At 34.9% G+C, this 72,089-nt stretch overlaps 1 protein-coding gene across 3 annotated transcripts; it reads left to right on the forward strand.

Annotated features, from left to right (window-relative positions):
* The first annotated feature begins 5,845 nt into the window (after nt 1–5,845).
* Nucleotides 5,846–52,923, forward strand: LOC100246589 (protein ENHANCED DISEASE RESISTANCE 2). 3 transcript variants are annotated; one of them, XM_010666453.3, is made up of 23 exons: nt 5,846–6,116; nt 6,383–6,529; nt 6,742–6,816; nt 9,839–9,892; nt 10,804–10,869; nt 11,278–11,381; nt 18,198–18,265; nt 18,354–18,470; nt 18,637–18,677; nt 18,776–18,876; nt 25,343–25,438; nt 28,114–28,178; nt 28,274–28,345; nt 28,468–28,623; nt 30,588–30,802; nt 30,876–30,915; nt 31,021–31,175; nt 31,291–31,392; nt 47,573–47,617; nt 47,703–47,843; nt 49,794–49,889; nt 49,992–50,093; nt 52,704–52,923. In XM_010666453.3, the coding sequence occupies exons 2-23, from the start codon at nt 6,386–6,388 to the stop codon at nt 52,812–52,814; spliced, it is 2,166 nt and encodes a 721-aa protein (XP_010664755.1). In that variant the 5' UTR covers nt 5,846–6,116; nt 6,383–6,385; the 3' UTR covers nt 52,815–52,923. The 3 variants fall into 3 exon arrangements, with proteins under 3 accessions (XP_010664755.1, XP_010664750.1, XP_019080598.1); XM_010666448.3 differs by having other exon boundaries at nt 5,871–6,116; nt 6,340–6,529; XM_019225053.2 differs by lacking the exons at nt 5,846–6,116; nt 6,383–6,529; nt 6,742–6,816 and having other exon boundaries at nt 9,844–9,892; nt 10,772–10,869.
* The last annotated feature ends 19,166 nt before the right edge of the window (nt 52,924–72,089 follow it).

Below are 72,089 nucleotides of genomic sequence, written 5' to 3' on the forward strand. Positions count from 1 at the left end.
CATGCACCGACTTCGCCATGGCCATTTTCAGTATGGGGTGTAAACATTATTGGGAAGATTTCGCTAAAGTCTTCCAGTGGTCATGAGTTCATCTTGGTTGCCATTGATTACTTCACCAAGTGGGTGGAGGCTGCTTCATATGTGAGATTGACATCATCTAGGGTCATTAATTTTATCGGATCACACATTATCTATTGCTATGGAGTCCCTCATGAGCTGATTTCAGACATAGGAGTACATTTCAGAGCAGATGTTGACATTTTATTCCATTGTGTCTCTCCTCGCTAATCTTTAGAACATCAACCTTAGTGTCTCCACGGAGAAGATTATTGTCGAATACATATGAATTAACAGATCCGAAAATGATTTGAGGAGTAAAGCAAGGACCCTCTCCGGTCCGGTCATTGACCTAACACAACTACCAAAGTGGAACTACGATGGATCTAGCACTGGCCAGGCTCCCGGCGAAAATAGTGAAGTCATTTTATACCCTCAGGCAATCTTTAAGGATCCCTTTAGAGGAGGAGACAATATTATGGTCATGTGCGATGCCTACACTCCAGAGGGCGAACCAATTCCGACAAACAAGAGATTCAATGCTGCCTAGATTTTTAGTCATCCTAAAGTTGCTGCCGAGGAGCCTTGGTATGGCATTGAGCAAGAATATACTCTTCATTAGAAGAACGACAACTGGCCGCTTGGATGGGAGCACAAAAACAAAGTTGTTGGAAAATGCATGCTTGCAGGCACAATGCACACGTTGCACTTTTTTTTAGGGCTGCCAGGATGCCCAAGGCCCATGAACATCATTTAAAGGCCTCTCTCCACCTTGGGCCTACCCCTAAGTGCTCCCACTTTGCATGGTCACTTTGGCACACGGTCCTAATAGATACTTGTCCTCTTTTTGTTTCTTGATATTTTAATAACTTTCCAAACTCCAATTATTCAATTAACTTTCATAGTTCCAATTCTCAAATAATTTCAAAACTTCCGTTTTCGAATAATTTTTCAAATTTAATTTCCAAAACTCCAATCCCTAAATTTAATTTCCAAAACTTCTATTTTCAAATAATTGTCCAAAATTCCAATTTTCAAATATTTTTCGAAACTTCAATTCCTTAATTTAATCTTCAAAACTCTAATTTCCGAAACTCCATTTTCTTTCAAAATTAATTTTCAAAAACTCCAATTCTTAAAACTAATATTTAAAACTCCAATTTTCAAATAATTTTCAAAACTCCAATTTCTTTCAAATTTAATTTCCAAAACTTCAATTCCTAAATTTAATTTTCAAAACCTCAATTCTCAAATAATTTTCAAAATTCCGATTTCTTTCAAATTTAATTTCCAAAACTCCAATTCTTAAATTTAATTTTCAAAAATCCAATTCTCAAATAATTTTTAAAATTCCAATTTCTTTCAAATTTAATTCTCAAAATTCCAATTCTTAAATTTAATTTTCAAAACTCCAATTTTCAAATAATTTTCAAAACTCCAATTTCTTTCAAATTTAATTTCCAAAACTCCAATTCTTAAATTTAACTTTCAAAACTCCAATTCTCAAATAATCTTCAAAATTATAATTTATTTCAAATTTAATTTTCAAAACTCCAATTTTCAAATAATTTTCGGGACTTTAATTTTCAAATAAATTTCAAAACTTTAGTTTTCTTTCAAATAATTTTAATTTCACTCCAATTTTCAAATATTTTTTAATTCTACCACTTTTAATATTTCATTAGGATTTTAAGTTGCTAAAAATCCCGTTTTTAGATAAACTTGCTACATTTATTTTTAAGTAAGCACTTTTTTCAAATTTTCTTTGATTTTAAAATAATATTTCGTTTTCCTTGATTTTTAATAAGCATGAATGCAATTTTCATAATTCCAAAACAGTGGAATTTGTGGGATTAATTCATGCAAAATCAATTGGGCTTTGGTGAGGGCCCTATATATGAGTTTTCTCTTTTGATTGTCAACTGCTATGCCTAATTAATATTGTTTGATCTTTGTCTTACTCTTTGATATGCATGTGATGATTTTATACTTGAGCTAATCTTGTTTTCATGATAATGCTTTATTATCTGCTGCCAAGGTATGCTCTCACTCTCACTTTGTTTATTTATTCATTATCATGACTTACTTTTGACCTATGGTCATTTTGGGTATCCATTGATTTCCTAGTTAATTGTCATGCTTGCCTCACCTTATTTAGTAGAGATCTATTTTTGGGGACTTAGAGGGGTGCTTTGATTTTTCACCGTACCTTCTTGATGAGTAACCTGACCCCCGAACCCTACTTTGGTTTTTCACAGATTGTCTTTTCCAAATAAGGAGTCATACTTAGGGTTTTCTTTCTTACTTTGTTTTGCCTTAAAAAAATAAAACAAAAATAAGTGGTAACTCCAGGTTTTAAAAAAAAAAATCAAATTCTCCAAATAAATAAATAAAAAATGAGTTTCTCCATCGAGTGGGAATGCATTGAGCGAAATGCGAGGTCCACACCATCATAACTTTGTTTCATCAATTTAGCAAAATCTTAATTTAATAAAAATAATTTGAAAACCCACCCAAGTTCTAATCCTATATATCTAAATCCAACATTAATTCATCCAATTTTCAAATCATAATTAGAATTTACCAAAACAAATGAAAAAAAAAATGATATTTGAATTCTAATAAGATTTTCTCTTGCAATTTTCAAGAGAAAAACACAACAACAAAATCAAACAAAAACTCATACAATCATTCATCTAAGTTGAGCAAAACAAATTCGAAACCTAATATGAAATCACAAAATCGTCTTTCCCTCTCATAACCTCACTTTTGTCTTCATAACCAAACATAATATTATCAAAACCCAATCCAAAAAAAAAAAAAAAAAAAAAACAATTCAAACCAACAATATGCAAAGAATTCAATGTCAACTCTTTTAAAAGTCAACGAATTCCCCAATCAATCAACACACTCACATCCAAAACAAATAATTCAATAAAAAAATAACATTAATCTACACTATTATGACCTTGAATCAAGAAAATTCCACAACTCAAATCGACAAATCCAACAACGTCTTCAAATTAGGGTTTTCAGAGAGATAAAACGAAGAGATGAGAGATATGAATACAGTGGAGGGAGAAAAGCTCTACATTAGTTTCCTTGGAATTCTAGGGCTTCAGGTTAGGGATTTTACAGCAGCAATGGGGAGAAATGATCGATGGGGAAGAAGGGCTGGAGTTTAGGGTTTTAAAATGACAATGACCCTTTTATCCTCACCTAAAAAGAAAATGACTATTTTGCCCTTGGTCACGCTAAGATGATATGCATTTCCATTAAAAATAATAATGTCGTTTATCAAAAAATGCACATTGCATGCAATTATAAAAGATATGTGGTACATTACTTGATTTTGAACTTAAAGGGGTAATATGTAAAACAAGTTATAGGTTGGGGATAAAATGTAATAAACCCTTTATTTTTTAATAAGACTTAACTTGAATTTGATTTCATATTATTATAAATTTAATTTATAAAATAAAAAAAGATAATGTTTTTTTTTAAAAAAAAAAATACAAATTCTTTCATTGAAACAAACTTTTTATTTTTTGTTTTAAAAAACTATTTTTTAAAACATCTTACTAAATATTCTTGTTTTTTAAAAATTCTAAAAAAAAACTATATTTTTTTCTCCATTTTAAAATTAATTTTTTAAAAACAAGTTTTAAAAAACACCAACAAACTAGGTCAAAACTTAAAAGTTATTGGTGCACATTGGACATCTTGTTTATAACACTTTACATTTTTTTAAAAAATAATTATTAAATAAGGTTTATATATAAAAGATGGAATGCGAACTGTTTTGTTGTGAGTGTCTTTTACCCATATTTCCATTAAAGATTTACTTGGTTGTCATTCCTTTTGCAGTGCGCCTCTTTTTTTGCCCATATCAATTGCAGACTTTTTTTCCTTTCAAAATATCTATTAAATAACTAATCACTACATTTGAATAATTTCATCAAACTAATCACTACTTTGGTTAACATCCTTTTGACTTAAAAAGGAAGGTTAGGTTAAATTGTAGACCATATGAAGTCAAAGCCAAAACCTAATGGATGAATGCTTTTTTCCACTACAACATAAAAGACAAGCTTGGTCCTCCCCTAAGCCCACATAATCATTTTGTTTCCCTTGACATTTTATGAACCAAAATACACTTTTTTTTTTTTCCTTTTTTTCTTTCGGGACTCAAATGATATCTCTTCACATTTTAAAGCTCTCTGACAACTTCTTCGATCTTCTTTAAATTAGTTTTTTTTTTTAATCTAAATGACCTTATTATCCTAAATAAATATATATATAAAATTCAAGTTTTATCTATTTATCAGTTAAAAATAGTACCTAAAATAGTCAAAAATAATATTTATGTCATTAAAATGTTATACCTAAATTATCAAAGATATTAAGTACATGAAATACTAATTATTTTTGGATAACTGAAATTTATATTTTTTAAATTTTGATTTCTATTTTATGGTTTTATTTTATTTTATTTTATTTTATGAAAACACATTTTTTTCTTAATTTAGATGTTAAATTTATGATAAAAATTCAAAATTTTAAAATATTAAATTGAAAAAAATAGTTAAAAACAAAAATTAATTAGAAAAATAAATGGTATACACATTAGAAGTTTGCTATAGATTAAAAAAAAAATGTCTCAAAGAATTACATCATATTCCTAAATATTTTCATGTAATCTCGTCAATTTTGAATTATAAATTCTCTCTATTTTATTTATTTTTTAAATATTCATTATTGAGAGTGCACCACGTTTACTAAATTTTGATTTAATGAGGTTTTATTATTTAATGTGAAATGTTTTTCTTTAAATATTAAAATGAATGTTATTAAACGTGGTTTTCCTATATATATATATTTATTTATTTTCATTTGTACTCATAATAAAAAAAATGATGAAATATAAAGAATCAAAATGTTAATTTGTTCTATTTTATTTTTTAAATCAACAAAGTAAAAAATTTAAATGTACATATTTATTTATTAAATAAAATTTAAAATAAGAAAAAAAAACAACAAAATTCTTTTAAATAAAATTTAAAATAAAAAATGTTTAGTATTTTTCTTAAAACTTAATCCTTTAATTTATTAAGAAAAATTTCTTACTAAAGAAAATAGATTCTGTTTAATAATTGTTTTAAAAAACAATTGTAAAAAATAGTTTTTAAAAATAATTTTTGAAGAACATTGTTAAAAGTTTTATAAAATAAAAGTTTATTAGAAACTTTCATATCTAATGTTTTATTTTTAATTATTTTATATGTTTATATAATTATTTTTAGAAGCAAATCTTAAAATAAAAAACAAATAAAAATAATAAAAAATAATTAAAAAATATTATTTAAAAACACTTTATGATAATAAGATATGTCATTTTTTTTGTTGTGGATATAAAAAAAACTGTTTTTAAAAATAATTGCCAAACACAACTATAATTTTTTTAATCCTTATGTAATTTATATAAAATAATATTTATTGGTATACTAAAATTTATGTTTTTATTTGTTAATTAAATTGTAAATAGTAAAAAAGAAAAGAAAAAAAGCATATCTTTAATACTTCAATGCATGGGAATGGATCACAACCCACCTTGCTCTCTCCTTTCTATCTCATTCACCCAAACGAGAGAGGGAGAGTTCACCTACGGACTAAATAAAATTAGGAATATATCTCATAAATAAAAAATAAATTATATAGAACTTAAATGCTTAAATTAATAAAATTAGGAATATTGAAATATTTGAAATATGAAAGCAAAATATAAGATGGGGGTGGTATAAAAGCGAGTCCATTAAAGCCGGTGGAGGCTCCTACAGAGAGATCTAAATTTTTTTTCAGAGAAAGTAAAACTGGACGCCATCGCTTTTCAAAAAAATTTGGGGAACAGCGTCACGGATGTAAAACAATCCCGACGCGAACCCACCAACCAAGACCCGACGCGTGGCCTCACCTTTCTTCCTTTCTTAGGTGGCGTCTTTCCATTGGGGGCGTCACAGACGCTCCCCGAATTCGCAGTCGCTCCATCTCCACTACCGCCGGTATTGGTAGCCGTCATTGCAAAAGATGATCTCTCACTAAAAACACACCTTGTTTTTCTCTCAAGAATTTAGCGCGCTCGACTCCCTGTGTTTTTTCTAGAGTGTGTTTGGGTTGGAAGAAATTTTGGCTTTAACTTTGCGCAGAATTTCCCACACCTTGATTTGTTATCTATATTTTTATTTTGAGAGAGGTGTTTGAAATTGAATTGGTTTTGGTGTGTAGTATGAGAAGGTGAGAGAGTGATTGTTGAATTTGTGGAGATCAGGAGATGGTGGCATCGAAGGTGGTGTACGAGGGATGGATGGTGCGGTGCGGACGGAGGAAGATCGGCAGATCCTACATCCATATGCGGTATTTCGTGTTGGAGTCGCGTCTGCTTGCTTACTATAAGAGAAAGCCTCAGCATAATGTGGTACTGTCTCAAATTTTTTTCACTTCTTTTTAGTAGAAGCAAAGTGGAAAGCAGCATATTCGGTTTGGGAAAAGGCGGAATTGGAATTAGAATTGAAAATTGTGGTTGTAACCGTAGAGAATCTTTTTTATCTTTTTAGGCATCTATGTCAAAATTATTTGTGCTGATGCCGGGCTAGGATTTGATTTTGTGTGTTTTTTCCTTTTGATTAGGTTCCGATCAAGACGCTTCTAATTGATGGGAATTGTAGGGTGGAAGACAGAGGGTTGAAGACTCACCATGGATATGTGAGATGCTATCATTTCTTTTGTTGTTGTTTCCCCCCCCCTTTTTTTTTATATGTTCATTGGATGGCAAATTGAACTAAATAACACTATTTCTTGGTGCATTCTTCCAATTCGCTTCCAGATTCTGTTGCTTATTTGAAAAACGGCCTGGGCAGTATATTTTTCAATGTAATCACTGAGATTTCAGAAAATTATAGTGGTGGACTATACTTCTGAAAATCACAACTTGGTTCTCAATTTTTTTCGATCTAGAATGTTTCAATTCTTTTCTCACATTTTAGGAACAGAACCAAAAGTATGGTCCTGGGGGTTGGACTAGCAACTAGTGAGTTCTCTCTGATTAGGAGCATGTCCTGGTTTTAATTTTCTGGGATATGGTGCATGCTTGAGTCTCATGGACTTTGGAATGATTGAAGTTGTATTAGCTGTTTGGTTGATTTGACCTGATTGGATACTTGTGATCCTGGTGGAGGCCTTGTTTGCTTTGGGAACTTTTGGTCCTTAAAATTGTTGGTATGAATCAGTTTTCTTTTTGTTTTGACGGATGTATGAAGTGTTTGAAGCACTTGTGTGCTTGCATTTTCCCTTGGTTATAGTGGTTTATTTTCTATGTGCAAGCCATTTGTTTTAGTATTTGCATTCTGGTGAAGCAACCAAATCCATCCAAGTACACATTTTAGACATGAGAAGAAGATAGTTCCATTGTTATATCATGGTTAGTTTGTTGATGCTTCCCATAATCTTCAAGAGTATTTATTTCCAAGAATGGAGAAGCATATTTGAGAATCAGTCTCCTAGAATTTTTTTGGAGATCTAGAAATTCCACCATGAGGCTTTGAATGGAGAATACCTATTTGTATGGATGGTTCTATAGGATCTAAAATTTGAACTAGCTATAGACTCATGTTCACAGTGCGGATAACACTTTCACAAAGTACAATTCCTATATCTGGAGGGAAAAGTGCTTAGGCATGGCTAATCACTCTAGAATGAAAATAATAATCATGGATTAGATGAGAGGGACAATTTGAAGTACAATCAATAGGGTAGATTAAGGGTTGTGTTTCTCGTTGATTAGCTCACATTGAAATTGGATAAATAGTAAGAAAAAGTTAGGAGAAAGTGACTGGACTGTTTGAGAGGTTGGATTGTGTGCTATCAATTATATCTATATCGATGTGCAGTGTCTTCTGGAGTTAAAAGAATATCCAAACTGCAAGAGAGTAAGACTCTAATGTCCAACTCTCTGCCTCAAGCTGGTGCAAAAAAGTTGTGCAAGGCCATCTTGTCCAAAATATCATGGAACTTCTTAAATTGCACCTTGTTGGTGAATATCAGCCAGCTTCTCTCCTCTTTTTACAATAGAGAATGCAAATAAGATCCTTATTTATCATCTTCTTAATGAATTGTTGGCCCACTTGTTCTATCACACTGTACTAGAGTATGTTATGTTCATAGTTCCTTTGTCATTGTAATACATTTCTGTGGGTTCCTTGCAAGTGACTCTAAACTCTATTTTTGTGACATTTAACCATAAAAGCTTGCAAATCCCATGCGCCATTAGTTCAGATCCATCCTTTGCACAGGATGACATTTAACCATAGAAGCTTGCAAATCTCATATGCCATTAGTTCAGATCCATCCTTTGCACAGGATATATCAATGATGATATTATCTTCAATTCCTCCAAGTCCCTGGGTTATTGCAAAGAGAAGTACAATATACTGAAGTTCGCATATCAGCATAAGACTCTTCTCTCAAATGGCCTTGTTACTGAAGGGAAAATCTTTTCTTTGAGTAGACTTTAGGTGTTAAAGGATACCAAAGACCAAGTTCTAATTAAGGGGATCTAGGAGCCTGCATGAATTGTAATATCAGCATGAATATCCAACAAATTTAGTTTAGTATTTTTCTGTCTTCCTGTTCATCATCATTATCTGCTCCCTACCTTTGATTAGGTTCAATTGGTGTTTCAACAGGTATACATCAAACAGATGTTTTGACTTACAATATCAAACATGCACTTCGTTTGAGGAATCCCCTTTTAGGTCCTGACTAGTAATGAACTCAATGTGAAGCAAGTGCTTTCAGGTGCTTCCCTCTGGGATCATCAGAAAAGGAGGTATTTTTACGGTCCAAGAAGTCTGTTATTTTGATGAATCTCTGATTCAGATTACCATGAAGTTCAACCAAATGGAAGCTAGTAGATCCCCTGAACTTTTAAAACCCATCTCTCTACCCACTGTAGAAAAGGGTCCATTGCTTTGTGAATTGGGAATGTTCATCCTCTTGGAAACCCAATGACAGTGGTGTGACATACCTCCTCTCTGTTACTGAAAGCCAAGTGCCTCCATACCTCCTTGTTGACCACTTCCTCCTCCATTGTGAAAACCTCCTCTCCAGTTCTCTAAATTTTACTTAGCACAGAACTCTTCTTTAGTATTTTGCTTTCAATGTAACACTTTGATTTTCATTTTTGTTCTTCATATATATATATATATATACACACACACACACATATATATACATTGATTTTTTTTTTTCTTTTTTCATGACAGGCCTTATGATCAGGCCAAACAGTTGAGCCATTTGATCCATGGGCTGTTGATGAGCCTAAAGAGACTTTAGCTTGTCATGCTCTCCAGGATGGTTTATACTCATTGTAATGTCACTGAAATAGCCTAGGCTGTTGATCCACTTTGATCAGACACTCTGATGCTAAATGAGAGAGAGAGGAGATTCTGTCTCTCGTTATATTTATATCAATGCCCAATACCTTTATAAAATTCATTTTTTCCCTCTCATTTACAAAATTATTATTTGTTTCTTTTTTCCATTCTATCTCACACTTTATTTATATCAGCGTTAAATACCTTTACAAAATTCATTTTTTTCTATCCTTATCTGTTCTTAAATATGATGCATCATAAAAATATTATGGTACAAGAAAGCATTCCCTTGCCTTGCTGAATTTATATGTTTTTGTTTCCTCATTTTACCTTATCTTATCTTTGTTTGGCAGATGGTTTATGTTTTGTCTATTTACAACAAGAAGGAGAAGTACCATCGAATCACGGTGCGTGGTTTTTCCATACCTTTTCTGTAAAAGTAGTAAAGATATTATCTCTGATGTCTTTCTTTGCTCTTTACAGATTTTTGGTTAGTGCAGTCAGATTAAGTGGTTTAGGTTATTCACATGCTATTATTTCTCTCTTTTACTGCACATTTTTAATGAAGTATCCATATCATGTTTTTGTTCTAAGAAAAGTTGGTTATTTTAGTTGTGCTGAAATTTTTGGGATATATTTTTCTTTACACACATATTTATATAATTTTTTCCCCTTTTTCCTTCTTCTCCTATCATGGTATGCAAATCCTCTATCCAAGGCTAGCTTATTTTTTGATCTTTTGGGTAGCAATCTACCAACATTGATCTCCCAAAGTTTGAAGCTATCAACTCTCTTTGTCAAGTCTTAAAATATCTTCTTGTGTATCATTCTGCTGTTGTCAACATTGGTTTAAACTGTGAATCTCCCTCTGAAATATACATACAGAGAAGAATTCCAACAGTATTTTGTCATTTTTGTTGTTGTTTCCCACTGCTGTTGGCTGTTTTATTCAAGTTTTTGCCCCTTCTCACACTTGACAAGTTTTTATCCATTTTGCACATCTGAAATATATTTTTGTTTCTCCTCTAGAAACTAGGATGAAACAACTCAACAGTGAAGTACTTCACATAATTAAGCATGAAGTCCACATAGAAATATTTTTACTGCAATCAGCATGTCCAATTTTAAGTGGGGAATTGGCCTCTGCAATTTCTGAAGTGAGATTTGTTTGTCAGAATATCATGTGGCTTATTTTCTTGTCTCCTTTATCATCATGTTTTGTTCTTATGTCATTATGTTTGCATATTGAAAGCTGAAATTTAATGGACTATGAATCTTTGATGAAGGAAAATTATTGAAGCCATGTTCTTTGTTCCAGATGGCAGCATTCAATATCCAGGAGGCATTACTCTGGAAAGAAAAAATTGAGTCTGTAATTGATCAGGTCCGTTTCCTTCAAACTTCATGACACTAGAATCCTTTCTCACTCATTCCCCTCCCTCTCCCCCCTCTCTATCCATCTCTCTCTCTCTCTCTCTCTCTCTCTCTCTTGTTTAATAAAAGACACAAACAAATGAGTGATATTGAGTTGTGTCACTGTAGTGGATGTCTTTCTCAAAATTGTTGCTTTCCATTCATTACTTGGGTCAAAACAAAATTGTTGCTTCCCATCCATTACTTTAGTCAAAACAAAATTGTTTTTGGTTACCTATATAGTGGCCATTAGATCCACAAATATATTGATCCACAGCATAGTTACAGGTCTTGTTTGACATTTTATATACATCTGTAACATTCTGTAAATTAGACAGGCAACTGAATTCAGGACTGATTATGTATTGATGGTGTTCAGCATCAGGACTTACAAGTTGCTAATGGAAATAAATATATTTCATTTGAATATAAATCTGGGATGGATAATGGAAGGGCTGCTTCCTCATCAGACCATGAAAGTCAGTAAGTACCAAGTTTAACTTTATTTATTATCTGCTTGTGGTTATAAGTGTGTGGATGCTAGTGAAAAATGCTGTCATGTTCTGAACCATATCCACAGTATATTTTCATTTCTTTCCCTTATGCTGCGAAGTTTGGAATCTCTCCACAGGTAAACATTTTCCAATCCTGATAAATTTTTGTAACTTCAATATCACACGATAGTCTTGGCTATTTGTTGATTATATTGTAGGTGCTGTCTGATTAATATGGAGCTATCTGTAAAGAATAACAAGTTCACTAGAGAAGCTAGCTTGACAAATGGACTCTAACTGGCCATTTAAAGATATTGAGTAAGCTGTTAGAACCAGAGAATCTAGCTCTGAAAAAATGGCGTCTTACCAAGATTAATACTCTTAGAAGTGGTAAGAAAAAAATTGTTCATGCTAAAGAAGCTGTTCCCTTCACAGGAATACCTTCTAGGCTATGCTTACATGTTGATATTTTCATTGGAAAGGTCTTTGCAATAAGATGTGTCACATAGGAATTTCTGAGAATTTTTGCAATCTAAGTAAATAGATTAGTTCATGTGTTCAATATGTTGAAGAAACAGTCTTCTAAACCGGGTCTTGTCAAGAACTCAAAAATGGGTTTCTAAAGCTTTGCTCAAACTAGGACACACTGTAGAGCTTGGAGGAATACTAGGATGCTTGATTCACTCAAGGCACATTTATGTACTTCTCAATCCAATAAGGTAGAAATTGAATCCACTCAGTGAATGGTATGTGTGCCTTTCATTCACTGCCTAAGATCATTCTTATCTTCACATACTTTTCCCTAGAGCTATATTGATCCTTAGGTTAGATTATTTCTTTTGTTTTTGTATTTTTAGGATTTCCCTAGTTTTTTTCTTTTCATATTTCTTAAGGTTTGTATATTTTTCTTATTTTTCTTGGTTTTCAGCTTTTTAGTGAAAAAGATAAAAATTAGTAAAATATGGTTGTATGCTTTATAGCGATTTTGGTTAAGAAGATTCTACAACTTTTCTCCCATTTTTCAAAATACTTTGAAATATTTGATTTCCTGTTATGGAATTTTGCACAAATGATGAAGCAAAGTCACACTAAATCTTAATTTTTTTTGATAGGAAACAATAAAGAGATATATTGAAAGAAAAAAGAAGTACAAGAGAAGGATGAGACAACCTCTCACCAAAGAAAACTAAACTGCAAGAATACAAAAACAAGAAAGTACACAATAAAACAAGCTAGCACTCTAGATTAGACCAATCCTTGGGAATTACACACCGCTAACCAGTCAAGTTGTAACACATTAAGGGGAGTCCCCTTAAAAACCTTGGAATAGAAAGCCCAAAGAGAAGCAAGGAAAAAAAATAGAATCCCAAAGATACTCCACACTAAATCTTAATCATTCTTACCTTTTGCCTTTTTTTTTTTTTTTTTTTTTTAAATTTGAAATAGAAGTTCCTTAATGCCGAGTTAGAAGTACATCAGAAGGATGAGAAATCTTCCCAAATATACGAACTTTGATAAAAAGATTTGATGAATAAGATGTGTCGTCTTATATACCATACACAACTATAAGAAGTGAGGTTCTATTCTCCTTTTAAAACAATCCATCTACAAAGGAGGCTGAAGCTTTGCTCCATTATTTTTTGTTTTAAGCCTTTATTTATATGCCAAGTTCCAATTGACTCGAATACTAAGCGGAGTGAGTGCCCTTGAAATCTAAAGTTAATGAGGCCTAAAAAGAGGAATTGAAGTAAATTGAGTCCAATATCAACTCTATACTTCTCCACTTATCCTCTAAAATCTTGTATTTCTCTCTTGCCATGCTATCTAAATCAAATCGAGACCAACAATTTTCCAAAGAGTTTTGCCTTTACTTGTACTCCCTAATTGATGTTCTTTTGTTGTGAGTTGAATGGGGGGAAAATGATTTTTGGGTTTAACTGGAGAAAATTTTGATGATTTGGATGATTCAATCAAGGCAACTTAGAATCTCAATCAAGTTAATTGTGTTTAAATGATTCTTGGTCAAGTCTGTGTTTAAGATGGTATTAGATATTGGACTTGGTATGGAACTTTCTAAGGCGGATACGACTCAACCAAGTCGTATTGGACTCGGTTGATACTTTGAACCTTGGGTTGATTAGCTAGGACTAAAAGGAAGGATTTTATTGAAAATATCAATACTAGAAATATCCTTATTAATATTACTAGCATTGATGCTATTGAGTAGGAGGGGAATCCATCCCCTAAACTTTTAGTGCTAGGGGGCCTTTCTAGCTAGAGGAATTGTTGTTAAGGGAAGAAGTGTATTGGAGGCAAAAAGGCAAGGTGAGGTGGGTAAAAGAAGGAAATGTAATTCAAAGTTTTTCCATAGGGTGGCTAATGGTAAGCGTAATAGGAAGTACATCAAGGTCTTGGAGAGTAAAGAAAGAACACTTTTGGATAACATAAATATTTTAGAGGAGATATTGCATTTTTTTTGAAAGCTATACACAAGTGTCCCTAGAGAGTCTTGGAGGTTATAAGGTTTAGATTGGTCGCTTATCTCAATAGAGAGTGTTACTTGGTTGGACTGCCCCTTTCTTGAAGAAGAGATTCTTAAAACTATTTTTCAGTTAGATAAGGACAAGGCTTTTGGGCTTGATGGTTTCACCATTGCTGTGTTTCAAGAGTGTTGAGATGTGATTAAGGAGGATTTAGTAAGGGTGTTCTAGGAATTCCATAATAGTGAGGTAATAAACCGAAGTACTAATGCCACCTTCATTGCTCTAGTGCCAAACTAGGGGGTTAGACCCAAAAGATATTAGACTTTAGATGTATTAGCTAGCTTGATCACTTGTTTGTATAAGATCATAGCCAAAGTCTTATAAGAGCATATATGAGGTGTTCTTCATGAATCTATTCATGTTTCACAAGGAGCTTTTGTTCAAGGGAGACAAATCTTGGATGCAGTGCTGATTGCCAATGACATAGTGATGAGGAAAGATGCTCCAAAGATGAGGGGGTAGTTTTCAAAGTTGGTTCTGAAAAGGCTTATGATCATGTGGATTAAGGTTTTCTAAACCATGTACTTGAAAGGAAGTGGTTTAGTTCTAGGTGGAGGACTTGGATAAGAGGTTCTTTGTTTATAAAAAAATTTGCAATCTTAGTGAATGAAAATGCCAAAGGTTGAGTTAAAGCAACTAGAGGTCTAAGACAAGAAGATCCATTGTCCCTTTTCCTCTTCACCATTGTAGTTGATGTGTTAAGTAAGATGTTGTTGAGAGCAGAGGAGAGTTGGTTATTGGAAGGCTTCCTTGTGGGCAAGAGTAAGATTAGCATGTTCCATTTACAATTTGCAGATGATGCCATTTTTTATCTAGAGCTTGTTCAGAAGATTTACAAAATCTTAAGCTAATTTTGTTTGTTTTTAGGCATATATCTGAACTTAAGATCAATCTTGACAAGGGTACTCTCTCTAGCATCAACATGGGTCAGGATCAAATTACTACGTTGGCCTTGTTGCTTGAATGCAAGGTCTTTGATTGACCTCTCCCCTATTTGGGTCTCCCATTAGGGGTAGGGAAAATGGGGTGTGGGGGAACCCAATGGCATGCATTTTTTGGGATTTGATGATTGAGAAAATTTCATAAAGATTAGATCAATGGAAAAAAATCTTTTTATCATTAGGTGGAAGGATAACTCTTATCAAATCATGCTTGTCTCATATCCCTAACTATTTCCTCCCCCTTTTTAAGATATGTTCTTTAGTTGCATTAAAGATCGAAAAAATGTAAGGGGATTTTCTTTGGTCAAGGGCTAGGGAGCACCAGAGAGACCATCTCATTAGTTGAGACCTAGTGTGCAAGTTTAAGGTGGAAGGGGGTTTGGGAAGATTTCTCCAAGAAATTATGCTTTTTTTAAGGAAATGACTATGGAGGTTTCCTAGGGAGAGTTATGCTATTTGGTATTAGGCTATTTTGAGCCTCTATAGAACACATTCTAATGGGTAGGATGCCAACATTATAGTTAGGTGGTCACATCGTTGTACCTAGAAGGTCATTGCACTTGTTTTTCAGGATTTTTCCAAACATACTCATTTTATAGCGGGTGATGGGGTAAGAATTTGTTTTTGGGAAGATTTGTGGTGGAGGGATCAACCTTTGTGCTCACAATTCCTAAGTCTAATAAGAATTGTTACAGTTAAAAACCTTTGTATCACATCAATTCTTGGCTTCACTTACCCTTGCTTTTCGAACTTTAATTTCCATTATAACCTTTTTGACTCAGAGATTGAAGATCTTGAAAAACTCATGTCCTCTTTCACTTGTTTGTATTTATTTATTTTTTTGATCAGAAACGAAGAAGATTATATTAATAAAAGAACAAATACAGAAGAGAAAAAAGAGACAAAAGAAAGAGAAAAAAAACCAAGGGAAGGATGAGACTTGTTTGTATTTATCTCCATTCATCCCAGATGCAAGAGCCTGATCTTTATCTTCATGAGGATTATTTTTAGTGAAGTTGTTCTTTTTAGTCTTGTCCAACCAATTTAATCTAATTCCATTCTATCCATCTAAATTTGTATGGAAATCTAAATTCCCATCTAAGCTCAAGACCTTTTCTTGGCTAATGGCACACAATAAAGTGCACACAAATGACATGCTACAATTGAGAAAATCCTACAAAGCCCTTAGTTCTAATGTTGTTTATTGTGTATGGAGAGTGGAGAAATGATGAATCATCTTTTCTTACTTTGTTCATTGACTTTGGGGCTATGGCATATAGACTTTTTAGATTAGCTAACTTGGACTAGGTTTCTCCTAGGAGTATTTGTGACATGATGATCATGTCATATAAAGGATTGGAAAGCTCCATTAGAGGCAAAGTTCTTTGGCAAACCGCTTGTCTCGTGTTGATTTAGGTTGTTTTGTGGGAAAAAAATGGTAGGATTTTTTAAGGCAAGGTGAGGACTTCAAAGGCTCTTCGGGATATCATTCATTTCTTTTCCTTCTTTTAGGCCTCTTACAACATAGCATTTAAAGGCATTCCCCTTATTATGGTCCAACTCAACTAGTTTTCGGTGTGTAGTCGAAAGGTTTGGGTTAGCAAGGAGAGGTTGCTTGGAAGGAAATCATTCTAATATTGGAGTTATGAATTGTTTTTTGTGTATTCCCGATGGGTACTTTATTGTTGTATAGGTTTATTTAGTACTTTGGAGGCTTCAAACATGCTTTTTAATTAGTTTATTATTATTTTTGGGAGGATTCCTCATCCTTCTCTATATTTCTTTATCCTGAATTTAATACATTTATTGTTTCTCATAAAAAAAGGGGTAAAGATGAAACTCTCTTGTGAAGGACAGACCAAATCAAGTGCACATGAGAGAGAAGACATTAGTCTTTCTAAATCCTCTACTCCACATTAGTGAGATTATGATGAAAGACAAGGTTCCAAGAAAAGGAAAGAAAGTTCCAAGAACAAATGAGATAAAGGAGTTTCAAATCATCAGAACTCTGAAAAAATTTGGAAATTGAGAATATAGAGATTGATCCCTCTACAACAAATCTTTCCAGAAGCCAATTCTTATCCCATCATCCACCACAAAAATTCGTATAACCAAAGAAATCCTAGAAAACCTAAGCAATGGCCTTCCAAGGGTATCAATGTGATCACCTATGTAGGATGTTGGCATCCCAAACATTTGAAAGAGTTCCATAGATCTACAAAACTTACCTTATGCCAAAGACCATCACTTTCCTTAGGAAACCTACAAAGCCATTTCCCTAAAGATGCTCTATTCCATAAAGAAATCTTTCCAAATCCCTTTCCATCTTGGGCTTGCACACTATGTCTCAACTATTGAGATGATTTTTTTTACTCCCCTATCCATGACCATAGAAAATCCCTATTCATTTGTTCAATCTTTGTCGCTACTTTTGTACAATGAAAGGAAATAATTAGGAATGTGAGTCAAGCAAGACTAGATCACGGTAATTCTTCCACCTAAAGACAGAAAAACATTTTTCCAACCATCTAATCTTGCTAAATTTTGTCTACTAGATCCTAAAAGACACTAGCCTTTGGATTCTCCTCTAGAGGGAGACCCAAATAGGTTATTTAGCCATTCATAAACCTTACATTCAAGTATCGAGCTAGCTTAGAAATCTTATTCTAACTCATGTTGGAAATTATGTTTCTTATAAACTTAATCTACTTCATCTGCACTTATGCCAATCATTGATATGTGTTTATAAAACTGTTTGTGATGGATGTTTTTGTAAGGCTTTGGTGATTTGGGACAAAACCAGAACAATTTAGTTGTTTTGAGGATTCATAAATCTCCTCCCTTAAAAGAAAAAGAAAGATGTTCTTAGAGTTGTGGAAAGGACTACTTTGGGGAGGAAGTTAGTGATGATCAAAAAGTGTGGTTATTGTTATTGTACTAGAAGTGTGTAAAGCCATCACTTCTCATAGAAAGACTAACATGAGAAAAAGGAAAAAGAAGAAAAATAACAAGAAAAGACTTAATATATTTTGTTTTACGATGCCATGTTTTATTTAGACAAGGAAAAGGCACCCAAGTCTAATAGATTCACCATTACAATGTTTCAGAAGTGTTGGGATGTGATTAAAGATGATTTTTTTCCGTATACTTCTTAAAGTTTTTCTAATTGTATTGCTGTGAATTCTACAATTTGGTTTGATACTTTTTTTCTAGGATTCATTGATATTACTTACATTGAACATATTATTTAGATAACTTGACCTTTTGCTCAAAACATCTTAGAATGGGAATATTCCTTATCCATTTGAAATTTCTGTATAGGTTTAGTGCACAGGATGATGAAGAAGATACTCATCGTGATTTGGTTCGGAGAAAAACAATTGGAAATGGTTGTCTTTGATATCCTTTATTTCTTGATTCATAACCGGTTTAGTATAATTCCTGTTTTGAATCTCATCATCTTCCTTCAACTGGCAGGTATTCCTGACTCAGTGCTTGACTGGACTCGAGAAATAGATTCAGAATTGTCAAACCAGAATATCAACAATCAAGCCTTTTCCAGAAAGCATTGGCGTCTTCTCCAGTGCCAAAATGGTAAATCATTTTTGCGGCCATTTGCATTATTTTTTCTGTTTAACACAGATTATAATCAAGGAATCAAGATAACCTATCCAGGGAGGGAAACCGGATAATTGGGTAACTGGCTATCCCATAATTAAATTAATAAATTATTAATTACATTTTGTTTGGATAATTGCAGGACTTCGAATTTTTGAAGAGCTTCTTGAAGTTGATTACCTTGTAGGGCATTGTTTCTTAATTTCATTCTACAGCCATCTCATGATTTTGCTTTTGCAGTAGACTATTTCTCAATGTAACATGTACCTTTCTTTTTGCAGCCAAGGAGCTGTAGTAGAGCAATGAAAGCTGTAGGGGTTGTGGAGGCAACCTGTGAAGAAATATTTGAGCTTGTAATGAGCATGGATGGAAAACGGTTTGAGTAAGTTCTTTCTATTTCAAGTAATGATTTTTATGAATTAATTCCAAATGGTCATTATTATGGTCTTTTGAAGAATTTATTCTGTATATATCATCCTGTAGGTCTGCTTCAAAGCTCATTTAAGTTATTTCTTTCAGAAACTTTTCATATGTTCTTTCTTTATAGCATACATAAAAGTGGTCATGCCCCTATACAAGTCAAAGTTACAGTGATGGGAATTACTGCTCATGAAATTTGCCTCATCTTTTACTATTTTTTTGGACCATTTATTAATTTTTTGATAGGATTTTCTTGACACCTTATGAAAAGCATATATTCACTGACACAATTACTCAGTTTAAAGTTCATAATATGAGCATTCATACATAACATATAACATGTCAAACCGAATATATTTGCTGCGTTACATGCATTAGTCAGTTTTTATGCTTTATGGTTAAAATATCCAAAACTTATGAAAATAGGTTAAATAATTTATTTATGGAAATCATTAAGGTGAAATTAATTCCCTCCTGTAATGTAATGAAAGCAATTTGAAGATTTTTTTTGTCCCATAGTTGCAGCAAATGATTGTCCTTCACTTTTCAGCAATATAAATAAGATTTATTATGTATTAATTTAAAGGTCCTCTTCAATATATTTTTTGCTTTACCATGCCCTTGGGCATTTAATGGTTCAAAATTATGAATTTTGATTAAGAAAAGTTTTGTATTTTGAATGGTGTATGAAAATTGAGAATAGTTGGGAATCAAGAAGGATGATTTGAAACTTATATAGAAGCTTTTTTGCATATGGGATTGTTTGTTGTGTTCACACTGATGCCACTATTTTTAGTGCTTTGGTCCCTAATATTAGAAGATCTATTCTTCTCAGTGACTGTCAACCAATAAACCTTGTAGGAAGTTCATGCAAAGTGATCTCTAGAGCTTTGTTAACAATAAATAAATAAATGAGCACTTTGAAGTTTGTTGTGATATGATATGTTATTCACTGAGGGGGCCTTTGTGAAGGTGGACAATTATGTATTCAAATTTGTGAGGACAGTGTTGGAAATTGTGGGAAGCAGGATTGTGGGAATTGGTTGTGAAGTTGGAGCTTCTTGGATTATGTGAGACAGATTTTGGGATCCGGTGATGGAAGCTAATAAGGGGTTCAATGCTCTTTTGGGGCTTCAATAGGTTGGTTCAATGCTATGAGCTAACAGATGTCTTAAGTAGATCTACATCCATAGTGGAATAGAAAATCTCTTTCTGGGTTCCCATTAAAAAGAAATTGCCAGTCTCCTATATAGCATCTATGGTTTGTTAATGATGTGATCATTTTCGTCTGAATGTGGAAAATGTAAAAGTTTTGAATTTTACTGCCTTTTGTTTTGAGATAGTTTCTGGCTTTAAAATTTAAGGGCATGGCCGTGAGCACTACTTTGTCATCATCTGAAGAACTATGTTATGTGGACACTTCAAAATACACTGGTCTGATGACACATGATTAGGATTTAAGGGTGTGGATATGGTTCTTTCTTTCTCTTCCACATCCATATTCCCAATGTGAATGTCTAACTAGAGGAACAGAGGACCAGAATTCTAGTTTTCTAGAAGTTCCTTTACCCCCTTGATTCATTCCTTTCAATTATGGGTACTTCAAATGAATCAAGTACTTGGGTACAATAGGCCATTGTACATGGACAGTTCATTTCAGCTGAAGGTAAACATGTAGAAAATTACATTGATAATGTGACTATGTTTCCAAGTCCTAAGGTTTGGATGTTAGAGAAGACACTATTTGACACCTAATCCACATATTTGCATGCAAAAGTTGCAAGGTATTGGAGCAAAATTGACAGTGTGGAATAAGATCACTTTTAGAGATATAGGAGAGAGGAAGGATTCCATCATTAAGGATATTGCCATGGTAGATTCTCTTGAGCCATCCTTAAGGGCTACCAAGAAAGTAGAGTTGGAAGAAATGTTCTTAAGGACAACGAGGCATCGGAGGCAAAACACTAGAGTAAAGTGGGCCATAGAGGTTTCCAGATATTTTCATAGGATTGCTCATGGAAGAAGGAAAAAGAAGTTCATTAAATCTTTAGTGAGTGAGAATGGAACAATGTTGGATGACCAAGTTAGCATTTTAAAGGAAATCTTGATATTCTTTGATGAAATATATAGCAAGCCAAATGAAGTTTTGTGGAGAGTAGAAGGATTAGAGTGGGCTCTTATCCACTTTTTTCATTTCTTTTTTACTATTTTAGCATATCTTTTGAGTAGATTGATGTTCAGATAGGAGTTTGGTATTTTTTTAGGGCTTCTTAGTGGGTATAAGTAGGACAATGGTGCTTCATTAATGGTTTGCTAATGACACCATACTCTTTTCAATAGCTAATTTAAATGATTACGAAGTCTTAACTAATTTTGTTGGTGTTCAATCATGTTTCAAGTTTGAAGATAAATCTAGACAATGGTATCTTGTTGGGTATCAATGTGAGTTTAGACCTAGCTTTGAATTGGCCTCTTTAGAATGTAAGGTTTTGATTAACCTATATCTTTTTTGGGTCTTCTTTTGGGGGTGAACCTTACAGCCATATCTTTTTGGGATTTAGTTTTGGATAGGAGTTGTCAATGGTTAGATGGTTGGAAAAAGGCTTACTTGTCTCCATGTGGAAGAATAACTCTGGTGCAGTCTTGCTTTTCCCATGTCCCCCTCTTATTCTTATTATTATTATTATTATTATTATTAATAATATTATTATTATTATTATTTTATTCTTAAACCTCCAATTAAAGTGGGTTATACAATTGAGAGATTACAGAGGGACTTTCTATAGTTAGGCATTGGGGAATGGAAGAGAGATCATTTTAGGGATCAATGTCTAAGCTAAAGAGAGAAGGGGCCTTGGGGATTAGAAGAATGACTTTGAGGAATAGTCTTTTCTGGGAAGTGGTTGTGGAGGTTTCTTAAGGAAAGCACTACTTTATGGTACAAGATCATTTTTTGAAATTTATGGGCCACATTCTTATTGATGCAATGCTAATGCTGTTGTTATGTGATCTCATCAATGTCCAATCAAAAAAAAAAAAATGTGATCTCATCAATGTCCTTGGAAGGTCATTGCACAAGTGTTCTCTAGTTTCTGTCATTTTACTCTATGTTTAGTGGATAATGGTACAAAATTTGCTTTTGGGAGGATATTTGGTGGAGTGCCCTTTTGCATTTGGCTCCCAAACCTGTATAGAGTAGTAAGGGCAAGAAATTCATGTGGTTCTTCAATTTCCATTCTATTCTCCTCTTCATTATGGAATTTTAATTGTCTGCACAATCTTACTAATGATGAAATTAATGAACTCAATAATGTTGACTTCAGTCCATGTGTATTTATTGCTCACATTGTTCGATATGAGAGTTTGGTTTTTGACATCCTATGGTCTATTCTCGGTCAGTTTATTCTTTAGAGCCCTCTTTGTTTCCACCAATTTAAGATCCTTTCTTTTGGAAAATTTCTTTTAGAAATCTAAATCTCTACCAAAAGTCAAGGCCTTTGCATGGCTTGTGGCAAGTAGGAAGATTAATATCCTTGATTTGCTGCAGATAAGGGGATCTTTCAAAGCTTTTACCCTAGAATGGTGTGGCCATTTTTTTTTTTTTTTTTTTGTATTTTCCATTAGCATTAATATTATTACATAAATTGTTTGGACCATAAGATTGATTGGGTTCCACCTAAGAGTGGAGATGCTGACAATTTCCTAAAGGTTTTGGATGTCTTCCTAAAGGAAACTCATGGTGTATTGTTAGTTTCACATTAATTTGGAATATATAGCTGGAGAGGAATGCGAAGATTTGAAGGATAGATGAAGAATTTTGGAGGCATTGTAGAATTCAATCTATTTCTTCTCTTCCATTTGGCATCAAGTAGTACATCATTTCTGGGCACTCTTTTGAGTGTTATATTGATACATGGGACCTAGTATGTAGTTTGACTAGGTTGGCTAAGAAGATGCTCTCTAAATGGACTCCTCCAGTGGGTTGTGTCAAGTTGAATTTTGATGGTTGCTCATTAGGAAATTCATAACAACTAGGAGTTGGAGGAATGCTTATGGATCATCATGTAACACTAAAGAGAATATTTTCTAAACATATTAGAATAGGTCTAGAAATTGTGGTGGAGATTCTAACCAACCTAATGCTGGAGTGAGATTTTGTAGTAGTCCTTGGTTGAGTAAGAAAGAAAGAGGCTAATGGAAATTTGACGGGTGGCTTCATTAAACTTTTTATTTTGCTTGAAGGATGGGATGCTTCTATTATTGGATTCCTCATTCATCTATATATTAACAAAGCAGGGAGCCAAACTTCTGATCTCTTTTATACGGGATATTTTGGAATATGTTAGCAAAACATTGAGTCAAACATTTGATCTCTTTTGTAGGGGATTTCTACCTCTCTGAATATTGATTTTGTAATTGTATCCACTTTTCAATGTGCAAATGACCTATGGTTTCTAGAGTAGATAGTTTTTTTTTTTTTTTTTCCTGCTTTTGATTAGAGTAGTGGATGTTTTTATAGAGGAAGGGTGTACCATACTTCTTTGTACTTATTTCATAGTAATGCAGTGTTTTCTTCTGATTAAAAAAAATAAAGACACATACTTGAACCATGCAAGATAACCTACTGTACATGAAACAATTTAATGATCTATTAGGACTCTAATTCTTTTCCTAGAACTCCTAAGTCTTTCAAAAAGTGGTATAAAAATATAAAATGGGAACTTTACAAAATAGAAAGTTTGAATATATAGGAACTCCATATAATAAGAAACTTCCATGAAAGTATAACTTTTCAATTCTAAGTAAGACTCAAATAGGAACTTGTAAAAAGGAGTAAGTTCAGAAAGTAGGAAGTTTAAAGTGTACAAGTTTCTGAAAACAAAAATAACAAGAAGACTTGCCAAGCTCTAAATAAGACTAAAAAAACCAACTACTACTAATTATGACTCCAAAGAATTAAAATGTGTAAAATTAGACGAAGGCCCTTGGACAAATCAATTTAGGATTTATTTGCTTCTTTTCTTCCTTTGCTAGTAGACCTTGAAAGTTTAGTCCCATCACCAAGGCTATATGTTTTTGTTTCGTTTTTTTTTGGATCTTCCTTTTTGTTTTCTTCTTCTGAGGTGACTATATTACATCCAATTATCTTATCTTGATGTTGGTAGATGATTGCCATTTCCTGTATTTACCAACTTTTAATTCGTTCCAATAGTGAGGAAGTAGTGGAAAGGATCTTTTCAATTTTCTGATATAGGTTTATTTTTCTGATTCCTTTCCATGATCCTCCTATGTGGGTGCTCAAGTGTGGTGGCACCTTCTCCTTCTCTTTTTCCATTCCTTGTGATTTGTTGATCTCCCAACCAACAGCCCTGTAGAGTTTATCTGCAAACTGGAAGTCCCTCATAAAGGTTAAGATTTTGCATGGGCTATAGCTTTGTACAGTTTGACTATATTGTATATCTATTGTTACATCTCAAGAAGTTACAAAATTGTGGGGTGAGCTTTAGGTCCCATACTCTTCTCATGTCATAGTTGTTGCTGTCTGTCACAGTGTAGGAGGTTAATAACTGATCCTCAACCATTTAACAGTCTGTTTGTGGGAATCAGTATTTGAATGGCACTTTTTTCTGATATTATCTAATGCTGAAATAGACGTCTCATTTTGTTTTTGAAAAATAAGCTTTCATATGAAAGGGTCATAAAGATTGAAAGTGCATCATTTTATTGGCAGTGTATAACAATATGTGGTAGTTGGACTCTTATCCTTAAAAATATAGCTGTCCTTAAGATGAAGTGGCAGTTCGAGTCTGGTAGTATGTCCAGAACTTTGAACTCCTATCCAATGTTTTAGCTGGAATGCATGTAAGATTTAGTTCATGCCCATCTCTAGAACACCCAGTATTTGGGGGTCAATAAAATTAACATGGTTAGTAGTACTATTATTTTGTTCAATTTAAGAACTGTATTACATGTAGAAGAATATTTTGTTATGTTTCAAATTTGTTTTTGCTTCCCTGGACAGGTGTTTTCTTCATCAGCAATAAAATGTGAAAGCGTTTAGCTCCTTTTCGTAAATTTTGTTCTTTCTTTTATTAGTGTGTGAAAAATAAATGATATGTCAATGGTGATTCATACCTGATATGCCACTTTCTCCTATATATTTTAGACACATTGCACTTAGTGCCTTGACTAGAGTCCATGACTCCATGTCATATGACTTTCCACCTCCAAAAAATCAAGCCATAGTAAGGAAGAGCCTCTTAGTCACTTAAACATTACTATTGGAATCTAACACCTCCAAAATGTTTGTGATTAGCTAAAACCTATGACTTCTTTTGTATGTGTGTTTTGTTTTTTTAATTATTAACACAAATAAAAAAAAACACACTTACCTTTTTCATGTCATTAACTTTTCATGTTGTGAGTAGGTGGGATTGCAGTTTCCAAGATGGCAGCTTAGTGGAGGAGGTAGATGGACATACGGCTATTCTCTATCATAGGCTTCAGCTGGATTGGTTCCCTATGTAATATCCTCTCAAGTTAAATCACTTTATTTATGCTTTATAATGTTACAGAATCTAGTGATCATATGAATGCATACAAAATTTCGTTGTTTTTTCAGTATCAACATTATTAAAACATGGCACTTTTGTGCAAATTCAGATTAAAGTTTTTACTTTGCCTCTCTCTTTCTCTAATGTTCTCCCCCTTTCCTCTTCCCTAGTTTGCATGTAATTGTGCTTTAGATTCATAATCTTAGTCTTTTGATTTATCTTATAACCCTCGTATGTTGTCAACTTCAATTATAATTGATTGCCACAGTTGGGCATCTCAGCTTGTAGTCATGTATGGAGTCCATATACACACTAAATTTGGACTCGGACTATTACAGTAGTTGGGCCCTACAGGTCCAACAATGCAGTTCAGAAAGCCAAGTCTTGACTTTCTCATGGCCAGGTATGATGCAACTTGGCATGGATACTTATCCCTCAGGTCAATTCTGAACACTACCTCTGATGCCAACTACATTGGAAGTCTATTATTGTGGTGGCCTAGGGAGATCTCCTGATAAATCCTCCTCAAAGTTGCTCTGAGGCATGGAGATCTGAGGATTCAACTCCTTCCTGGTATGGTAATAAGGTCTGGGGTTTTACACAACCCTCTTGCACCTTAGTGTTGGACCTGGCCCCTTCGGTTGAGGGATAAAGTGGATGGATAGTGGGTTTTTAAATCATGGTTAGAGGTTCATTGAGGAAGTTGCAGCTGTACATGGCTGGAACCTTGGGAGCTGTTAACCTCACCACTTCACTCATTTTCATACCCTATTACTTGATATGTTGCTTGCCAAGTTTGCATATTGAGCTCCTCTATCACAAGATCTGCACATGGCATGGCTACCATTCACTGGCTTTACGTAATGTGGACTGACCCCTTGAAACTAGTTCAGTTATAGGAGCATCTGGTTGGGGGATTAGATATATATGCAATGGATGTGTACAACAAAGGGGGAAAAAAGAACAAATTCCTCCTTCATTGTCAGCAACCTTGGGCTCATGTTAGATATTCTTAGTTACATACAATTTTAGCAAAAGGGACAAAGTAGGAAGAAAATGAAAATTAGGTTATCTTGTCCAATTTCTGGGGATTAAAAGAATCTGATATAAACACAGGTCAACACCCAACACTTGTACTCAAGTTCATGTTGAAACAGATTGACACCTGTGGACTGGGAGTATCTCTGGGACAGATTGGCACCTGTAAACTGGGAATATCTCCACATGTCCAAGCCTCCTGATTGGTTTGTTCATGAAGCTTTTAAACCAAATCTCAGCAGAGATGAGAGGAAAATTTTTTCCTTCTAGGTAAGATGCTTAAATAACTTATACAAGTGACCCACAAAGTAGAAAAAGAGATGATTATTGACTAGAAACTGTTCTTGAATCACAAAATTCAAACTAGAAAATGAACAAAATCTTTATGGATTCTTTGTTTGAATGGGCTGGAAGATCCTTAGGAGGTGGAAGTGTTTTTCGATATATCTAATTGATGTTTTTAATTGTACCCTCTTCTTTTGGCCTTTTGGTCTTTGTATACATCCCCTATACATGAGTTGCACCCTACCTTTTGGCACTTACTGTATAAAATTTTACGCGTCAAGGGGGAAAAAAAAATCTCAACCAGGGCTTGCATATAATGCATTTTCTAACTAGAAAACACTTAATACTGTGAGAGTCTTGACCAGATAGTAGTTGAAAGAACAATTGCACAGATGGACAATAGATCTTAACCAGATTTGGTTGCACTTTGTTGGAGGTATGCTGACCAGATTGGTGAAAAAAGCAAGTTGGGGTCTTGTGAGCTGGTTAACTGTACTGTGTTGGGCTTTGGTTTTGGATGAGAATCAGGCTGGTTTGGGAAATGATCAGGCCAAATATGGATCCTTAGTGGCATAGTGGTAGTGATGGTGGCAGCAGTGGTAGATCAAAGGTGGTGGTAGTAGCAGTGAGATAGCTGTCCCCTCCCACATATTCAACTATGAGGTTTTGAGAATAACACCATTCACATGTTTTGAAACCCAAGATAGTAGGATTTAAATCCCACCCCCTGCAAAATGTTCCAAACAAGGCAATTTTGTTTTTCCTAAGATAAAGGACTTCTCAAATTCCATTTTAACATGAGATGTTCCTCCAACTTTATAATCCAAGTGCACTTGAAGGGTCTAATCACTCGTTATTGATTTTCACCTTATTAGAAGAGCATTTGTAATCTTTAGAAGGGATCTTTCTTTTGTTACTGTTTGGAACATTATTGTAGATAACATGAGAAAGAATCATCAGAAAGGTGTCTTGCATGTTGGTTTTGGTGCATTTGGGAGGAAGGGAAAAACCAAAATTTGAAGAATGTGGAGCTGCCCATTTTTAACTTGAAAAGTTAACCATCCAAATAGTCTTTCCTTTGGAGGTTCTGCAAGGAAGTACAGCCTTCTCAATGATTCTTTTGAGTTCTAAAATGAGATAAGATGTTGGACTTTTCCCCCTTATTTTTCTTGTTTGCTCATGTATGTGCTACATTAATTTGTCTTCTATTTTTTTTATTAATAAAATTCTCTTGTTTACAAATAGGAAAAAAAGAAGAAAGAAAAGATGGCCTTTACTAAAGAAGAATATGCTGTTGTTTTTCTAAATGCTTACTGTTGCAGGTTTGTGTGGCCTCGTGACCTTTGCTATGTGCGTTATTGGCGTCGAAATGATGATGGAAGCTATGGTAAATGGTTTGCTTGTCCAGTTGTTTATTTTCCCTGGTTCTTGTCCTTCTCTTTTTCATTTGGAAACATCCAAGTGATTTTTGTTATTGTGCAGTTGTGTTATTTCGTTCTAGGGAGCACGAGAACTGTGGTCCACAACCAGGATTTGTGCGTGCCCATCTTGAAAGTAAAGGCTAAATCTTTTTTGTTTTACACTGAGAATTCAAGGGATTAACACTGATTAGGATTGGTAGTTTGTTTAATTCATGCTAGGCCATCTCACCAACACTAAGTGATCTGTTTTCTCAGGTGGGGGATTCAACATTTCCCCTCTAAAACCTCGAAATGGGAGGCCCAGAACACAGGTTCAGCATCTTCTGCAAATTGATCTGAAAGGATGGGGTGCTGGTTATATTTCATCTTTTCAGCAACATTGTCTCCTTCAGGTGTTAAATAGTGTTGCTGGTAAATTTTTTTCTACTTTCCTTTTTTTCTCAAACTTCTAATTTTACACTTGTTAGAATTTGGAGGGCAATGTTGCAGATTTGTATTAGTTTGAGAATCTGAAGGCCTTTGTGCTTTGAGACCACTCTTTTGCCTCGATTTCTTTAAACAAGAAAATTTGATAAGGGTATTATTGGAACAATATAAGTATACAAAGAAGTGCTCCTGGCTTCATATAATAGTATATATACTTTTACAAGGATATTTTACAGAAAGAATTCTTCATGCTTAGGTGAAAATAACTCAAAATGTTTGAACAACTTCAAATGGTAATATTATGTCCTTTTTCTTTATCCAATAAAATTTGGAAAGGTTATTATTAGAAGAGACACGAGCATATCTAGAGTTCCTCTTGGTTCTGTATAACAAATATATATTTCCATGAAGAGCTAGAGAACAAATGGAGATCCATGGAGGTTATTTAGGATTTGGTTCACTTTTCCTCCCTCTATCTTTATTATTGATTGTTTTCCAGGTACTCTTTAGAACCTTTTACTGCTAGCTAGATTGGAAATATATTTGGTACTCCAAGATATCGCATGTAAGGACTATACTTGATTGGTCACATCCTCCAGTAGGTTTGATAAAGTTAAATTTTGATGGGTATTCCTTGGGTAATCTTGATAAATTAGGTATAGGAGGCGTGATAATAGATCATTTCGGTACTGTACTTTGGACTTACCCTAAACCTATTGGGATAGGTTCAGCTATTGAGGGAAAGATATTAGCGTTACTAGAGAGCTGGTTACAAGTTAAAGCTCGGCGGTTTATGTAACCTAAATGTGCAGGGAGATTCTTCTGTTGAGGCTCTTGGAAGTTTGATACTTGGCTTATGAAATTTAAATATTTCTAGTGATGTGGCATACTTCTTCTTTTAGGTTCTTTGTTGAGCTATTCAAACTGTACTCTAGTTAGGTAACCAAGGAGTAAAACATTTAGTTTCTTGTTGGAGACATTTTTTCTCCTCGAGTATATAGAGCATTTTGTAGAGTGTACATTACTTTTCATGTCTGTAATTTGTGTTTTTTCCTCAACTATTTTTTCTACTTTCTGTTCAGCAATTGTACATCTTGGAAGGAATTATCATCCTTCTTTGTGTGTTTTTTGTTTGTTTGTGTGTGTGTGCGTGCATTGCATCTTGGAAGGATTTTCCATCCTTCTTTGCATTTACCATTTAACGCAATGGATATTGCTTTTTGTGTGTGTGTGTGTGTGTGTGTGTGTTTCATGAAAATATTCTACTATAAAGGGAAAAGAGTGCTTATGCTTGGTGCAAAGATGCTAAAATCTTGCAAACAACTTTGGAAGGCAGTATCTGTACCCATTTTGTAGAGTGTACATTACTTTTCATGTCTGTAATTTGAGTTTTTTTGCTCAGCTATTTTTTCTACTTTGTGTTCAGCAATTGTACATCTTGGAAGGAATTATCATCCTTCTTTGTGTGTTTTTTATTTGTTTGTGTGTGTGTGTGCACATTGCATCTTGGAAGGATGAAAAATCCTTGTTTACATTTATCATTCAACACAATGAATATTGCTTTTTGTGTGTGTGTGTGTTTCATGAAGATATTCTACTATACAGGGAAAAGAGTGCTTATGCTTGGTGCAAAGATGCTAAAATCTTGCAAACAACTTTGGAAGGCAGTATCTGTGCCCATTTTTCTGTCATGTTATTTGATATTTTCTTTTGAAATTTTATGATCTTTTTCTAGGATCTTTTATCCAGTCTGCTTTATAGATTTAGACTTTGATAAAATAGAATTTATGTCAATAGAGTTAACAGCAAGAAGAGAAGAAATATAAGAGCTTGTTACTTTCTTCTTTATTTTCAAAAAGAATTTCATTCCAGCTTTATTTTTGTTTTATTCTGAAGGAACTTTTTCAATTTATCTGCTTCATTGAATCCTTGTTTATACTTTATGATAGGACTGCGTGAGTGGTTTTCCCAGACGGATGAAAGGAATGCTCAACCAAGAATTCCTGTTATGGTCAATATGGCCTCAGCTTCTGTTACTTCAAAGAAGAATCAGAAGCCACAGGAGTATTCTGATCAATCAAATGCTACAGGTAGGAACTCAATGATGATGGATGAAGACTCTGATGAAGATGAAGAATTTCAAGTACCTGAGAGAGAACAAGAGGTTTGTACTACACACCTGCTCTTATGTTTTATGCACATACCTTCTCTAAACATGAATTTTGCACATTATTCAGGCATACTCAATGAGTCTTCAGAATGAAGTCAAGGGAACAGGTACTGCCTTGTATCTATGTTTTTCTTATGACATTTGGTGCTGGATCCTTATGTCTGATATATCAAATGGAACTTTACAATCATTATGTTCTTCATGAATTGAAGCCATGGAAGAAGAACCCCAAGATAAAATTGATGTCTCATGTTTTTCGGGTAATCTACGACGTGATGACCGTGATAAGGGTCGTGACTGTTGGACGATATCTGATGGGAACAACTTCAGAGTTCGTTGCAAGCATTTTTTTTATGACAAAACGAAGGTTCTTTGGTCCTTTGCTTGTTTTCTTTTGTTAGTATTTCTAGAATTTTCTTGATCAACATCTTATGACCTTATTAGGCCTGCTTTAATGACAATCTTCCAACATGTATTTGAAGATTCCTGCAGGGAAACATCTTATGGATCTTGTTGCTGTTGATTGGTTCAAAGACTCAAAACGGATCGACCATGTTGCTAGGCGACAAGGCTGTGCAGCACAAGTACTATATTCTATTCTTTTCCGACTTATATGTACTTATTTTATTGATAGTGAATCAAAGTCAATTACTTATTTCTATAATACTTTTCTCTCTAAACCTCTAAAACCCTTTGTTAAGAATGCAGCATCTGTGGTATTAGAAAAATATGAAAATCCTCTTCCTCCTTGCCCATGCTACCTTTTCCATCTGCTAGGTGATACCTTTTATCCCATTTACAACACAGCTGGAAAATTCAGTGAATTTATTTTTTACATGGCATGAGATCCTAAAGCTCAGTTTGTTGGTACTGCTCTGGTTTGTCAGATTGCTGCTTAGTATTTGATTATTAATTCATATACCATCATTTAGAAAAGCAAGCATAATACCATTTTAAAACTTCTCTTCCCTGTCCTAATGATTAGCATGCACACTGTCCACAATATAATCATTAACACCTTAGTCTTCTTCAGCATCATCATGACTGTCATCATCACCCTTATAGTATCTAGAGGTACTTATTGTACATGCATTTGCTCATTGTGTTACTGTCTGTGGTTCCATAGTTCCTTATCTAGTTTCTTGTTCATTGTTGGTTTTGAGTTTTGAAATTGAGTAGACATAGAAGATTATAAACAAAGAATAGTTGCTTTATTTGATTCCTTGGGTTTTCTTTGCATCTGAAATTTTGAATAGATGAAGAAAAATATGGAATTAGTTTCTCATGTATACCACTTTGTGCAAAGATTAATCATTATGAATTATGTCCAATGTTTAAAAAATTGGGAAATATCATGGATAATTCCTGGAAATTTTGTGCTTAGGTCATCATTGACATGACAAATGGAGAGAAAACACTGACCAACTGTCTTTTGTTCATTTTTCGATATTTTTTTCCCTTATTTTTGGCTACTTTCGGTATTTTTCGAGTTTTTTTGCCAATACTTTCAACATTATCTGAATCGTTTCCAATTATCTGCCAATAATATCCTGCATTGCGCTCCCAATAATTTTGTGCATCCCTCAATCAATGTGATGCTTCTTCTCCCAGGCTTAGTCAATGGGGGCTCCTTTTCTCTCCTTAAGTCTTGCCAACTCCTTAAATTTAAAAGGTTTAAAGTTGGTTTTGAACCCAAGATGACAAGGATGAAATGAGCCTTGCCTAACCACTGGATCATGTATATTGTTTGTAATAAAGGTGCACAAATATATGTACTTACAGATATCCATGGCAAAAATAAAATGTTAAAATAAAATTTTGATAAATTAATTAATTTTAATTACTTTCTAATTGATTGTTAAAACATAGAAATTATCATGATAATTTCTTAACAAGCCTTTCTATATATCTTTTAAGTATTAATTAAATATAAGAGAAAAATGAGGCCTTAGATTCAAGACTAAAAAGTGCAAAGGGTGGAATTATCTGCAAGGTGGATATTGAAAAAGCGTACGATCATGTGAATTGGGGCTTTCTATTAGTAATCTTGGATAAAATGGGGTTTGGGACTAAATGGGTGAATTGGATGAGGTGGTGTATTTCTTCAATCCGTTTCTCAATTTTGCTCAATGGTTCTCCAGTAGGCTTTTTCCAAAGCTCTAGAGGCCTAAGACAGGGAGATCCTCTTTCTCCTTTCCTTTTCATTATAGCAATGGAGGCGTTGTCTTCTATATTGAAGAGGGCTCTACAAGGAGGCTATCTTAAGGGCTTCATGGCTGGTGAGAGAGGAGGTGAGGGTGTGGTGGTTTCTCATCTTTTATTTGTTGATGACACACTAGTCTTTTGTGATGCAAGCAAGGAGCATGTGGAGGTCTTAAGTTGGGTTTTTATGTGGTTCGAAGCGATTTCTGGGCTAAAAATCAATCTTCACAAAAGCGAACTGATTCTAGTGGGGGTGGTTCCTAATTTTGAGGACTTGGCTTGGGTTTTGGGCTGTAAAGTGGGTTCTCTTCCCTCTTTTTATTTAGGGTTGCCTTTGGGAGCTGCTTTCAAATCATCCCGGGTTTGGGATGTAGTGGAGGAGAGATTTCAAAAGCGGCTCGCTCTGTGGACGAGACAGTATTTGTCCAAAGGAGGAAGGTTGACTTTGGTAAAGAACACTCTCTCTAGCCTTCCAATTTACTTTATGTCCTTATTTATCATTCCCCGCAAGGTGAGCCTAAGGCTGGAAAAGATTCAAAGAGACTTCCTTTGGGGGGGGAGGAGTTTCTCAAAGTAAGCCGCATTTGGTAAATTGGTCCATTGTTTGCATGGAGAAAAAGGATGGGGGCTTAGGTATCAGAAATCTTTCTAGGTTGAATAAGGCCCTTCTTGGAAAATGGTGTTGGAGATTTGCTTCGAAACAAGATTCTTTATGGAAACAAGTGATTGTAAGAAAATTTGGGGAGGAAGATGGAGGTTGGTGCTCTGGTGATTCAAGGGAGAGTCATGGAGTGGGGCTTTGGAAGATGATTAGGAAAGGGTGGTTGGAGTTCAACAAGAGGGTGGCTTTTAAGGTGGGGGATGGTAGAAGAGTGCATTTTTGGAAGGATAGATGGCACGGAGAAGATTCCTTGGATGTGGCTTTTCCAAGGTTGTACAATCTTGCCTTCTCCAAGGATGCTTGGGTAGCTCAGTTATGGGATCAGTCCGGGAATTTGGGTTGTTGGAACCCTGTTTTCACAAGGTTCAACAATGATTGGGAGATGGAAGAGGTGGAAACTTTTTTCAGAAGGTTACATGGCCATGCGCTTAGAAGGGGGATTGAGGATGTCATGTATTGGAGGGTCTCAAAGAAAGATATCTTTATAGTTAAATCTTTCTTCTCTTCCCTAGCTCCTTGCATTGGTAGAGAGTTCCCTTCAAGATTAGTTTGGAATCCTTGGGTTCCAAAGAGAGTCAGTTTTTTTGCTTGGGAGGCTATCTGGGGAAGAATTCTAACTATGGATCAATTAAAAAGGAGGGGTTGGGCCTTACCAAGTAGGTGCTATTTGTGTAAAGCGGATGAAGAATCAGCCAATCATGTGCTTATTCATTGCCCCAAGGCAACTATGATTTGACACCTTATTTTTGCTCTTTTTGGTATTAATTGGGTTCTGCCCAATTCTATCAAGGAAACCATTCTTGGTTGGAACGACACCTTTGTTGGAAAGAAAAGAAAAAAGGTGTGGAATGCAGCCCCTCTATGCTTATTTTGGACGTTATGGAAGGAAAGAAATAGAAGAATCTTTGAAGATTCTGAATTAGTGGATCAAGCTATTTTACGGTCTTTTTTTGTACATGTTCTCTGATTGGGTTAGGGTGCATGTAAATTGTGTTTCATGGTCCATTTTTGATTCATTGATTGGTTGGGTTGTAAGTGAGGGTTTTTTTTTTTTTTTTTCTCTCCCTTTGGCCTAGTTGCCTTGTATACTCCGTGTATACCGTTAGGTGTACTTCAGGCTTTCTTTATACAATTGCTTATACTTATCAAAAAAAAAAAAAAAAACATTTAAATTAAATAGATTATTATTTTAGTATTAAATATGTTTACAAGTTCGATATATTATTATCAAATATTAAAATTTTTATTGTACATATATTACTTTCTTCAATAAAACAACTTTAATATGCATATTATTACTTATTTGATCAATTTATTTATTTATTTTTTTAATATTTCTATGATTTTTGATCGATTTCCATCCCACCAATTTTTTTTTTGTGAAAATGTCCTTAGATAATTCTTGATAGATTCCGAAATATCCATAAAATCCAATTGTTGATATTCCATAAAAAACGATATTTTTATCCTTCTTGTGAAGGGCATATATTTGCTTCTATTGATGGTAGGTTTGATATGCTGTTCTTTATTTTGAAAATTGATTGCTTTTGTAATGGTAGTAGTTCTGCTAATATTTTTTTTTCCTTCTTAACATGAGAGTCTGCATATAATTATCCTTGATTTACAAAATTTTCTTATATATTCAGAGGCTTGTTGAACATGAATTCTACAAACAGGATTGTTCTAAGTACTTTCTATTGTTGACATCCAATTTCGTACTAGCAATGGACCTATGGCCATAAACACTGTGACTATTGTGATATGCATGATTAGTGATATGCGGAACTTGTTTCATTATTAGCACCACCCTTATGGTAGTGTCGTCCATTACTGATGCTGCAAGGAGGTAATTACTGCTGACTTACTGCTGGAAATATTCCTCACTGTTGTCAATGGCCAACACCATTCCTACTGCTTGGTTCTGTCGTGTTGAACTGGATTCTTTGCAATACTTATGGTAGCCTTGTTATCACACAAAACTATCACAGTGGAGTTTGATATAATTCCAAGTTCCTTGAGTATTCTTTAGAGCCACATTCCTTCACATATCCCATGAGCCATTGCCCTGAATTCTACCTCACATAGGAACAATACCCAGTAGTTGACCTTCGATCTGTCAAGGATCCTGCCCAATCAGCATCTGTGAATACCTCAACTTCCCTACTTGAGGTTTTCTTGAAGTAGAGTCCTCTACCCGGGCTCTTTTTAAGGTACTGTAAAATTCTGTATACGACTTTCATGTGTCTTTCAGTGGGATTGTTCATGTAGCGGCTTACCATGCTCATAGCGAAACCAATATCGGGCCTTGTGTGAGTTAAGTAGATCAACTTTCCTACTAACCTCTGGTACCTGTCTTTGTCAGTTGGATGATTGTCATTATCTTTATCAATCTTACCAATAGGATCCATAGGCGTGTCCACTGGCTTACAACCTAGCATTCCAGTCTCTTGAAGTAGATCAAGGACATACTTCCTTTGCGTGACCACAATTCCCTCCTTAGTTCTGCCAACTTCCATGCCAAGAAAGTATCTGAGTTGTCCAAGATCTTTGATTTCAAATTCTCTTGCTAGCAGCTTCTTGAGATTCCCTATCTCTTCTTCATCGTCTCCGGTAATTATAATATCATCAACATAGACAATGAACAAAGTCATTTCACCTTCCTTAGAGTGCTTCATAAACAGTGTGTGATCTGCTTGACATTGGATGAACCCATGTTTTTTCACAACTCTAGTCAGTCGATCAAACCAGGCCCTAGGTGACTGTTTTAGACCGTATAGGGACTTTCTCAGTTTACACACTTTTCCTGAATTTTCTAGAGTTTCCATACTAGGTGGAATCTTCATGTAGACTTCCTCTTCTAGTTCTCTGTTGAGAAATGCATTTTTGACATCAAGTTGGTGCAGATTCCAGTCCAAATTTACTGCAACTGACAATAACACTCTGATGGAGTTGAGCTTTGCTACTGGTGCAAATGTCTCTTCATAATCAATGCCATAGGATTGAGTAAATCCTTTAGCTACTAGTCGAGCCTTGAACCTGTTTATACTTCCATCTGGATTGTGCTTCACGGTAAATATCCACTTGCATCCAACAGGCCTCTTACCCTCTGGTAATTCTGAGATTTCCCATGTCCCATTTTTCTCTAATGCTTGTATTTCTTCCTGAACAACAGTTTTCCATTCAGGTTGTTGAAGTGCTTCTTGGATGTTGGATGGGATACGATCATCTTCAAGAGAAGTGATGAATGCTTGGAAATTCTGTAAAAGCTTTCCATAGGACACATGATTACTGATTGGATGCTGAGTGCAGGATCTTACACCTTTCCTTAAAGCAATGGGTTGATCAAGATCATCAAGGTCATTACTGGAATTTAGATCATAAATTGTGTTACCTGGTTGTGAGTTTGGGTTGCTTGGATCCTGGTCCAATTCTTGGTTCTGCTCAGGTGGAGTGTTGTCCTTGGGCTCCTTTTGAGGAGGTTTCTCGGGCTTTTCCTTTAAATTTTTTCTAGAATAAACTATTACCTCTTTACTGCCTTGTGTAGTTGACTCAGGTGTGACAGAAGGGACATCCAAGGAATTGTTTTCGGGGACAGAAAGAGTAGTATTTGTTTGAGGAGGCAATGATGAACTCAAAGGAGAAGTAGTGCTGATTTCGGTTTCCCATAATTGGAATTCATCTGTGGACCAGTTCTCCCCCTGAATTGCAGTTTTGGGGTAGAAGGGTTGATTTTCGAAGAAAGTGACATCCATGGAAGTGTAGAATTTCTTGATTGTTGGAGAGTAGCACTTGTATCCTTTTTGGTTTGGTAAGTACTCGAGAAAGATGCATTTAGTGGTTGTCGGATCAAGTTTACTACGTTGGGACTTATGGATGTGAACGAAAGCAGTACAACCAAAGACTTTGATTGGGATAGACGAGATTATTCGAGCGGATGGATATGCAGCGAGGAGGATTTGACACGGGGTTTTAAATTGAAGAATCCTAGAAGGCATTCGGTTGATCAAGTAGGTTGCTGTGAGTACAGCTTCACCCCATAATTGTTTAGGCACGTTTGAAGCTATCATGAGGGATCGTGCAACCTCCATCAAATGTCTATTTTTCCTTTCTGCAACTCCATTTTGCTGTGGAGTATCAATGCACGAGCTTTGATGTACGATGCCATTCTCCAGAAGATATGACCCAAGAATGTTGTGATAGTATTCTCGAGCATTATCTGTCCGAAGGACTTGAATTTTTGCCTGAAACTGCGTCTGAACCATGTTGTTGAAGTTTTCAAATATTTCCCTCACTTCTGATTTCTTCTTCATAAGGAATACCCAAGTCACTCGAGTGTGGTCATCAACAAAGGTGACAAACCATCTAGAACCTGTAATGTTGTTGATTCTAGAGGCCCCCCAAACATCACTGTGAATCAAGGAAAAAGGATGAGATGGTTTGTATGGTTGAATGGAATAGGAGTTGTGAGTATGTTTGGACAATTGACATATTTCGCATTGAAAATTTTTGGAATTTTTATTGAATAATGATGGATATAGTTTTTCAAGATAGGAAAAATTTGGGTGACCTAATCGGTAGTGCCATAACATAACAACACTATCCGTCTTGGTACTAGGGTTGGAAACTACACAAGCAGTCTTCATTGGTAGCCTTTGAATTTCCTCAGCTCTCAGAAGGTAAAGTCCAGCACGCACCTCAGCATTGCCAATCCTCTTCCCAGAGTTCAAGGCCTGAAATTCACACATGTGAGGAAGGAATTTAGTAACACAATTAAGATCCTGTGTTAGTCTACTTATAGACAATAGGTTGCAATCCAATTTCAGAACATAGAGCACGGAGTGAAGAGTAATATCCTTGGAAATAATAACTGAACTTGTGCCGAATACCCTAGAAAGGGTTCCATCGGCAATTCGAACAGAGGAATTGTTATGGCAAGGAGTATATTCATGAAAAACCATGAGATTCCCAGTCATGTGATCTTAAGCTCCTGAGTCCACTATCCATGTAGTGTGATTTTCTTGTCTAACATTTAGGGCATGGGAAAAAATACCTTTCTGGGCTACAGATGCGGTACCAATAGTTGTTCCAGTTGATTGAAGAGTCTGTTGGAACATTTTCTGTAGTGCCTCCAATTGCTCTTTGCTAAACGGTCGAGGATTTGAGCTAGTGCAAGATGTGTCTTCTTCGGCTGTAGCGGTGTAACCCCGGCCTTCTCTGTTTTGCTGTGGTCGAGAAGGTTTCCAATCAGCAGGTTTACCGTGTAGATGCTAGCAAGTCTCTTTCGTGTGTCCAGGTTTTCTACAATGGTCGCACCATGGACGATTCTTCTTCGTTTGGTGGTTGTTGTTGTTGGATTGGGTTCCTCGTGCAACTAGGGCTGAGTTCTCAAGATTTTTGGAGGAATTTTGGGTTCCCAACATCACTTTTTGTCTGCTTTCCTCTCTGCGAATTTCAGAAAAAACTTCCCTAACACTAGGTAATGGCTTAATACTTAGAACTCTTCCACGTACCTCATCTAAATTCTTATTAAGGCCAAGTAAAAATTTGTAGATGCGTTCCTTTTCAATGACCTTCTTGTATAGGAGTCCATCTTCGGGACACTTCCAAACCAATTCTTCATAAATATCGAGTTGTTGCCAATACCGTTTAAGGATATTAAAATATTCGGTAACAGTTGAATCTCCTTGTCGAAGATCCTGGAGAATACTCTTGATTTCGAAAATCGCCGAGGTATTATCGATGTTGGAGTAGGTCTCTCTAGCTGCATCCCATATCTCCTTGGCTGTGCCATAGTACATGAAGTTTTCTCCTATGTCATTGGTCATAGAGTTAATTAACCAAGACATCACCATACTATTTTCCAACTTCCAGGTTCGGTATCCTGGATCATCTTCCTTCGGCTGAACAATGGCTCCCGTAAGGTATTCTTCCTTACCTTTCCCGCAGATGAAGATCCGAACAGACTGAGCCCATTGAATAAAATTCAGCTCATTGAGTTTATGACCTGTTATGGGAAGAATGATGCCGTCTGTGGTGCTGGCACTGCCGGAGTGAACTGCTTCAGGTCTGGACGTCACCTCCGAGTTTGATCCTTCCGTTCTGCTCTCCATGGAAAAAGATGATTTTTTATTTATTTATTTTTTTTTATACGTGGTTCAGATCTGAATGCTCTGATACTATGAAGAAAATATTCTTCTTTTTTCTGTGTCAAAACTGAATACAAAGTGACCTATATATATACAAGTGGGATTCCTAATCTAAGCCATATAATATGCACAATCACTATCTCTAAGGAAACAATAACTAATTAGGAGAGATTCTCTCATCCATAAAAATAGAAAGTATCCTAACACAATCCCTCTAATCTTGGCACTTAATTACAAATCATAATCCCATATTTCCACACTTATTGAGACCCTTCAAAGGGTTACTGCCATTCTTCCCAACCACATCTTGCCTCCCATTTAGCTCCAATCTACTCCTATAACTAAGATCGCTCTATAAGCATCCATTTCTTAGACTTTTGGTGTTTAATGACTCTTTCCCTTCTTTCCCTCTCAATTTCCTATTCAACTTTTAATTTGTCATGGTCTTTTCATATATTACATTGCTAAAAAGGGAAATAAATGTGCAAATTTGGAGTTTGTTCAGTTTAATAGTTTAGGACACAAAAATGCCAAATTTAGCATAGTGATACATACAATGATCACTAGGGTATTACATTTATTGTGAGCTTAGGGAAAATAAGCCTATCTTATGTTACTATTAACATGCCAAGCTTGGAATTCTTTAGCTTTGGTGAATTTGAATTTTGATGGTTTTCCTTGGAATTTGGATAAATAGGAAGCAGAAGTATCTGCAGAGATGACCTCAGGGAACATAGAATTCATATGAAAGAAGCTAGTGCTCTAGATTTTACATGTTTTATTTCAGGCACTTTCATTAATGTCATATTCCCAATTTATCAATTCACAAAAATAAATAAATAAATAAAATAATGCCACACAATGTGTATTTAGTAATGAACCTTTTTTTTTTTTTTGTTACTTTTTCTTTTGAGCATCTGTCATGCTTATTTTGAGGGTGTGATTGCTTAGGAAACTGTGTGATTGCTAAAATGTGTTGGTGTGATTACTAATGATTTTCTTCTCTTTTCTTTTCTCCTCCAAGTGAGATTGCCTGGGAAGCCGTGGTATGATTGCCATTTATTGTCTTTTATTTTCTTTTCCCTTTCATTTTTCTTTTCTTTCCTTTTCTTTTTCAGTTGTCTTCTTTGATATCTTACATCTTTGTACAACAAAGAAAAAACTTTAGTAGTACTAGAACTTTTATGGTCCTGCATCAAATCTGGTTTCCAAAAATAGCACTATGATAAATAGAAGTGGTTGATATTTTAGGGGAAAGCTGACAAAACAACAATATTGTTATTTTCTTTTATATGACTATGGAAGCCTACATTCAAGAAATACAAGCTATTATTTCTTATGCTATTGAGTATTCAACCACCAACTTTTTCAATCCAGCAACTATTGGCTCTTAGGACAAAGGAGCGCATATTAGTGAGGATGTGAAGCATGGGGTATGCCCAGATTTGCCTCCTAGGACTAATCCTAGGGAACATGTGACCTTGAAAGGCCTCAAACTACTCTCTTGAATATGGTGAATGATGTCATTGAGTTAAGTTGACGTGAAAGGCATGATCAACATGGCATGACTGGTGATATTAAAAACAAGTATATAACGTACCAGATTTTGCTGGAAAAATTAATCTGCAGGCCTTTTTAGATAGTTGGCTACCTTGAAGAGGTACTTTGATTAGTATAATATGTTGGAGGAAAGATGGGTATGGTTTACTATTGTGGACAAGTGTGGAAAACAGTCTTAGAATTTCAGAACAATCGCCAATTGTTCATTGGGACAAGATGAAACAAATGTTAAAGTGAAGATGCCTTCCTCGTGATTGCCAAGATGATCTTTATGATCAATTAACCACTCTTAAGTAAGGAAGCAGGATGATGATTATGTAAAAAAGTTTGAGGACCTAAAAGTTTGGTGTACGGGAGTTGAAGATTCATGACAAACTTCAATTTAAAACTGGATTGAGGATTGCAATTCACAGATAGATGGTAATGGATTGTCTTTATGATGTTGAGAAAGCATAGTAGAAAAGATATGAGAATATGTCAACCACTTTTAACATCTTATAAAAAGTAGCCATGCTTTTAAGACCTTCATTGGAGGTGGTTGCAGTATGGTTTTGTTGACCTATGAGACTTGTGAAATATCTCCAGGGGTGCAAAGACAGGCATGATCAAAGTTAAAGGAAGGTACATGGAACCAAGTGGCCAAGAGAAGCAGCTTCAAGGTTCAAGTGATGGATCCTTGACAAGGGCAACCTGGGGACTGGACATCCTATGCAGTTGCCCTAAGGACCACTCTGATTGTTTTGAATGAGTTCAAACCAGACATGATCCTTTGATCTATCTTCTCATGCATGTATTGCTATCCTTCGGAATTGTCGATTCCATGCTCTGTTGTGATAAAATCTTGGGTCCAGGGTTTAGCCAAGGAGGAGATGAGATAGGGAAATACTAAAGAGGAGAGAACATGGAACTTCTATTTTTTATTTTTTTGGCTGGGGATGCTTGTGATATTTGATGGTATGATCAAGTCTTGTCCGGGAACAATTTTTTTTTGACAAATTCTTTATATTTTAAGGTTCTGGTCTTGTATTGAACCTTTCTGATACTACACATACTTTATCGGTGTGTATTTCAGACTTTGCATGGACATAAAGCAGGAGGAAAATTTTAAGGTCACTAAAGCTTATGGATTCGTAGTCAGGGGGGAGCTAGAAATTTAATTCAGAGGCACCCTTTTGAGAATATACGAATAGAAAAAAGAAAGAATTAATAATAATACAAAAGATTGATTATGCTTATACTCAATAACTTATCATTAATGTGAGATTCATCTAAGTATTATAATTACTTATATTAATCAAATAGCATATGTCCTAGGTTAGTGGTAGAGCATTTTATATGGATACACAATTAAACCCCAGTTTCCATCAATTTTTTTCAGCTTGTCCTAGCTTAGTGCATTTTTGCTTCCAGGTAGTGTAGGAAAGGATGAAAAACTTTTGGCATTTATTGGGCTAGTACTAGATGAATTGAAGGTTTCTGTGCAAATTACTGGTAATATGTTTAAATGCTTTAGAATTGTGTGAAGAAGTATTATAGGTGTTTGTAATCACTACAATCCAGTTTATATGACTATTGGACCTTTGATGGATTAAGTTCTGCTGACCCAAGCATGTTAAACTTTAATATTAGTTTTCCTTCTAAATTCCACACCATCTATATATATATATATATATTGATGAGAAACGAAGAAATTTATATTAAAAGAAGAAAAGATACAAGAGAAAGAAGAGATACAAGAGAAAGAGAAGAAAAAATAGAAGGATGAGAGGTCCTTCCCACAAAAACAAAAATTGAGCAAAAGAGAAAACACCCAACTTTAGAAAACGAAAAACAAAGAACACTCTCAAACTTTTGAAGCGCAAACTGCAGTCTAGTTGAGTTGTAAAACATTAAGAGGAACTCCGCTAAAAGCTGCAGTACAAGAGGCCCAAAGAGAGGAAAAGAAAAGAAGCAAATCCCATAACATCTCTTCCGTTCTCCCCTTATCCTCAAAAATCCTATTGTTTCTCTCTTGCCACACCATCCATAACAGAGTAAGGCAAGCGATTTGCCAAAGTGTCTTGCCTCTTAATGAATTCCCCAAACCTTTAAAAGCAATAACCATCATGTCCACAATACTCCTTGGAGGGACCCAAGCCAAACCTGCTAGATTGAACAGCTTGTGCCAGAGTCCAATGGTAATAGGGCAATGGAGAAAAAGGTGGTCGATCAATTCTCCATTTCCTTTGCAAAGAATGCACCATTGAGGACAGAGGGATTTGTAGGGTCTTCTCAATTGCAACTTGTCATTGGTGTTTACCTTCCCATGTACTACTAACCAAGCAAGGGCCTTAACCTTTGAAGGAGCTTTTGAACTCCACAAAAACTTGGTCGGAAGGAACAAGATAGGATTTGAGACTTTTGATAAGGCCAAGAAAAAAGATTTCACTGAAAACAAGCTCGATGATGACAAAGACCAAGCTCTTGAATTTGCCAAAAAAGGAGAGAAAAACACTGAACTAAGGGAGGACATTAATCTCTAAAGGAGATCAATTTCTATATCAATAAGATTGCGATGAAAATTAAAATTCCAAGACAGTAGAAAGGAATTGCCAAAGACATTTGAGACAGTGAGGTTTTTCACAGAAATCACTTTATAAAGACTAGCAAATTGAGAGCACAAAGTTTGGTTGCCCTACCAAAGATCTTCCCAAAAACGAATTCTCTCCCCAGTCCCTACCACTAGGCAGACAAAAGGGGAGAAATCCTGGAAAACTTGAGCAATAGCCTTCTAAGGACATCTGTGTGGCCATCTAACCACCATGTTGGAGTCCCATCCATTAGGATGTGTCCCATAAATACTCGCAATAACCTTATGCCAAATACCATTTCTTTCTCTAGGAAACCTCCAGAGCCATTTCCCTAAGAGAGCAATATTTCTCAAAGAAGTCTTCCCGAAACCCAAACCTCCCAACTCCTTTGGCCTACAAACAACATCCCATCTAATAAGATGATCTATATGAGTCACTTGTGCATGGACCTAGTAAGCTCTGCTACCATTTATTACTCATTTTGGTGTTGTTATTATTTTCCTTTCTGATCAGAAGCCTTTTGGGCTGTCTTAGGGCTGATGACCTCCTGTTTATTCTTGTATTTTGGTGTTCTTGTATGTCAGTAGCTACACCTTCTCAATATCACTATTGGATTTATTGTTTTTATCAACTCCTTCCTTCCAAACAGAATGATTCCTTCCTTCATGCCCTATTCTTTGTGCCTGCAAGTTAAGCAAATTACTATGCTGTTGTTGCTTTTCCTAAAGGCCCTTGATCAGTTACTAAGCATGATATAGAAACTACCTGTGAAACTTGGTCCAAATTATGACTGAAAAGAAAATATGTGTAGGAAGAGTAAGAAGAAACTGATTTTTTCCCCCTTTTTTCCTTTTTTGTTAAAGATAGGCAAGAGTAAGACGAAACTGATATTGGAACACAAATAAACATTCTTTCAATCAATTAAATAAGAAAATCTATAAGAACATTTATTTTGTAGGATCTCAGTGAATGAGTTTTGGTTTTAAATCCTACCGATCACAATGCTAAGTTACAAGTTTTTTTTTTCTTTTTCTTTTTAACATAGTAAGCACAAAGAAGGATGAGAAATTCTTCATTACACAATCCTCTATACAAAGTTTGATCAAGAAGGTGGATTAGTGTATACCAGTTCAATAACTCAAATCTAGCTAAAATTCATTAGGTATAAAATCTCCTGCAAAAGATAGCATATGTCTAGCTCCATGGTTTGCTAATGTATTTGCCACATGATTGCCTAAGTGAGGAACCTGAGGTACATCTTAACTCTGAAAAAACATGAATAATTTGGCATAACCACCCATCAAACTTCCAAAATCTTCTTCCTTGCCATGGTATGACAATAGTAGAATCACCTTTTGAAAGGGCTAGAATTTTTGCCTTAATGGCTGAATCTCGACCTGCATGTTTAGAGATACTCTTAACACTGTGCGAAAGTGATCCCTAAGCAATCTTTTTGTTCCTAACTACCTTGGGTTGCCCAAAGAACATTTATCAAAAGGAAACGGAGCAAAACCCATTGAAGGTGGTAGTCATTCAAAAGTATCTCCTCAGTCAACCTCGTGGTTCTGCAAACTAGGTTCCAATCTAGCTGAATAAAGCTTAAAAAACCTTCATTGGTGGAAGCCCACAAGGAAGAAGAGAAGTAAAATAAGTCCTAAATTGTTTCTCGAGACCTCTACCTACCCTTAGAAATTCTTGCACTCCTTTCCTGCCAAGTAGTCCAAATCAAAGTGAGGTTGGCAACGCACAAAGATTCCTGCCTCGAGGAAGTCCTCCAAAACCTCTAAAGAATATAATCAACATTGCCTCCACCTGTCCAGGTGGAACCCAATGAATTCCTACAAGTCGAAATATTCTACATCTTAATGTCAATGCTACAGGGCAATGTAACAGAAAAATGATCTATAGACTCCCTGCTCATACACACCATTCCAAGCTAAGTGTTTTGTATGGTCCTTCTCCATTGGAGCAAGTCATTAGTATTGGCCTTTTTGCCACAAGTCATGCAGAAGTGAAGACTTTTGGTGAAACTTTGGATTTCCAAATGAAATTTGTGGGAATAAAAGAGGCCACATTGATAAAAATGGAGATAACATTAAAGCGGAAACTAACTGAGAACTATCCTAAAGATGTCAAAGACCAAACTTTCCAATTAGGAAAAGTGGGTGACAAATAGACATGGGCTAAAGAAAACATTAGACGAGCTCAATTTCTTGTGAATGTCTTGTTTTCCACTACTTTTAGCCCAGGATAATTTGACCAGTTGGATTTGTAGGTGATCTACTAAATAGAACCTACAAATTTAATCTAGTGCTTCTTATGAGAATTATGTTACAGGGGAGGATCCTGTAAAATATTTTGGTTGCACTTTTTTCTGCAAAGTAGAATCCTTGGAAAAGAAGTTCTTGTTAGCACAAGTTCAGTTGTCCAAGCCTGTGCTTGTTTGTTGTAAGCCTGAGCTATCATTTTCTATGTTTCAATTGATTACAATATAAAAATTTCCTTCAAAGGTTTACTAGTCCAATAGACTGCTCATGTTTAATGGTGTAGCCTCACTTATCTTGGGAATATTCATTTTTAAGATAAGTTATTGCTATGTGTATTTGAGTTCATAATAATGAATGTTCAGTCAATGCATGGTAAATGATGACCAGTTGTATCCATGGATAAATATCAGTGCATCTCTAGTAATGATGACAATCAATAACCTAGTTGTGGGGCTGTCCCTTTGATGAGGATGAATCTTTAAGATAAATATCAAGAAAATGAATTAGTATTAGTTGCAATTAAAGTAGGATTAATATTAGTTAGAATTAAATTAGGATTAGCATTTGCTAGAGTTAAATTAGGAGTAGCTAATTACATTATTGGACAATTAGAATTAGGTCTTATATATGACATTATTAGAATCTTAGTAGACTTGGATTTCTTAGAGAAGCCTATAAATAAGGCTAATCGATGTAAATCAAAGTAATGCATTGATGATTAATAATACCATGTTTTTTTGCATACTTTGCAATTTTCAATGGCGGGACTCTGTTAATTTTCTTCTAGGTGAGACTCCTAGAAGGTCTTAGTAAGACTTCTAAGGTTTCTATTCCTTCTTCTTCTTATCTTCTTTCTCTATATTTTTTGTTTTATTTTTCTTTACCATAATTTTTATCCCTTGTTCCTCTCCTTAAACCCTAAAAAATTAAAAACCCTAGCCCAACTATTTGATTGTAGGTAAGCATCCTAGTGTTGTCCTACATCACTCTTCCCCCCACCCCCCACCTTTTTTTTCATTTGTGTGTGGTGGGTGTATTGTTGAGGAATGTTTTCTTTCTACAGTCTAAGGAGAAGCTTTTCAAATCTGGATTATCTGTCCTGGAATATCCTCTTAGGAAGCTAGGCTCATTTTGGCCTAATCATAAAAAATTTTACTTGACCAAACTGAATAAGTTGGTTCTCCATTGAATCATACACAACTTGTTTATAGGATCAGGGTTCTATCATCTGTTTATTATCTTAGAATTTATACCACTTAATCCAATATAAATATACTGAAAAATATTTATTCTATGTATTTTTTATTACTTTATGTGCTAGAATATAACTGTGTTCTTGTTTATAAATGTCTGTGTAGGTTGCATCAGAGAAAGGACTTTTCTCTATCATCATAAACCTCCAAGTAAGTTGCTTTTCTTCATAACATTTTAATTTTTAACTAGGTGTTTCTGCATGCTGGAAGAGAAGTGAAAGTTGTAATCTTACAGGTACCCGGTTCAACACACTACAGTATGGTATTTTATTTTGTAAGTAAGGAATTAGTAACTGGATCCCTGTTGCAACGATTTGTTGATGGTGATGATGAATTCCGAAATAGCAGGCTGAAACTCATCCCATCAGTTCCCAAGGTACTTTCTACATTTTCCAGTTTTTGAAGGATGCTCAAATAGAATGTCAGTGACTGTTGCAAGCAGTCCTCACTCCCACTTGTGTTGCTTAATAATTCGTGTCACAGAAGTCTGTCTATTACCTGTGAAGCGATCACCCCTTTTATGTCCACCTGTATGGCTCAATAATTTATATTTAGATGATCATGCTGATTACTTCTTAGCAGATCTTTTATGCTCCAAAAGTATAGAATTAAGATAGGATGCCACACATGTGCATTTGCACTTCTTTCATAATGTGGTTTGGGTGGATAATAAATTGTTAGCAAGCATGTAAAGTCATGCTTGAAGTTGCAGTGGTAATCAGGTTTTATCATATTAATTTATTTCTTAATTATTACTATTATTTTTGTTCAACTGGATCCATGCACACTTCAATCGATTAAATGCTTAATTGCTTCTACAAGTTGCTTCCATAAATTACTTAAATAACTAACTGCAGGTTGTTAAGTCTAATTTACACTCTCCTTGTCGACCCATGCATTTGTGCCATATGTTCTGATTTGATACATTGGATTCTCATTGAACTGCGCCAAGTATCTTACATTACATGACCATATCCAAATTTTGTATTAGTATGTGACAATTTGCTTCATGTGCTAAGATGCAAGTGACACTTAACAGGAGTGCTGATCCATTGGTTAGATGCTATTATTGATGACTTGAAATTGGTTCAAGGATCTTGATTTGGTGTATAGAGTTGGACGCTCCTCGAGAGTAATGGATTATGCATGAATTATACCCATTCCAACTGAATTAAGAGTGGGGATCACTATGTCCAAAGGGCATGTCACCATTTATGTTTGATGCACTATATTAGAGGTTGACCTGTTCCTGTGACAGGCCAAGTCGTGGCCCTTGATCAATATGCCCAGGAGATCTTTGATTGGTTGTGCATGTTCTTGTGGTTAGCATGGGCCTCCCAAGTCAATAACTATCAAAGACCTCTCATTGGTTAAGTCTATGACTATAGGCTCTTAAATAATGATATATATCATGTGCTCAAATCTTACAAGTTTAAACTTTTAGGATAATTGGTTCACCAACATTATATCAAAGCCTTATTTGGTGGGAGGTCATGTCTCCAAACATCATGACATCTTTATTTCCTCGATTTATTAAGCCCAAATGAAGCTACTTTATTTCCTCAGTTTATTAAGCTCACATATAAGCCCAAAGTGTAAGCCTAACGAAGGCTACATGTAAAGGAGGGTGTTAGAGTGCATGATATACATTGTGGGCCTACTACAAACTTATGCTTTTAGGATAATCGGTTGTTCAACATAAAGGGTTGTAGAGGGCTCATTGAAGGATTTCTTTTTTATCTAATGAGTGCTCTTCATCCATCTTGAGTCGTTGAGATTTCCTGTGATGGCTTAATCCGTCCTTGGGGCACTATCATCTCTCTCCATCTGCTCTCTTTTTAGTTCTTTTTGCTCTCCCCTCAAACCTTTTATAACTCACCATTCCCATGGTTACTTAGGACCTATCATAATAATGCAATATATTTATTTTGGTTAAACTAACTTTGCTTCCTCAAGCATTTCTTGGTTTTGCTTGGGTGGGTTAGTAAATATTTGAACCCAGCCCAAATTCACCATCTGGACCTTAAACATTCCCAAGTTTCAGTACAAACTATTAAGTCATTGAACTGAACCTGTCCTATTTATGGATTTTCATGTTGGCTCAACATAGTTCACAGCCTTAGGATGCATTAGTGGCTGGTATCCAATGGGTTTCTTGATGGCCTTTAAAAACATGCCATCTCATTTTCATGAAACATTATATTGATGTGGACAGTTTTTCCTCTTCATCCTCACTAGGGTATTATTCCAATTCTGTTTTCTGGTTCTTTGTGCTCTTTGACATCCATATCTTCTGAGTTTGTTCTTTCAATCCTTTACCATGCAGGGTTCATGGATTGTGCGCCAGAGTGTTGGAAGCACCCCTTGTTTATTAGGAAAAGCAGTTGATTGCAATTATATCCGTGGTCCAAAGTACTTGGAGGTAAAGGCCCTTCTAAATTCTATAGTATATGATTTTACCTTCAGAAAAATTCTGAAACTGATTCAGGAACACTGTAGTTTAACATCACTCAATTTTCTGCAGATTGATGTTGACATTGGTTCTTCAACTGTTGCCAATGGAGTTTTGGGCCTTGTATGTGGTGTAATTACAACATTGGTTGTTGACATGGCTTTCCTTGTACAGGTATGTTCTCTTTATTAATCTGGACCATCTTTACTGAGTGTTGATCAGGACTTCCTACATAAGTTGTTGATTATATTCAATGACATAAGCAAGGATTCACTTACAGGAGAGCTCATCATGTACTGACTGTCTAATTAGAGATGACAAAGTTTAAACCTGCCAAGTTGTTGCACCAGCCCTGGAACCTGCTTATATTATTTTAAACCAATAACTATATATATATATTTTATCTGATTCAAGAAACTTTTTAATTTGAATGACTTACAGGAATGTCAGTTTTTTTATATTACTAAAATCATCACTTATATACCAACTTGGTGAGTTGCAGAGGAACTTTAATGGGAAGGGATGGGGAGGCAAGAAAGACCCACTTGGTTAAATGTGAGGTGGTCTGTTTGTTGAAAGTGGAGGGATGAGTAGAACATTGTTAGGAAATAGCTTTGAAGATTTGTGGAAGAAAAAGTTAGTGGATGAAATTAGTGTTAAAGGATATTTGAGGGAAGGAGTTTTGTGTTCACGAGAGGTAGGGGATTTGTTGGGATACAGTTGTGGAAGGTGTGAGAAAGGGGTTTGTGCGGTTTTGCTCAGTTGTTGTTATGGCACGATAATGGGTCAGGGAAGACACTGTTGAAAAGAGTGATCTCCTAATCTGTTCAGAGTTACAGTTAAGTAGAGAAGGGAGAGTACTGGATTGTTAGGTTGGAGAGAAGAGTGGGAGAAACTTCAGTCCAAGCTTTACCAGGGTTCTTCACAATTGGGAAATATTGAAGTGATCTGTTGTATAGTGGGGTAGAAAACTAGGGCTGAGGCGATGCAATTAAGTGGAATCTTACTTCAGATAAAAGTAGAATATCTGCTGAATCACTTTTATCTAAGGTAAGGATGAATTGGGGCACAGTTGATGCAATTGAGGGGAACCTGACTTCGAATATAATTTTTTTTTTTGGTAAATCACTTTTTTGTGGCGATAGGGAATAGGCGATGTTGGCTATCCAGGAGATTTGGGGTTTTTTGGCACATGCGACAGTGGCACTCTTCATGATTACAGCAGTTTGGGAAATGAAGTTTACCATGCCCACTGGTGAGCAGGGGAAGAATCATTGCTAATCAGTGTTGTATGTTAAGAAGGATGGCAAAGTGTATTCATCTCTTTCTGTGGTACAGAGGCTTGAGACTTATGATCTGCAATCTTGATCCTTTTTGGAAGTTTCAGGTGCTTCCCACCACCTATGAGCAAGGAGCATCTGTCCAGTGGGCATTATGAGTTTGTAGAGAGGATAGGAGGAAAGGTGGAAGACTTAACATTATAGTTGGCTTAGTGCTTATGGAAGGAGCATTGTGAAAGGACTTGTAAAGGCATTGAAACTCCAGTCTAGAAGTTGTAGGATATTATTCTTGGATGTTTATTTCTTGGAGAAAATACTTTTGATTTCCTTAGCTTTTGTACATGAATATGGGTGGAAGAGACCTTTTGGTGCTTTAATGTAGTTTGTGCTGCACATATATTTCAGGTTACACCCCCAGAATACCCCACTTTTACCTCTAGTCATTAAAAAGAAGACGTTCTCTTTCTACCCAAAAATTTGGACGCAATCTTGAAACCCATTCAACTTCTTACCAGTACTACATCTAATAATCTCCTTTTAAAAACCTATAACCCTCTCAAGCCTTGTAATGCCCTGGAGCATTTGCTAATTGCTACCAGCCATAGGGAAAACCCCAAGGAAAACACTCAAAAGTTTGGGCCTCCGGGAGATTCTATTCTGTCCCAATAAAATTACAGAAGAAAGGCAAGCATAATGGTCCTCTCTTTGGTGGATTATGGATTCTTCCAATACTTTCAAATAACTCTATGAATAAAACCGGCACCTAATCCCCCCACCAAATTCTTATCCCTTCCAATTTTTCAACCTATTCACTCGTCGTCTTCTAGATTCTTTGATGAGTAAAGAGTGGGCATTGGTTGGATACATTTTTTGTTTTTTGTTTTTAAAATTAGAAACTTCTATATAAGAAGTAAAAACTCTTGTACAAAAATAATTAGACTCACTTTATATCCTTAAAAATTACTTTGAAAACTTTTTAAATTCGAGTCAGTAAAATTTTTTTTAATATCTCAAAATTTTTAATTAATTTTTAAAAATCACTGTATTTTCAATATAAGTGTCCAAGAGTTTTTATATTTTATATAGAACTTCTTATTATTTTCTATTCTTAAAAACAGAAAACAAAAAGTGTATTTAAACCGACACTTTGTGATTTAGTGAGCAAGCACATAGATCAGTTGATTTTTATAAGTGGATCAAGTCAGTTCTCTGAAGCATATTTCTTTTCTTTTATTTTTCAGGGTTGGTTGTTTGTTGTCACATTCGTATCACATTTTCACTGGCATGTCCATCCATGTTCATGCTACATATCTCCTGATATGTTTAGTATAGGCAAACATTTTGTTGAAATAGCAGGAACAATGATAATAAGATGATTCTTCTGAGATTATGGTTCCTTGAAGCTTTGTTCATACCAGAGTTGTTGTGCTAAGGTTCATCACGTGTCCTAGTAGTTGGTGTCTTATATGAAAATTTTTCTGATGTTGTCGTATTTGATTCTCAGGCAAACACGGTGGATGAGTTGCCGGAGAGGTTGATTGGCGCCGTCCGGGTTTCCCATGTAGAGCTTTCATCAGCTATAGTCCCAAAATTGGACCCAGATACATGTGCTTGAGTTGAAACATTGAATTTTATACAAAATCTTTTGTTTGTTCAGGTATGCACACATATGTATATCAATATTGACTTCCCAATTCAATACATTACATCTCCCATTTACTATAGTCTTGCTCTTTTCTTTCTCTTTCTTCCCTTGGATTTTCTTATTTTCCTCAATGGCAAACACTAGACTTCATTCCTTTTTCCTTTTTCTTTCTTGTTTTTTTCCTCTTTTTGTAGGAAAGTTCTTTAGTATATATTTCCAAGGTCTTAGATTCATGAAAAGTTAGAAAATCAATTTTAATCATTGAAATCCTACTACACTGTTGGATAATAACGATGATACTGGTATTAGCTTTTCTATGTAGTAACATAACATGGTTATATTTGCCCATTGGGCTGTCTAACATGAATAATATTTTTTATTTTATAATTTAAAAAAAAATAAAAATAAAGAGGAAGAAAAAGAAAAAAGAATGAATTAGTTAGTGCATGTTTAGATGTGTTGTCATTTTTTATTTTTTATTTATTTTTTTGGATTGTAAGTTAAATTTCTATTTTTTTATACAAGGGTTTTTATATTTTGTATGTAAGTTTTTATTTTTAAAATAAAAAATAAAATTAGAACTGTATCCAAATGCCTATTGGATTTCATCAGGGTTAGTAGAAGCCCGCCATGTGGTGGTAGTGGGGTGGCGGGGGTGGAGCAGTGGAGGAGGGCGGTGGGGAGCCGTGGGCGAGTTGGAAGTGAGGAGAAATGGGGAGAGGTGGGAGGTGGAGACGAGGGTAATATATGATCATTTCGGAGGAGATGATGGCAGAGGTGGATACACTGGCCTTGCCCAGTTTTTGGTCAGCCTGGAATAAAATCTATTTTTATTTCCAAGCGGGACCCACCAAAATGAAAGTATAGACATGATCAGCATCTTATTATTAAAGATTAATTAAATTTTCTATTATTATAATTCTTACCCTAAAAAACGGAATAAATAAATAAATGAAATGTTGTAAAAAATAATCATTGAAAACTTCATAAATTTTCGTCTCAATTATATTGTGAGTTGCAAATATTAATAAAAAGTAACATGTAATTATCAAAATGGATATGACAGTTTTAAATTTTAATAATTTCTTTATTTCAGCGTACAAACCAAGCTTTAATTAAATAAATTATTATCTTATTTAAAACCTAATTTTTAGTGGATGTGTGATAAATCAATTTAAATAATTTAATTTAAATCATTAGATATATTAAGTATATTTGGTAAAATAAATTAATGATATGACTTAAAGTTAAAAACAACTTTAAGTAATAAGTACAAATAATTAACTTATTCATAAATATACATTTCATTTTTCATTTTTACCTTCATGTACTCTAATTACTTCCATAATATCTTTTGCTACTCTATGACTTTCGTTATTGCTCGATCTCCTTTACTTCAGTTATAATTCATAAAGATAAATATATTAATTAATGATTTAGAATAAATTTTAAATTAATTTTATCACACAACCTTAATACTTTAAGAATTAAATAATAAATTTTAAGTCAACAACTTAACTATAATTTAACTTAAAATCAATTTAAGTTATTAAATAATAAATATTAAGTTTTACCAAACATAAACTTAATAGTTTCGTTTATTTTTTTTTTTAAATATAATATTTATATTTTGATATTTTAACTAAATTCAAGTAAACATAATATGTAATGTATTCAACTTGCATTTTTCCGTAGGGTTGGTGAGGGGATAAACATTAAACACCCGCCTGCTCATGAGCCGCAGCTTGTTCGACGTCCATTCTCATCCGGTTATTGATCCATATGTTCGGAAATTCATCCATAGAACTCAGCTTCTCCAGGATCAACCTCTCTTGCTTGGCATCTATGTTGTAGTGTAGTTAAGATTTCACACACTAAGTCGTTGAAATAGAGTCAAAGTAGGCCATGCATATGAACATCATATCAACATTAACAATCTAGCTTAACTATGGACACACAGACTGGGGATACATTCTTGATCAGGATTCTCTGTTAAATTGGAGTGCAGGGCATTCCCGACACTGTCCACAATGGCCGAGGTGGTCATGGATGATTCAATGCAGAGAATGGCTGTGATGGCATCTAGTCTGGTGACCTCATTTCTGAACATCAGTCTTGCATGTGCTACAACAACATTACCAGAGTTGAAATCCCGAGCATTGTATAAGTAGGAAGGTCATGTTGGAAAGTCCACGGAGGGCGACATACCTTGGGCTAATCGTATCAAGCTTCCTAGCATGCGCACGGTTGTTCTTGCTGCATTACTTGAATGAGTAAAATGGGTGATCTAAGTAAAAGGAAAAAAAAAAACAATATGATAACATTGAACAAATCAAATGAGGTTGTTAGGTGAAACCTGCATTATGTGTTGCAGATCTTCTTTGGAGTTGATAATAACTTGAAATTACTTTCTCAGCTACCTTTGTCAGAACCGGTTTTAGGTATCCTTTGACAAAGTGAAAATACCTGCAACCCACCCTCAGAATTAAATAATCGTGGTTGAAATTTTTGCTTTGGATTGGGCAAGCTCTAGAAGAAGATGAAGAATTTTGTTTGTATTATATACGTTGTCCATGGTAGTAGGGTCAATTTCTTGGTTGCATCCGTAAGTTATAATTTACTATTTTAAGAGATTATTGCTATTTAAATCAGAGAAAAACTACGCATAAGAAAATTTGAATTAGATAAACCCAAGGTGGGTTTGAGTAGACTAAAGGATTGATCAAAGGAAGAATCCCTTGAAAGTTTGAGTCCTATAATCTAATCTCTTCTTGTACAACTGTAAATTAGTTAGGAATTTTTCTTCTTTTAGTATTTTTCTTGTACAACTATAAATTAATTAGGACTTTTTCACCTTTTGTACAGTTGTAAATTAATTATTAGAAAATTTGAATTGATTTGAATTAACGTGTGTATAAAAAATTATCCTTTCCTAGAATAGGGGAGGCTATATATATATATATTTGATGCATCTCTTGATTTTTAATGAATAAGAATTATTCAGAATTTCACATGGTATTAGAGCCACCTCTAGGTTCTTTTTATGCTTGGTGAAAACTTTGAGTGCCACATGTCCTTGTTTGATTGTTTCTGTGTGGCGTTTTGATTCCTTAACCTTCATTGCCATGTTTGATTCCCTAACCTTCATTAGCAATTTCTTTTTTATTCATTCTGTTTGTGTTCATCACTATTATTTGTTAGAAATGTCAAACCATACTCCTACCACCAATTCTACTCAGGCGATAGTTAAAGCATTGCTAAGCCAAACCACAAGGGAACTATAGAACCTCCAAGCTGCTTACCTACTTACTGAGAAGAATTATCTTCAATAGTCTCAATTGGTGTGAGCCTTCCTAAAGGGCAAAGGAAAACTACGTCATTTAATTAGCACAAGACCAAAGCCTAAAGATCCAAAATTTCAAAGTTGGGATGAAGAGAATTCCATGATCATGTTTTGGTTATGGAATTCAATGACCCCTTAAATTTTCAAAACATGTATGCTTTTTACAACGGCTAAGGAAATTTGTGAAGCCATTTGACAACTCTATTCAAATGTACGAGATTCTGCTCAAATGTTTTAAATCAAGGTGAAGATTTCATCCACAAAACAAAGAACCAAATCTGTAATCAAATAAGCCAATATCATGAAGAATTTATGGTTGGAAATTGACTACTGATAGAACATTCAAATGAAATGAAGTGAAGATGCAATAATGTTAAAAAAAATTTGTGGAAAAAAAAACAAAATTTTAAATTTCTTACCGGACTTAATGTGGAGTTCGATCAAGTGTGAGTCCAAGTTCAAGGGAGAAAAAAACACTTTCATCCATGAATGTTGTCATCTCCATCATTCGTGTTGAAGAAAGTCGGAAAGATGTGATGCTCGAACCATCTTCTATTGATGGTTCTACCATGGTTGTTGTAGAGCCAAATAGATTCAACCTAAATCTTTTTAGAAAAATTGGGCATTCTAATAGGTCAAAGAATCTTAACCGTAAAGAACTTTGGTGTACCTATTGTAAGAAGCCCTAACACACCAACAATGAAGAAGAAGAATTTGGAGAACTAAACAAGGAAGAGATAAAAAGGTTGAGAAAATTTTTACATACTCTTAGTAAACACTAGGGTATGTGTTCTTTTGCACAAACAAGTAAGTCTTCCATTTCTCATGCTTTAAGGGCCTTGAATTTTTCCTTCATTGACTCTTAGGTCATTGAATCAAGATTCATAGACCACATGACCCACTCTTCTCATTATTTCCCTTAACATAGTCCTTACCCTAAAAATAAAAAGATTTCTATTGTTAATGGTTCCTTGACCATAGTTGTTGGTCAAGGAAAAATTAGTCTCACCCAGTCTATTATTTTACAAGATGTGTTACATGTACCTAAACTTCTAATTAACCTTATATCAATCAATAATTAACCAAAGATCCAAAATATTGTATAACCTTTTTCCAAAATTATTGTGTTTTAGAACCGAGCTGTAGGAAGATAATTGAGCTTGCTAGGGCAAATGATGGGCTTTACTACCTTGAAAAAAAACTAGTGGGTGTGTTAGCAAAACAAACTAGTCTTATCTATGCTTCTTAACCGAAATTACACCTTCCAATAAAAGGTAATTTGGTTCCATCACCTTCATCTTGGGCATCCCTCATTTAGAATTCTTCAAACTATGTTTCCTATATTATTTAAATCAGTGGATGTAAACACTTTTCATTGTGACATCTATGAATTCACCAAGCATCAATGTGTTTTGTTTCCCTTGAGTAATACAAGAACTTCCTTTCCATTTACTTTGGTGCATCGTAATATTTAAGGATTGCCTCAAGTTCTTAATGTTTCTAGTACTAAATGGTTTGTGTCATTCATTAATGATTGTACAAGAGTAACATGGATTTTCTTGTTAAAATGAAAGTTTAAAGTGAGCAATATATTTTCCATTTTTCATTCCATGGTTAAAAATCAATTCGAGATTATATAAAAAGGGTCAAAATTGATAATGAAAGGGATTACTTCAATTAAGTCTTGTCCCTATACTTCAAAAAAGAGGGGATAACTCATTAGTCTTCATATCTTGATATACTTTAACAAAATGAGATTGTTGAAAGGAAAAATAATCATCTTCTTAGTGTTCCTCCAACATTATTGTTCAAAAAACAAGTATCAAAATCTTATTGGGAGGAAGTTGTTCTAACTATTGCCTATTTGACAAATAGGGTGTCATTTAGAGTAATTGTCATACCTCCTATAATTGAGTCCAAAGGTTTTAAGGTGTGTGTCATTTGTTCACATTCATGCACATAATTGTGATAAGTTAGATCTAAGGGCAATAAGATGTGTCTTTATGGGGTATTTACCTATAATAAAGGGTAACAAGTGTTATCACCCTTCTTCTAGAAAGTTTTGTATACCTATGGATGTAACCTTTGCAAAAAAAAGAAAATTATTTCTCGAGGTTTTATCTTCAGGTGAAGACATTACCTTTGGAAGATAAAGATCTCTCATCTCGATTACTTGACCTTCATGTGTTGCCCATGAATTTTGTCCCTTCAAATCCTAAACAGGCCCTTGTTGTCACTACCAAGTTTGCTAACACTAGATCCAAAATCTATTACTATAAAACCATTGCAAGTTTACCTAAGGAGAAGCACAACTGCCATTAAACCCATGCATACTCAAAAGTCTAAATCGAGGCCAAGTAATAACTTTATCTCTCCTAGTACTTCAAATGTTGACAATGATCATAATTTCACAATTGTCATTAGGAAAGGTACAAGTCAATACACTCAACATCAATTGTTATTATTTGTGTCATTTGATAACTTCTCCTAATCACACAAAAGTTTTCTTGCTCATTTGACACCATAACCACTCTACAAAACCTTGTTGAGACACTTAACAATGAGAATTAGAGACAAGTCATGAGGGTCGAGATGGAGACATGGGAGCAAAATAGAACATGAGAAATAGTGGAGTTGCCTAAGGGGAAGAAACCGATTGGGTATAAATGGGCATATACGATCAAGTACAAAGTTGATGGATCCCTAGAAAAATATAAGATTAGGTTGGTAACTAAAGACTACACACAAACCTACTGGGTTGTGATGAGGATGAATCTCTAAGATGTACATCAAGAAAGGTATTACTATTAGTTACAATTAAAGTAGGATTATTATTACTTGAAATTAAATTAGAATTAGTATTTGTTGGAGTTAAATTAGGATTAACTAATTAGTTTATAAAACAATTAGAATTAAACACATTACAAATTATTAGAATCCTAGTAAACTTTAGATTTATTAGTGAAGCCTATAAATAAGGTTAATTAATATAAATCAAAGTAATGAATTGATTGATGTAAATTATATTATGTTTTTTTTTAATTGCAAGTGTTGCAATCCTCAATGGTGAAACTCCATTGATTTTCTTCTAGGGGAAACTTTTAGAAGGCTTTAGTGAGACTCTAAAGTTCAATCTCTTCTACTTCATATCTTCTTTCTCTCTATTTTTATTTTATTTTATCTTTTTTTACCATAAACTTTATTCCTTGTTCATTTTCTTATGCCCTTAAAAAATAAAAACCCTAACCCACTTACTTGAGTGTAGGCAATCATCCTAGGGTTGTCCTATATCAGGTTGATTACCAAGAAACATTTACTCTCATAGGTAAGATGAATATTGTGAAGGTATTATTATTTTTGGTGGCTAATTTTGGTTTGAGCTTAGAACAATTTGATAAAAAAAAAAGCATCTTTGCATGAGGCCTTGGAAAAAGAGATCTATGTGGAAATTCCTTTAGGTTTTGACAAAGGCCTTGGTAGAGCCAAGATGTGCAAATTAAAGAAAGTCTTATATGGCTTAAAATAATCTCTAAGAGAATTGGTTTAGGAGATTTTCTTAAGTGATGTTAGCAATGAAATACAAACAAAGTCAAAGTGATCACACTTTGTTTAATAAGCATTTGAATTCATGGGGAGTGTAGCTTTGTTGGTGGATGTGGATGATACCATTGTTATTTGTAATGATTGTAGAGAAAATGAGGCTCTTTGATAGTGTTTAGTAAGAGAATTTGAGATTAAAGAGTTAGGAGATTGAAATATTTCTTAAGAATCAAATTGGCTCATTCCAAGGAAGGTATCTTTGTTTCACAACATAAATATGTGATTCATCTTCTCAAAGAAACTGGGAACCAAATCACAAATTAAGATAAGCCTTAGATAATGGGACAGTAGATTATGGCATGAACCAACAACTAGTGAGTAAACCCATTTACCTAGCACATAATAGATTGGACATTGTATATTTTATGAGTATTGTCAATCAATTTATGCATAATCCCGAAGACTCATCTTCAAGCTATCTATTGGATCATACATTACCTTAAAGCAACTTTCGATAAAGGGTGATTGTTCAAATGAGGTACAAAGTTACGGTTGGAAGCCTACACGAATGCACATGATGGTAGATCAGTTTTAGATAAAAGATAAACCTCACGGTGCCATACTTTTCCTACAGGAAATTTAGTTACTTTACCAAGTCAAAACAACTAGTAGTCACAAAGATCAAGTGACAAGGTAGAGTTCTGAGCAATGACGCATGGAATTTATGAATTGTTATGGCTTAAGATTATTTTAGATGATCTTAAAATCAAGTGGACACGTCTTATGAGACTTTATTATGAAAATAAGTTTTAAACCAACATCATTCCTAATACGGTACAATATGATCGAACAAAGCATGTGAAGGCAGATCAAAATTTTATAAAGATTGATAGTGGTTTTATTTGCACTCCATATATTGGGATAGGTGACTAACTTGAAGATGTTCTAGCTATGGGGTTAGCTAATACCACGTTTTAAGGAATTATAGGTAAGTTATGAATAAAGAATCCCTATTTACCAGCTTAAGGGGCAATGTTGAAAGTTTGAATCCTATAATATAGGATTTTTCTTCTTTTAGGAATCTTCTTGTACAATTGTAAATCGGTTAGGATTTTTTCTCCTTTTAGGATTCTTCTTATACAACTATAATTGTTGTATCTATCAAGAGTTATCATTTCTTAGAGTAGGAGAGGTCGATACACACACACACATATATAGTTTAGTGTATATCTTGATTTTTGGTGAATAAGAATAATTTAGAATTTCAAAAAAAAAAAACTAATATCAAAGATATCAAATCCAAACAAAAGGGTTTAATATGATGAAATAAAACAAAATATTATAATATTAATAAGAGACTAAATATAGACATACATACTAAAATGTGCTCTTACGTAGCCATGTTTATGAGTTATCTTCATTGATAGATTAGGATAACTTGGCACAACTTTGAATTATTTTAGATCACAAATTTTCTTATTCCCTTTCAGAAGTGATATGATTTGTTCCTGAACATTCATAAGTGGAGACCTATGAAGAGACTAAAAGAAATTTGGACTTTCTACAATTTAGATTCTCGTCAACTTTAATAGTTAACCTCAAACAAAGACAATAAAATCTTGCTAGTTTGAGAGGGGGGAATGGAAGAATTGAAGGCTCCATGTAGCAATTTCCAGCTATTTCTTGCTACACTTGAGAGTTTTAACTTGGGCATCATTGTTGTTGATAAAATCAGTACTAGACAATTTACGATAGTTTGAAAACATCAAAGGTTTGCATGGGAAATGTTTGTTATTTAATTAGAAATCTAAAGGTCAGTTTTTGTTATTAAAGGTTACTAATTGTGTCTTGGAAACCTTCATAAAGTAGTTGAGGGTTGTTATTATAAAAGAGAAGAACTTTCTTATTATAAGAACTTTTGATGATTATCCAGAAAAAAAAAAATAGAAGTGATTAACTAGAAGTTCTTGGTTTCAACTTTTACAAAGGGTTTTTCCTAGATTTTTCCTTAAGAAATCTTGGCTCTGATGGTATTTGGAGTCATTTGGTTGTAGTTTATTTGGATAATAGCTCTAATAGCTTTTCAAATTTTCATCAATTGGTATCAAAGCCTTTGCATCACAATCGGTAGGAAGTGAACCAACTAGAAAAAAGTTTGCAAACTTGTAGTAGCACCTTAACCAATTATGTGCTAGAGTGGAGCAAGTTGGTATTTTTGGTGCTCTAAATTCCACCATTTGAGGCCCTCTATGGAGGACTTCCAAGAAATTGTAGGGGGCTTTTCAAATGAAGGAGGTGGAGTTTTACCTTTGGAGAGGCAACCTCATCATAATACAAATCATGATCAAAATTTAAATATTAAGATAGGTATTCCACACTTCACTGGAAATGAGCAACCGGAGGAGGTCTTAGATTGGTTGAATGAAGTTGAAAAGGTTTTTGAGTTTCTAAATCTTCTATAAAATAAAAAAATAAAACTAGAGGCTATAAAATTGAAGGGGTATGCTTCCTCTTGGTGGCAACAAGTACAAATGACAAGAGTCCAATCTGGAAAGGAGAAAACCTATAGCTAGACTAAAATGCAGCAACAAATCCAAAGTCAATTCCTTCCATTAAATTATGAAGGAATTCTTTTTCAGAAATTCCAAGCACTTTAACAAGGTCAACAGTCTGTGCGAGAAGCATAAATCATTGGCAGCAGCCGATGATTTGCAGAATTCTAGATCAAATACTCACAACCAAAGCTAAGGGTATGTAACAATGAGAAATCATGTTCTTAGAAATAGTAGCAACTCATTGTAGCCTGCAAGACGTAGAATAATATGTTATAAATGTGGAAAAGAGGGTCACGAATCTTCTAATTATCGAAAACAAGCCAACAATTTACTAATCAATGAGGTTGAAGGGGAGAATAATGATAATGAGGAGGTGTAGATGGAACCTCAAGGCAATGAAGGGCTGCTGGAATTCACAGAAGATGAAGTCACATATGAAGACCATGATCTTCCAAATTTAATGGTAAGACGTTTCATGTTAACTCCAAAAGCATAAAAAAGTGATTGACAGAGAAACAATATTTTTAAAACTAGATGTTCTTCACATGGGAGGCTTTGCAATGTTATTATTGACAAGGGAAGTTGTGAGACTCTTGTTTCTAAAGAAAATGTGACGAAGCTCAACTTGGAAGTGCTACCACATCCAAGGCCATATCAAATTTCTTGGTTAAAAAATGAGGTGAAATAGAAGTAGTGCAACAGTGTCTTGTTCCCTTCTTAATTGGGAAAAATTATTCATATAAGGTTCTATGTGATGTGGTGGAAATGGAAGCCTGCCATTTTTTACTTGCAAGACCATGAAAATTTGATAATAAAAATATCCACCATGGAGAGAAGAATGTTTATGCTTTCTACAAAAATGGGCTTAAGGTAGTACTTACCACGATGAAAGAAGAAGAGTTTGTCAAGTCGAAGGTCGAACTATAACAATCTTATGTAACTGTTCACTGATTTTTAAATGAGTTTGAAGCTAATGGAGTTATCTTTTTGTTGTTGGAAAAAAAAAGTCTTAGAAGACCAACAAGATGTTTCTAATGAAGTGATTGGAACCAAAATATGTGCTCTAATGACACATATTTGATATGATTTGTGCACCAAAGAACACTCAAATAACCCAAATTGACCTAAATTGATGCTAAATCCCTAGCCATGAGTTGAACTTAAATTTTGGAGATTTATCTCAAGCTCAAGAGAAGAAAATGATGCAAATTGAATCACTTTACATTTTGAAAGATCAAGAAAGGGTTAAATGAATAAATAAGTGAGGCAAGACTCATGGACCATGAGGAAAGGCAAGATGAGGATATCATGAGTTTGGAAGATGAGAAATGGCCATTATGGAGTAAGAAAGAAGGCAAGAAAACATGGGAAATGAGGCATGAAACAAGATTCAGTTGCATGGAAATTTAGAACTCAAAATCTGATGGCAACATATACTCTGAATTTGAGGACAAATTTGGAGTACTTATAGGAGTCCATTTTATACATACTATATATTTCCTCGAAACTTGGGAAGTCAAGAGTCCAACGATTTAAACGGTGTACAAATTGGAGTTGAAAAGAAGAAGTTATGGACATTTGAAGACAATTGCACAAAGTTGAAGGGCCATTTCGAAATGATTTTGAGATTCAACTTATGAATTCGAAATCCAATTCGAAATGACCCCAATTTCAAATTCATCCATTGCCACTTTGATGTTTCGCCTCCTCTACCTCAGGAATTGCATCTAAAGCACTCCATCTGCCCAAAGTGGGCCCCACATGACTAGAAGTCACCATTTTATTATTTTTAAGTAATTATTTTGTAATAAGTGGCCAATGAGAGTGTGCCACATGTTAGTTAATTGATGATATTATATAAACTCTCTTAGTTCTAAGGTTTAGAAATCTTGGATCTTTTTCTAGAGAGTTTGAAATAGAAGGTGGAAGATCACAAGAACTTTGGTCTGTTTTCTTTTTCTTTCTTTATTGAATATATTGTTTTTAGTTTCTTTTGATTCAAATTATGGAGTTTTACCCTATTATGGATAGTGAATGTGACATCACCCCCATGAAAGGCTAAGAAGCCAACTTGGGGCTTGAAAAATGAAAACCTAAGGGCTATGAAACCTATAGGGACAATTGGTAAATTATTATAACAATGAGATTTATTATTAGTTGGGTGACAATTTATCAAATTTTTTTAGCATATCCTTGTGAATTAGTTTAGGGAATGATACAGTAGGTTATTACTTGATACTAGTGATTCTTGAAAATCTTGATCATTAGTTATCCTCGTCTTTCTTATCATTATTTGCCTCAAAACAAAACTATAAGGAGTAGGAAGGGTTAAAAATCCAAATCTTAAATTGGTAATCATTCTCATTCATTTGATGGTTATAAGAATCTGTTTTAAAAAGGAAAAATTAGTTTTCGAATGCAATTTTGAGTTATAGAACTCAAGTTGATCGTGAGCAGCCAAGGATCCCAAAACCCTAAGATCACTTTACTTAAGAAACTCTTGTTATCTCTATTTCTATACCTTAAGTTGGATTATGGAAAACCCCAAACTTGAATCGATTGAATTAAAAATCAATATTCGTTTTGTTATTAATTTAGTTTCATTCACTCAATCTCCTTTCATAAAAGATAATTCAAAAATTATTTTTCTCTTTTAGATTTAAACAAAAGCAATTCATTTATTCTAGTATTGACAATTTCCATAAGCCAGTCCCTGAGGACGATACCCAGAGTACTGCAAAAGCCATAGTGACTCTTTCTCATGTTTTTCTTAACTAGAGTTGCTACATAAAAAGGCTAAGTATTTTGGTACAACAGAGAAGTTCGATCAAGAAATTAGTGCCATTGCTGAGCATTGGCAACCATCATAACTAGGATATGGTGCATTGCTTTGTTTTAGTTCTTTTAATTTTGTTTTTCTTTATATATATTTTTTCTTCTATTTTACACTTGGTTGGGAAAGAGATCTTTTAGGTAGACTTCAAAGAACAACTCAGGAATCTCAACCAAATATGGAGGACACTAAAGAGTCCAACAACAACAACAATAGGCCACGACCACCTATGCAAGACCAAAGAACTATGAGAGAGTTTCTAAATCCTCCCAAGTTGAGCACACCATCGTGTTTTATGCTACCTCCAAATCATGATCATGTTACCATTTAGCCTCAAGTGGTATCTCAACTACCTATTTTTATGGGGACAGAAAATGAAAACCCATACTCTCACATCAAGGAATTTGATGACATCGTTTCAATTTTTTGAGAAGCCAACACTCCTTTGGAGATCTTCCGCATGAAGCTATTCTCCTTGTCATTGAATGATAAAGCTAAGACTTGGTTAAATAATCTTAGACCCTATAGTATCAGAAATTGGGGTGATCTACAATTAATGTTTTTACAAAAATTCTTTCCAACACATAGGACTAGTGCATTGAAAAATGAGATCTCAAATTTCAAGGCTATGGAGGATGGAAAATTTTTTGCATGCTGGGAAAGATTCAGGGAGATGGTCGCAGCATGCCCCCATCATAGATTTGACAATTGGATGTTAGTATCATATTTCTATGAAGGTATGCCACCACCAATGAAACAAATTCTCGAGACTATGTGTGGAGGAGATTTCATGAATAAAAACCCTGATGAAGCATTTCAATTCCTTGATTATGTTGTCGAGGTATCTAGAAGTTGGGAAGAACCAATTGTCAAGGAACCACCTAGAGTTAGAATAGTAAACAGGGCAAGAGCTAGTGGAGTGTTTACCTTACCAGAGGGTTTAGATGTCTAAGCAAAGTTTGCCATAATTATGAGGAGGTTGGATGATTTTGAAGCCAAGGAGTTCAAGAGGTACAAATAGTCAATGAGTGAATAGCTCAACCATGCTTGATATGTAAGTCCACAGAACATGGTGTGCAATCTTGTCCCACTCTACCTGTAGTCTAAGACATGTTTTCGAAGCAAGCCAATGCCTTAGGGACATACAAGCAATATTCTAGCAATTCTCCATATTCCAACACTAATAATCTGGGCTGGAGGAATCATCCAAATCTATCATGGAGGGAAGGTAACAATGGCCAGTTTTAGCAGCAAGGAAACTAATTTAAGGGTAATTAAACTAATAGGTAGCAAAGTTTTCCACCACAAGGTATGTCGTCTCAAAATTTTCAACAGCAACCTCAGACCTCATTGTCTAACTCAAGCCTAGAAGATATGATGAGATGGTTCATATAGAAGTAAGAGAAGCGTTATGAGGATCAAAATAGGATAACTACTCAAATATCTTCAGAACTACTAGATATTCAAACCACTTTGAGCCAACTTGTTGTAGGCTTATCTCAAGAGAAAGGAAAGTTTCCAGCTCAACCGCAGAAAAATCCGAGATGAGTAAATGAAGTTCCTAAAGTGCAAAAGAAAGATTGTAATGCAGTTATCACACTCAGAAATGGGAAAGAATATGAAGGGCCTAAGTTACCAATAAGTGAAGATATTCCTGCTAGAGATGAACCAATTGTGGAGAAAAATGCTAGGAACTAGAAAGAAACTGGAAAATATGAGGAAACCGTAGTGAGCAAAGATAAAGAGAGTGTTTCCAACTATTTGCCTTTCCTTTTAGCTATATAGAGACACAAAGTGAGAGATAAGACTTTGGAAATTTTAGAAGTTTTGAAGTAAGTGAAGATCAACATTCCACTCCTTGATATGATCAAGCAAGTACTCGCTTATGCAAAGTTCCTCAAGGACTTATGCACTATGAAGAGAAGGATTAAATTAAGCAAGAAAGCATTCCTCACCGAGCAAGGCAATGCCATCATTAAGAATAAGGCAATGGTGAAGTATAAGGATCTAGGTTGTCCTACCATCTCAGTCCAGATTGGAGACTCATTTGTGGAAAGGGCTTTGTTAGATTTGGGAACTAGTGTAAATTTGCTTCCATATTCAATCTATAAGCAATTGGGATTTGAAGAGCTTAAGGCTACTACCATTACACTCTCCTTAGTAGATTGTTCGATTAAAGTACCTAAAGGAGTAGTCGAAGATGTCTTGGTGCAAGTTGAAAAGTTCTACTACTTAGTGTACTTTGTGGTGTTATATACAGAACCATTGAAAAATGGTGTGAATTTTGTTCCAATTATTCTTGGGAGACCCTTCCTTGCTACAACCAATGCTCTCATTAACTATTGGAATGGATTGATGCAGTCATCTTTTGGAAAAATGACATTGGAAGTGAATGTCTTCAATTTATGCGAGCAACCGATGGACTATGATGATGTGGAGGATGAGGAAACATGCCTTATAGCAGCCTTGGTGTAAGAACGCATAGAAAAGTTAATGGAGGAAAATATAGATGAATTTTTCTCTATAATCGTTAAGGAAGAACGTGTTGAAGTTGGTACAAAGTGGAAAGAAAAATGTAACATTCAGACTTTGAACGATGTTAAGAATGATGAAAAAAAGGGGATAATGAAGTATGTTTATTTAGAGGAAAATGAAGAAAAACTTATGGCCATTTCTGCTACATTAATTAAAGAGCAAAAGATCAAACTTTTGAAGGTGCTTAAAGATAATAAAAGAGCATTTGGTTGGTACATTTCAAATTTGAAAGGAATAAATCCCTTGATTTGCACGCATCATATTTGTTTGGAAGATAATGCGAAACTAGTAAGGCAACCACAAAGAAAACTAAATCCCCTTATGCAAGATGTAGTTAGAAATGAGGTATTGAAGCTTTTAGATGTAGGTATTATTTATCCTATCTCTGATAGTAGTTGGCTGAGCCCCACTCAAGTAGTACCTAAGAAAAGTGGGATAACTGTGGTGAAGAATGATCAAGGTGAGCTCATTCTTACAAGGTTGACTATAGGTTGGCAAGCATGCATTGATTTTAGGAAGTTGAATGCAGTCACCAAGAAAGATCATTTTCCATTACCTTTCTTAGATTAGGTTTTAGAGAGGGTAGTTGGTCATGACTATTATTACTTCTTGGATGGCTATTCAAGTAACTTTCAAACTGCCATTGCATTGGAGGATTAGGAGAAAACTATATTCACATGCCCATTTGGCACCTATGCTTATAAGCGCATGCCTTTTGGTCTTTGTAATGTGCCCACCACATTTCAAAGGTGTATGCTCAGTATCTTCAGTGACATGGTAGAGAGAATTATGGAGGTTTTCATGGATAATTTGACAGTTTATGGGAAGACCTTTGATGAGTGCCTCCTAAATTTGAAAAAAGTTATGAAAATGTGCATTGAGAAAGACTTGGTTTTAAATTGGGAGAAATGTCACTTGATGGCGACCTTAGGGGTAGTACTTGGTCATATCATTTCTAGAGAGGGAATTCAGATAGATCAAGCAAAGATTATGCTCATCTCAAAGCTACCTTCGCCTACTACTATTAAAGAGGTGAGACAATTTTTGGGGCATGCAAGTTTTTATAGAAGGTTTATACAGGACTTCTCAAAAATCTCTCAACCTCTTTGTGCTTTATTGCTTAAGGATGCAGAATTCATATGGACTAAAGCCTGCCAAGAAGCTTTTGAGATGCTAAAGTCACTCCTCACTACTGCACCAATTGTAAGACCTCCTAAGTGGTCTCTTCCATTTGAGTTGATGTGTGATGCCAGTGATTATGTGATTATGCAGTAGGAGCTTACTGGGTCAAAAGGAGGATGGAAAACCATATGTGGTATATTATGCTAGTAAGACCCTCAATGATGCTCAAATGAACTACACAACCACCGAGAAAGAGTTCCTTGTAATGGTGTTTGCACTTGATAAATTCAGGAACTACCTTTTGGGAACTTCAATAGTAATTTTTACTAATCATTCGACATTGAAATATCTACTCAACAAAAAGGATGCCAAAATAAGACTTATTGGATGGATCCTTCTTTTTCAAGAATTTAACATTCAAATTAAGGATGAGCAAGGGGTAGAGAATGTGGTTGTTGATCATCTTTCTCGAGTTAGAGTAGAGTCGTATTTCGAGGAAGTACAAATTAATGATGAGATTCCTGATGATGAACTTTGTGCAATGGAGAACTTGCCTTGGTTCATAAATATAGTCAACTACTTGGCAACTGGAGAGCTTCCCTTAGAATGAAACATGCAGATGAAGAAGATTTTTTTTCAAGAGCAAAACACTATACTTGGGATGATCAATATTTGTATAAGTTTTGCCCAGAACAAACTATTCAAAGACGTGTTCCAGAGGATGAACAACAAGACATATTGCGAATGTGCCATGAGAGAGCTTGTGGAGGTCATTTTGCTCCAAGAAAGACTTCGAAAAAAATTCTACAAAGTGGATTCTATTGGCCAACTATGATCAAGGATTGTAACACTCATTGCAAAAGTTGTCCACAATGTCAACAACTAGGGAAAATCAACACAAGGTAACAAATGCCACAAAATCATGTTTGTGTTGTTAAGGTCTTTGATTGTTGGGGTGATTACTACTCAAAAAGTGCTATTTGATAGCTTGTAATTAACTCTTTTAAACACTTTTGAGTAGTAGTTATCACCTTTTAACCCAATTAACATATTAAGGACCTTTACAATCATTTCTAATCACTTTGTGTAAGTTTTGGTGTTTTTGTTAGTAATTTGATTACCAAATCAATCCGCGATTGAGGAGAGTTCTTTGGAATCCATGGAAAAGCAATGGAAAGCTCAGAAATATGAAGAACCAAAGCTTTGTAGCTTTAAAGTCCTTTGCCATAAGCAAATTCGGAATGCAAGGAGGGGAAGCAAAGAGAAATCTGACATGAAGCATTCTAGAGAATAGTCATTGTCAGCCACTTTTGGAGCACTTCCTGGAGCTCAATTCATGTATACTATATGTCGTTTCGAAGCTTGGGAAGTTAGCAATCCAATGCTTCAAACGGTGCATGATTCAGAGTTCAAATGAAAGAGTTACAACCATTAGAAGCCGATCACTCAAAGCTGAAGGCCAATTTCGCAGGGCTGCAAAATCAGCCTTTGGCTGCGAAATCACAAGAGGAGGGCTGCGAAATCAGCCTTTGGCTGCGAAATGGTGTCCTTCATGCTGCGAAATTTCACAGCCCTCTTGCGTGACTGCGAAATTTTCCTGAAGCTTCCCGATATTTGCGACCGACATTTTTGAGATATTTTGCTTTAGATATTTGATGTCTAAATCCCCAAACTCTCCTTGTAATCCACCTATCATAAGATTCCTTAGTCTTTAAGCAAGAACAAAGGGTAAATAACCCATTTTATATTGTTTGTAAATTTCCATTAAAAAATGAGGTTGGGAGCTAGTTCTCAGACATCCGTTGTAAAGTTTTGCAAGGAAGTAAAATACAGAGCTTTTGCTCTACTTTACCTACTCAATTTGATTGTATATATTTATTTAATTTTTCTTACTAGCCAAACAAGCTCTGAGGATGTTTCCTCAGAGAATGAGTGGCTAGGCTTTTAGTTCCTTGGAGCTAAGGTTGCCGGAAAAGGTCCCAAATGCAAGAATTGGTAGTTTTGTTGTTTCAGCCATTAATGAAGAGAAAGTGTGACCCATTAATGATTTCTATGTTTTTAGTTAACTTAAAACACCTTCAATTCACCTAAGCCAACGCTTGGTAAGGCAAATGATCTCCGTCCATGGAGATGCACTAGTTTATCTCTTGCGAGCTTTTGGGAGGTGACTTGAAGGTAGGATTTTCTAGAATTGCCAACACTTGGTAAGCTTTTGGACTCTAAGGAGACATCCATTAGTTATCTCTTGCGAGCTTGAGAAGGGAAGTCCAAGGTTAATGATCACCTTGAATGGCAAATGCTAGGTGAGAGGCACGAGTCATTGCAAATTGCATCAATGAGAGGGAATTAGTGCTGAAATCCATTAAAAGGAAGCATCTGTACAACACCGGTTAGAGAATTAACTATATGTTAATTCTCTAATGCGAGGAAAAGAACCAAGTGACCAGAGCTCTGTTTTTGCATGAGGAGCCTCCCCTGTGAACCTAAAACTCCAAGGAATGTTTTTCTTCATAAGTAATTTCCATTACTTTCCTTTTAGTTAGCTTAAAAAAAAACCTTTTTCAACCAAAGTTTATGTTTTCTTCTTAAGCTAACCTTGAAATGAAAAAGCACCAATTTAACTTTGAATTGGTATCAGTTGTAAGTTGAAAACCCTTCCTAGTGAACGATCCTAGAGCCACTATGCTATATTAGCTAAAGCTATCCTAATGCATGGTGATATAGGTTATAAATTTTTTTGATTACTCCCTTCTGAAGACCACAATCAAGGAACACCAGCTGGACATGAATCAGCTGAGACACCAATTGGGAACCACGAATCATGGGCCCTTGACTTTATGGGACCATTCCTTCCTTCTTTTGGTAATCTTTATATTTTGGTGGGAGTGGATTATGTCTCTAAGTGGGTAGAAGCAGTAGCGTGCAAAATCAATGATCACAAAGTGGTGCTCAAATTTTTGAAGGAGAATATTTTCTCTAGGTTTGGCATTCTGAGAGCAATCATTAGTGATAGTGGTTCACACTTTTGTAACAAGCCCTTTTCCACTCTTTTGTCAAAATATAGAGTGAGGCATAAAGTGTCCACCCCATATCACCTTCAAATGAATGGGCAGTTGAGCTAGAAAATTGGGAGATTAAGAGAATCCTCACTAAAGTGGTCAATACTACAAGAAAAGATTGGTCTAGCAAGTTGAGTGATGCACTTTGGGCATATAGGACAACTTATAATATTGTCCTTAGCCTGTCACCGTATCAAACTATTTATGGTAAAACATGTCATTTGTCTGTAGATCTCGAACACTGTGTGTTAGCCCAAG

The sequence above is a fragment of the Vitis vinifera genome, chromosome 2 (genome assembly GCF_030704535.1).
Source record: "Vitis vinifera cultivar Pinot Noir 40024 chromosome 2, ASM3070453v1".
Taxonomy (NCBI): Eukaryota; Viridiplantae; Streptophyta; class Magnoliopsida; order Vitales; family Vitaceae; genus Vitis; species Vitis vinifera.

Coding starts and splice junctions, on each gene's coding strand:
- LOC100246589 (XM_010666453.3), top strand. CDS start 6,386: ATGGTGGCATCGAAGGTGGTGTACGAGGGATGGATGGTGCGGTGCGGA. Junction 31,176..31,290: donor TTTTTTATGACAAAACGAAG/GTTCTTTGGTCC, acceptor ATGTATTTGAAG/ATTCCTGCAGGGAAACATCT. Junction 47,844..49,793: donor TCATCCCATCAGTTCCCAAG/GTACTTTCTACA, acceptor TTTACCATGCAG/GGTTCATGGATTGTGCGCCA.